Consider the following 72,089-nt stretch of genomic DNA (forward strand, 5'->3'; position numbering starts at 1 on the left):
TCATCAAAAACTAAATGTACTATATATACTTTTCCCTTTGCATAGCCATTATTTTACAGCCTCAGTTATTTTTACAAAATAAAGGAGCTCATTTTTCCAAGTCTTATTTTCTGCACCAACTCAGAAAGCGTTAGCTGGCTTGGTTTTCTCATATCCTTTACAAGCAGGCAGCTTCTAAACATATATAAACCAAATATTATGTTCATTCTCATCTGCTGCCCCACAAGGAGAAAATTACAATCTTGTTTTAAAGTTATTTGGCTTTTATTAACCTCACTAAGTCTCAGTTTCTATTATGATATGAATATAATGGTTCCTCCTTACAGATTTGTTGTGAAGCTTAAAAGAAGATACTATGGGGCCGAGCCCGTGGCGCACTTGGTAGAGTGCTGCGCTGGGAGCGCGGCGGGTTCGGATCCCATATAGGAATGGCCAGTGCGCTCACTGGCTGAGTGCTGGTCACGAAAAAGACAAAAAAAAAAAAAAAAAAAAAAGAAGCTACTATGTATGGAAAGTGTTCAGCCCAGTGCCCAGCACATAAAAGAGTGCTTGGTAAGTATGTTTGTTATCAATATCACAAGTACTTTTGACCATAAATTTGCTTTAATGATAACATTTGCATTTAAAGTTATAGAAGAGTATAAAACATTTAAAATCAACTTGAAATACAAGCCATGCAGAAGCTACACAATAGAAAAATTCTTAAGACAGGAAAACTTAGTTGATTCATTCCTATTACAGTACAAGCGTATTTACTGCCCTCTGGTGGCTATTGCCCTAACAACAGAACCTTTGCTGAAGGCAGTGTGCACAAAACATTTTTTAAAATCATAGTCTTTTAAAAAATATCATCAAACAACTTATATTAACAATCAGAGGAACCATTAAATATAAGAACCTTCTTTTGATTCTGAGAAACTAAATATCTCCACCTTATAACATGACAGTCTCTAAAATTGCTTACACTTATAAAAACATTCATTTGGGGAACTTTTAAATTAAGGAATCAGGAGAATTTTACAAGACTGTGTCATTTTTGCTATCATATGAAGACTCCCAACTGACTTGTGGAAAATCACTAGAATTAGATCAGTTCTTTAATGAGGGTTTTTTTTTTTACACACCTGGCCAAGGTTGCACCTCTATTTTTGAGGATCCATATGACAATCTACGTTTAAATCATCATCAACTTTTCTTACATGTATAGTTAGCCTATGTTTTTGCACTATAGTAATTCTCAACGTTTCCATAAGACTTTCAGATTATTTTCAATATCCCAGCAGATTTGAGGTGTTTTACATTAAGGCAAAGACATCAATCTTGATAATTTTTAATAAGTAATATTATAAGAGGATATGCAGAACACTGGATTTAAGAGCTGTTCAGTGATTTTTAACTAACACTAGCATGTATCTTTTAAAATATTGAGGTCAAATAACTATTATGAAATTTCTGATCACATCATTTCTATTACGGATTTTAAATATTAGTGGGTAATGATGTTTTCAATTTATATAACTGAAGATTATATTGCAGTGAAGATTTTTTTTTAATGTTTTCATTTTGTTGGCATGATTTAAATAAACATCTGCTAAAAGTTAGGAAGCATGTGTGGAATAACCTACACAGAATTTTAAAATTTGATAAATTTTTACTTATTTCTGGGTGTACATAGAAGGCAGTTGACATTCTTTTCTTAATGATAGTTTTACACAGACCATATTGAAGGTGCCCATGTTTATTATAATGGTTCAGTTCTCTTGTAGTCAGGTTAGACTATACTCATCCCTCAAGTCTTTCTCTTCTTTAAAATTTAAATTACTGGTATTACAATGACCATTTAAAATATACAAAAATAAACCTAATTTTTTAAGCTTTTGCACATTTAGAAAACCTAAAATAATAAAAAAAAAAAAGATTACCCCCCATAAATAATTCAAATTACCAAAATTAATTTCACAATGGCCACTAAATTCCTAATTGTAACTCAAATATAATAATGTCTGGAGCAGGTTCTTTGGAAGGCATCTGGTCTACCCCAGTGTACAGTGAATAAAGACTCAATTCATCCATTTATTTATACTCTTCAAAGTCCTGTGAAACTTTGTTTCATGTTCAAAATCTCAACATCCCTCAAAATTTTTTCACAGATAGGTCCTATAATTTATCCAAATTCAGAGTTTCTTATCTTGTTTTCTGAACTAATTCTGACCTGTAGTATCCTCATCAGTAAAAATCTAATCAATGATGAATTAATTGGAAGTTTATCTTTGTGTATTCCAACCTATGTATCCATGGGGCAATTCCACGTTTGGCTTCTTACTCAGATCCCAACATTGATAATGCAAGTTAATTTATTATGTCTTATAACCATTTGCTGATATAAACTATTTGTTTATAGCAGTTTTAAAACATATCAATAAGATTTTTGAGGACTCATTCCATTAAGAGGTGGCATTGATACCCCCTCCCTTTGAATATGGGCTGGCCTTAGAGGCTCACTAGAAATCAGCAGAAAGCACTAGAAGTGATACTATGTAACTTTCTTTTTTTTTTTTTTAATTTTATTTTCTCGATATACATTGTGGCTGATTATTGCTCCCCATCACCAAAACCTCCCTCCCTTCTCCCTGCCCCCCTCCCCGCCAACAATGTCCTTTCTGTTTGCTTGTCGTATCAACTTCAAGTAATTGTGGTTGTTATATCTTCTTCCCCCCGCCCCCCGGTTTTGTGTGTGTGTGTGTGTGTGTGTGAATTTATATATTAATTTTTAGCTCCCACCAATAAGTGAGAACATGTGGTATTTCTCTTTCTGTGCCTGACTTGTTTCACTCACTGTTGGGGATATACCCAGAGGAATGGAAATCATCAAGTCGAAGGTATACCTGTTCCCCAATGTTCATCGCAACACTCTTTACAATAGCCAAGAGTTGGAACCAGCCCAAATGTCCATCATCAGATGAGTGGATACGGAAAATGTGGTACATCTACACAATGGAATACTACTCAGCTATAAAAACGAATGAAATACTGCCATTTGCAACAACATGGATGGACCTCGAGAGAATTATATTAAGTGATACTATGTAACTTTCTAAGCTGGATCATAAGAAAGGATGCTGTTGCTTCTTTTCTCACTGGAGCACTCAGGCTTGGATCCATGAGCCACCATAGAAGAATTATCCTGATACTGACATGCTGTGAAGATACCCAATCCACAGGTAGGTGCACTGGTTGAAAGGCCAAGTTGCTAAATTGATTCAGATTACTTTTTGTGCATTAAAGCTGCCTTAAGTTTTACTCTGGAGTCACATCCCTGTTTTATGATGTCCTTACCCTGTTAATCAATGCATTTTCTGAGATTTTATCAGGAAACATAGGTGACAATATAGTTCTAGTATGGCAATTATTGGCAGAACAAGTTGAGAGGTGTTAGAAAATACAATCTGGTATAAAACATTGACCAGGAGCCTTTAACATCCTCCAGGGGAAAATTCTGGAATCCTTCCCCCCAGAAAAAGAGGAATCCAAAAAAAATTTTTTTTAAAAGCTGACACTCCATTGTATAAGTTGTTTAATGCTGAATATGTACCTTTATCTAGAAAGGATTAGAGACTGAAGGGACACTTTTTGTTTGATACTTTTTGAAATGCATTATTAACTAGTCATTTGTGCTTCTGTGTGTTTAGCAACTCACCAAAGAAAGCTTCTTCTGGGAGTTATTATGCCTGAATGGCTGTAATTTAACAGATTTTTTTCTTTTAAGAAGATGAATAGAAAGAGGTAACCATCCCACCTTCCCATACCAGTCAAAAACTTAGTTAAAAAACATGATATTGGTTTTATTTTACACTTAATAAGAATAGAATGTTGAAATATGCAAATTACTGCTACCCTTAAATTGTAAGAAAAAATATTCTGTAGCAAATTTGACACTTGGTCCAGGCTTTTTAAACTTCCAAATTTAAGATATTATGCACTCTGCCTTTTTTAGGAGAGTCCAAAATTCCAAAAAACAAGAAAAAAATAAAGTTATTCTCATTAAAGTTAGGTAGATGCTGATCAGTTACCAGCCCAAATGTCCATCATCGGATGAGTGGATACGGAAAATGTGGTACATCTACACAATGGAATACTACTCAGCTATAAAAACGAATGAAATCCTGCCATTTGCAACAGCATGGATGGACCTTGAGAGAATTATATTAAGTGAAACGAGTCAGGCACAGAAAGAGAAATACCACATGTTCTCACTTATTGGTGGGAGCTAAAAATTAATTTATAAATTCACACACACACACACACACAAAAAAAAAAACCGGGGCGGGGGGGAGAAGATATAACAACTACAACTACTTGAAGTTGATACGACAAGCAAACAGAAAGGACATTGTTGGGGGGGAGAGAGGAGAGGGAGGAGGGACGGAGGTTTTGGTAAGGGGCAACAATAATCAACCACAATGTATATCGACAAAATAAAATTTAAAAAAAAAAACCTTTCTTTTGTTTGTCTAATCAAATGTTGTATTCTTTTCACTATCCAAACATCCAAGCAAATTTTTCTTTAACATTTGTGATTGCTAGTTGCATTCATAAAATTTTGTGTGGTTCTATTATAAAGGCATTTGTAACAAATCTGTCTCCTAAAGCTTTGCTTCTTTAGGGGTTGGCATAAACAATTCTGCAATGGCACCAGAGACTCCAAGCACACTGCTGAGAGGTCAGAGGCTGTCAGCTCAACAGTTTTGTCACACAGGGTAAAATCAATACACTAAGCTGCCAGAGACCAACCCACAGCATGCTAGCATGCAGGCTAGGACTTTCAGGCTCCTCTGTGCGTGCGTGCGTGCGTGTGTGTGTGTTTAAACAAGCATTTATGTGTTCCCTTGAATTATCCTTTCAAGGTGTTCTCTGGTCAGTATGAACATGATCATGAAAATCAAACTTTTCTGATATTTTTATCTTCTTCTTGAGGAGAAATTAAGTATACAACCAGAGAAACAAGCAGGCACATCAACTGTTATTTACTTAGTACCACTTAGTAACTATACTGGTTTAAGTACTTTAGATAAATCTCAATTGGCACCACCTGGTGCAGACCCCAGAGTCACATCCTACATGGCTTCCACCATAGGAGCCCCATGCCACCTAGCCATGTCCTCTGGATCCCTAACCCCCATGGCTTCCACTGAGGGAGACTTGAGCCACCTGGCTGCAGCTGCCAGAGCCCTGCGCCATGTGGGTTCCAGTCCCAGAGCCCCAAACCACATGGCCACAGCCTGCCTCAGCCACAGGCATACCCATGGATGCTTGCTGGACTACTGAGTCTACCCAGAACTGCTGAGTCTACCTAGAACTACTGAGACAGAGTCTACCTGGAACCAAAACAATAGCAACCCACCTAACAGGCAACATTAAAAAAATTTATAGGAGGGATTTTCTCTCCTCAAAAGCCACTCTAGAGTAATTGAAGAAGCAACCGTTCCACCAGATGACCAGACATCAACACAGGGACATTAGAAATATATTAAATTTAAAAAAAATTTTAAAAGCAAGAATATATGACACCCCCAAAGGGAATACAATAACTCAAATACCACACCCTAAATGAGAAGAAACCCTTGAAATGTCTGAAAAAGAATTCCAAGCAATAATCTTAAGAAAACTCAATGAGATACAAGAAGACTAAGATAGACAACACAGTGAAATGAGAAAAACAATCCAAGACATGAAGAAGGAAGTTTACAAAGAGATAAATTCCATGAAAAAGGATGTAGCAGAACTCTTAGAACTGAAGGACTCATTCAGTGAAATAAAGACTACATTCAGAGGTTAAGTAGCATGCTAGAGCAAGCAAAAGAAAGAATTCCTAATCTTGAAGACATGTTTTTAAAATAACCCTTGCAAACAAAAAAAAAAGAAAAGAAAAGAAAAAGGAATTTTTAAAGTGAAGAAAATCTTCAAGAGTTATCAGACAACCCCAAGTTCACAAACATCTGAATCGTGGGTGTTTCAGAAGGGGTGGAAAAAGGAAAGACATTGAAATCCTATTCAACAAAGTAATAGCAGAAAAAATTCCCAGGTATTGGTAGAGACATGGACTTCCAGATTCAAAAGCCTCAAAGATCCCAACAGACCCAATCCAAAAAGGTCATCTCTGAGACACATTGTAGTCAAACCAGCAAAAGTCAAAGACAAAGAGAGAATCCTGAAAACAGCAAGAGAAAAAACATCACATTTAAGAGAGTCCACATCAGACTAACAGCAGACTTCTCAACAAGAACACTACAGGACAGAAGAGAATGAGACAATATATTTAACATACTAAATGAAAGAGATGGCCAGCCAAGAACACTATACCCAGAAAGATTTTCCTTCAGATATAAGGAAGAAATAGTGGTGTATTTCCCACACAAACAAAAACTGTGGTAATACAGTGCCACACAACCAGCCCTACAAGAAATCCTCAAAGGAGTCCTACATATGGAATCCAAAAACCAATAATCATCACTATGAATACATAAGAAAGAATAAATTCCACTGGTAGTGCACACAGGCAAATGAGAAAGAGGAAGAAAACAATATCATGCCATCTCAAAAAACCAACAAACACCAAAGACAAACAATGACAGGGAAAGAATGAACAAAAGATATTTAAAATAACCACACAAAACCAATTAAATGACAGTAGTAAGATAATACCTTGCAATAATATCCCTAAATGTAAATGGATTGAACTCCCCACTCCAAAGTCATAGAGTGGCCAGATGGATTAAAAAACTAGTCCCAACTGTATGCTGCCTACAAGTAACCCACCTCACCTGTAAAGACTCACAAAGACTAATAGTGAAAGGATGGAAAAAGATATACCATGCAAATGGAAACCCAAAACAAGAAGGAGAAGCAATTCTTATATTGGATAAAATAGAATTTAAACCAAAGACTATAAAAAGAGACAAAGAAGGGCATTATTTTATGGTAAAGGTATCAATCCACCAAGAAGATATAACAATCATAAATATATATGCACCAAACTTTGGTGAACCCAGATATATAAAGCAAACACTATTATTCCTAAAGAGACAGACAGACCCCAATACAATAATAGTTGGAGAACTGAACACTGCTCTCTCAGCATTGGACAGATCATCTAGGCAACAAATCAACAGAGAAATGCAGGATTTAAACTACACTTTAGGTTATTTGGACTTGATAGACAAATACAGAATATTTCACCCAAAATCTAGAGAATATGCATTCTTCTCATTAGTACATGGAACATTCTCCAAGGCAGAGCACATATTAGGTCACAAATCAAGCCTCAACAAATTTTTAAAAATTCAAATTATTTCAAGTATCTTCTCAGACTAAAATGGATTAAAACTAGAAATCAGCAACAAGTAAAACTTTGAAAATCATACAAATATGTGGAAATTAAACAGCATGTTCCTGAATGATCTATGGATCAAAGAAGAAATTAAACAGGAAATCAAAAAATTTCTTGAAACTAATGATAATAATGATACACCATACCAAAATCTATGGGATACTTCAAAAGCAGTACTAAGAGGAAAGTTTATTGCAATAAATGCTTCCATCAAAAGAATAGGAAAACTTCAAATAACCTAACATTACACCTCAAAGAACTAGAAAAACAACAACAATCCAATCCCAATGTTAGTAGAAGGAAAAAATAATTAAAATCAGAGCAGAACTAAATGAAATAGAGAACAAATATGCAGTACAAAAGAACAATGAAAAAAAAAGTTGGGTTTTTGAGAAGATAAATAAAATAGACAAACCATTAGCTAGGTTAACAAAACTAAGAAGAGCGGAGACCCAAATAACAAAAGTTAGAAATGAAAAAAGATACATCACAACTGATAGCACAAAAAAAAAAGAGTCATTAGAGACTGCTATGAACGGCTCTACGCCAACAAATTTGAAAACCTTTAGGAAATGGATAAATTTCTGGACAAATACAAACTGCCAAGACTGAACTTAGAAGAAATAGAAAAACTGAACAGACCAAAGTCAAGCAACAAGATTGAAGCAGTAATCAGGAGTCTTCCAAAAAAGAAAAGCCCAGGAATGGATAGCTTCACCACTGAATTTTACCATACCTTTAAAGAGGAATTAATAGCAATTCATTTCAAACTATTTCAAAAAATTGAAATAGAGGACATTCTCCCAAACTCATTCTAATGAGGTCAACATCACCCAGATACCAAAATCAAACAATGATACAACAAGAAAAGAAAGAAAACTACAGTCTGATATCCTTGATGAAGACAGACACAAAAATTCTCAACAATACATTAGCAAACAGAATACAGCAGCACATCAAAGAGATTATACTTTATGATCAAGTGGGATTCATCCCAGGGATATAAGGATGGTTCAACACAAACAAATCAATAAATGGGATACACCTGATCAATAAAATCAAGAATGAAAACCATATGATCATCTCAGTAGATGTAAAAAAGGCATTTGATAAAATTCAACATCTCTTCATGATAAAGATGCTCAACAAATTAGGACTAGAAGGAAAGTATCTCAACACAATAAAAGCCATACATGACAAACCCTCCACTAATATCATCCTAAATGGGGAAAACATGAAAGCTGTTCCTTTAAGAACAGGAACAAGACAAGGAGGCCCATTCTAACCACTCCTATTTAACATAGTATTTAAAGTCCTTCTCAGAGCAATTAGACAAGAAAAAGAAATAAAGGGCATCAAAATAGGAAAAGACAAAATCAAATGGTCCTTGTTTGCAGATGACATGATCATATATACAGAAAAGCCCAAAAACTCAACCAAAAACCTCTTAGAGCTAATAAACAAATTCAGTAATGTTGCAGAATACAAAATAAATACACACAAATCAGTAGTATTTTTATACTTCCACTACAAACTAGCAGAAAAAGAAATCAAGAAATCAAGCTCCTTTACAACAGTCATCAAAAAACCAAATACCTAGGAATAAATTTAACCAATGAGATGAAAGATCTCTACAATGAGAACTCCAAATCACTACTAACAAAAATTAAAGAGGACACCAAAAGATGGAAAGACATTCCTTGTTCATGGATTGGAAGAATCAACATAGTGAAAATGTCCATACTATCCAAAGCCATCTACAGATTGAATGCAATCCCCCATCAACATAACAATGACATTCTTCACAGAAATAGAAAAAAACAATCCAAAGATTCAAATGGAAAAACAAAAGACCCTGAATATCCAAAGAATCCTGAACAAAGAAATAATAATAACAAAGCTGGAGGCATTATACTTCCTGACTTCAAATTATATTACAAAGCTATAGTAACCAAAACAGTGGTACTGGTATAAAAACAGTTGCATGGACCAACAAAACAGAATCCAGAATCCAGATATAAACCCACATGTTTACAGCCTACTTATCTTTGACAAGAGCACCAAAAACATACAATGGGGAAAGGACAGCCTCCTCAATAAACAGTGCTTGGAAAACTGGAAGTCCATATATAGAAGAATGAAACTCCCATACCTCTTGCCATATATCCAAATCAACTTAAAATTGATAAAAGACTTAAGTATAAGACCTGAAACTTCAAAACTCCTGGAAGAAAACATAGGGCATACACTCCAGGATGTAGGGCTGGGCAAAGATTTTATGCATAGGACCCCAAAAGCACAGGCAACAAAAGAAAAAAATAAGCAAATGGGATTATATCAAACTAAAAAGCTTCTGCACAGGGAAGGTAACAATCAATAGAGTGAAAAGACAACCTACAGAATTGGAGTAATTATTTGCAAACTATAAATCTGACAAAGGATTAATATCAAGAATATACAAGGAACTCAAACAACTTCACAGTAAAAAAACAAATAATCCAATTAAAAAATGGCCAAAGGAGCGGAATAGACATGTCTCAAAGGAGAATACACAAATGGCCAGCAGGTGTATGAAAAAATGCTCAACATCACTAATCATCTGGGAAATGCAAATCAAAACCACTATGAAATATCATCACACCCCAGTTAGACTGCCTGTTATAAAAAAGACAAAGAATAACAAATTCTGGCAAGGATGTGGAGAAAGGGGAAGTCGTCTGCACTAGCGGTGGGCTATAAATTAGTACAGCCATTATGGAGAACAGTATGGAAGTTCCTTAAATGACTACAGATAGAACTACCATATGTTCCAGCAATCCCACTGCTGGGTATATACTCGAAGGAATGAAAATCATCATGTCAAAGGGATACCTACACTCCCATGTTTACCACATCTCTATTTTCAGTTGTCAGGCTATGGAACCAACCTAAATGTCCACTGATGGATGACTGGATAAGGAAAACATGGTCTATGTACACAATGGAATACTACTCAGCCATAAAAATGAATGAAATTCTGTCATTTGCAGCAACATAGGTGAGCTTGAAGAAAATGATGTTAAGTCAAGCAACCCAGGCACAGAAAGAGAAATGCCACATGTCCTCACTCATAAGTGGGAGCTGAACAAATAAATAAACAAATAAACAATAAAGAGAAAGAGGAGAGAAAAAACAATCACAATAATATGTTGAACTTTTAGAAGGAGAGAACAGAACCGTGGTTTCTAGAAGTGGGAAGGGAAAGGGGGAAGGGTGGGAGAGAGGAGTTAATGAGAAGTTAATGAGAAATTGATTAATGGATACAAAGAATGATTACACATTGCAATAATGAATAAGCTAACCTGATTTGACCATCACATATTGTATACAACTATTGATAGTCAACTTTGAACTCCACAAATATGTATAATCATTTATACTCCAGTCAAAAAAAAAAAGCTCAATCAATCATTAAAACCCCTATTTTGCAGATAAGGTTCACAGAGATCATGCAATTTGTCCTTGATTAACAATGATGTAAGGCAACAAACAGAATGATTTGAACCTAGCTCTTTCTGATGTCAGTGTCAGATTAAATTACAAAATAATTTTAACATTCAGTAATAGGCAAAGCAAAATTTGTTTCAAATCAATGAAAATGTAACAGAAAATCTCTGGAGAATGTTTTATCAATATTGTATTTTATTTAAATATGAAACAGTTTACTTGCATAATAAGTCCTCATGGGTCTGTGAACCCCAGCTTAATTCCTCTCTATGAAAATTCAGCAATTTGTAGGTTCTATACCAGAATGGGATAATGTCCTTAAATAGCCTAGTCTATGTCATGTCCCAAGGTTCAAAAACTGAATACTTAAATATATATCTTTATATATATTTAATGTACATATTATTTGTATACCTATGATCTCATATGAAAATAAATCTAAAATTAATAAAAATTGTTTTTCAATCAACTATGAGTAAAGGTTAGATGGACAAATCTGGTATGCTACTTATAAAATATGAATATGCAAAGAAAATCCATTTTGATGTAGCCATTGACAAATTTGAAAACAGTAATGTCATTATCCCTTACTGTGTCATATGAATATACAGATAAAAATTTTCAGTTTTTAAAGAAACATATTTACGTATTCAAAAAGTGTCAATCGATCACTATTTCTTTTTTGTACTATAACATCTATTTGTGTTTTAATTTTGATTCTAAAAAAATTTACTGTCATGACTCTATATTCAAAAATTAATGAAAGGAAGTTTTTAAGGTCTACGTTTTTTCTGTCATAATTATTATTTATTTCATTTCATGACTATTACTGGAAATAAATATGTCATATTTTGGAGAAAATATCAAATACATTAGGAACACCACTACTGTGAGGTATCTAACATGCTTTAAAATAGCTAAAGTAGATTCTGTTATTTGCAACTAAGGATGCTGATTTATTTGAAAAAATAACCACAGGGATTGTTTTAAAAGAGATTTCAAGGCTGACTGGTCAGCTCAGTTAGTTAGAGCACAGAGTTGTAACTCCAAAGTCAAGTGTTCCGGTCATACTGGCCAGCCATCAAAAAAAATTAAAAGAATAAAAAAAAATTTTTTTTCAAAGGCATGGAAGACACTCTGTGGAACTCTTCTAATAAGAAATAACTCCTCTAGAAAGAAACAAAGCAATAACAAAAGCCTTGTGATTTATCATGTTATGCATAAGACCCAAATAAAATACAACTTTCTCTCAATATTCTTAAATGATAGCAAATACTTCAGGGCCTACCACTTCCAAATTTCTCTTTATTTGGGGGATCTCCATCCAACCAAATATTGATAATAATGCCAAGGGTTTTGAGTTTCATGTATGTGTAGTTTTTAAAAGCAGATGCTGAGCTCAGAAATAAGAATAAAGCATACATTTTTGCCCTCAAGGGACTTACTATGTTATTTGGGCAGGAAGGCACATGCACTACAAAAGCAAGTGAAAATTAAAGTCTTACAGGTCAGAGGTCAATGTGCAAAGGTGATAGGATTACTCTATTTATATGAAAATATTGGAGGTGTTTAAAATTACTTGTATTAACTTTCTCATTGTTCAACATTCAGTGATCCTATTAGGCACAAAGTTCTATGAATATTTGTTTGTTTCAAGTAATGAGTAATAATAATAATAACAATAGCTAACATTGATTGCTTCTATGTGGGAGAATCTGTTCTGAGTGCTGCACATGCTTTAACTTACTGCTATGGTTTGAATGTCCCCTACAAAAGTCATGTTTAAATTTAATTGTCAGTGTAATGGTTTAGGAAATGGAAACTTTAAGATTTGATTGAGTCATGAGGACTTTGCCCTCGTGAATGGATTAATACTGTTACGGCAGGAGTAGGTTAGTTATGGTGGAAATGGGCTCTTGTGTGCTCACTTGCCCTTCCACTGTGGAATAACATAGAAAGAGGCTCTCACCAGATGCCAACACCATGCTCTTGCACTTCCCAGCCTCCAGAACTATGTCAAATAAACTTCTGTTCTTCCTAAATTATATACTCTGTGGTATTCTGTTACAGCAGCAGAAAACAGACTAAGACATCTGTGAACTGAAATTATTATGAACCTGGAGTTGGCTTTAAACCCTAAAATGTAAAAATTAATCAATCATTAAATAAATACTACCCCAGATCATGACAGCATTATTTTTCAGGGGTGAATAAAATTATTTTTTTCCTTTTTTTTAAGATTGATAAAAATAATTCTATTTTAAAACAGAATGCTCTTTAAATTTATTTCTCCTTCCTTATGTTCATGTTTCCTGAACACATTCCACACTTTTTCTCTCCTATGGTGTTATCAAGGCTTCTCCCTTTAACAGATGTGCACTACCACACACATAATCCTGCAGATACGTGCACATGGAATGCTACCTGTATCTCTGAGTTGTCCCCTTCATGACTGGAATTTTATGAACCATCATAAACTGCATCGTATATACACTACCATAAGTAGGAATGACCTGCGGTACCATCTGCATTCCCAATATTTAAATAGTTCTAAAAATCATTTTCACCAGATAAAAGGTAAGAGCTTCCTTACGTAGTTGATTTAACCTGATAGTTCATTTTTTCCCCACTATCAAGTATTAAATAAAGCAGCCTGTAAATTTATATAAATTTATATATATATATATATACATATATATATACGCACACACACACACACACACACACACACACACACACACACACACACACACACATATATATATTTGGCAGCTGGCCAATATGGAGCAGATAAACTTTAAATAAATGAATAAGTGCGTTGAGAATCTTCTCAAACAAATGTTTTTAAAGTTAACACCTTTTGTAATCAATATCATTAACTTCCTAAATTCTGTAATAGCTATATTTATTATGAATTCAATTGGTGTCAATGTAGGTGTCAGTTTTTCTGGAGGGTAGCAATAACAAGCAATAACAAAATGACAAGAGATACTTTTGAAGAGACAAATAGATTACAGTTTTAATAAAAACAATGTATCCATTTAACAACCACCTAAAAGTGGAGATGTTAAACGCTACAAGGCACAGAAAGCCGTTTAGTTATTTAGAAATAACCAAAGAGAGAGCATCTAATCTTGGAGAATCTCTGACCATTCTCTCAAACCTAAGGCTTGTATAGGAGATGTGAGTTTAGAAATCAAATTGTATTATACCCAGATGAGTTCTTTAGCCATTCCTATGCCTCCCTCTGTAGCATTCCCCATCCTTCGCCACACAAGTGCCAATTCCTAGTCTGTTCTTCCCCCAAAAGCCCCACATCACAAAAGCAACAGATTAACTTATTATTCAAAGGATAAAATGAATGACACAGTGCATACATACCCCTCCTCTACAAAGAGTGCTTGCATTTTTTTAAAGTTGTGACATTGCTTCAAATGTAAAATCACAAGATAGGTCTTCAAACAAGGAGAAAAATTTTAAGAAAATTCTAAAAATTCTAAGATAGGAATTTCAGAAAATAGCAGTTAGGCTCCTACTTCTTCAAATATTACTTTCACTTTGCAGATTAAACCAGAATCTAACTCTCATCCTCACTCTCACCTTCAAAATGTAAATGCCTTGCAGCTTTTGCATTCCCCATACACAGCAGGAAGTCTTCTGTTCCAGAGAGCTGTTCCCTTACTACAACTGTTTGCCAATTTTAGATTCCTGTTGCTCATACAGCACCCTTCACCCTCCCTTCATGCTATCATCCATTCATTGACAAGTAATGGTCTTTCTCTTTCATTTCTAGCATTATCACTGACTTCAATATCCACATTAATAGCCAACACCTAATCCTGACCTTGCAGTCTTGTGATTTCATCTCTTATAACCTTCAATTCACTCCAGTCACCCTCTAGTTGCATCTTTCAAGTTATCTCCCCCTCTGAAACAATCTAGACCTGTACCTTTCTGACCACAATTTCCATGCTTATCAGCATTCTTAATCAGTTATTCCCATTTTATGCTCCTTTTTTTTTTTTTACCTAGTCACTTCTCTTAATCCACCCAAGTTCTTTGTATTTAACAGCACTTATCTATCTTTAGCTTCCTCCCTGTACAGAAAAATTCCACACCTCATCCCTTTAAGCTGTCTCTGACCAACGTCCTCAGCATCCTTGTCTCATTGGACCTCTACCACTGTCACAAAGGCCAACCCTGGTTAAGTCTCACTGCCTGATTTCTGTCTGTCTACTAGAGCAATATAAGAGCAACCAGAGAAAATTCCACTATCAGATAGATTTGTGCCTCTATAAATTTATGGTCACTGATCTCATCAAAGAAACACTTCTCAACAATTCTTGCTTTCTATTCGGAATCTCTTTAAAGTTCCAATCCCCATCACCGTTCCTTTAGCCTCAAATTTTGTCTTATTATGCTGCAAAATATGCAATTTATCATACGAAATCTCTGTAACTTCTTGCAATAAACACAAAAACCCATTTGCATCTGCATCGTTTTCTTCCTGCCTTCCTGCTTTTAGGAGAGAAGAGCTTAATGACCAAAACTTTCATGTTGGGCTTATGATTCCATTTCCCCCAATGCACCATAAACATAATCACTCCTCAGACACTTCACTTTTCAACTACTCAGTTCTTCTCTATACTGGCTACTTATCATTAGAGTTTAAATCTACTCAGTTCTTTTCTCAAACTAAAAGCAAAACAAAACTTACCCTGCACTCCCTACCTCTCTCCTCCTTTCATAAGCAAAGTCCCTCAAGGGTTTTCTGCATGCGTTGTTTGTAATTCCTCACTGGTCATGCCTCCTCCTAAATTTCCCAGTGGTAGGATGGAACCACCTTGCACCAATTCAGGAGAGCCCAGTGTGTGCGTCTCTTTCCAACATCACCATGATGTAACATTGATAACTCAAAAATAAGTAATGTTGGGAATGTTTGTCCCACGGAAAGTGGCAAATGCTAAAAATCTACAAATCATCTTTGTTTACCAGTACACTGCTGTTTATCTTCTTCTACAAACTCTCTAAATGCCATTTCTCAGCCTTCTATTTTTTTCAACTTTTTAAGCAATCGTATTGTATTATACAATTCAATGAACAGAAACACACAATATACCTACTTGTACATGTGAACCTACTTTTTAAGCTAAAGATATTTATTATAGCTCATATGAATTTTAACTTTTCATAATTATGTATAGCCTTATTGCATTAAGGGCAAATTCTACATGGGGAGATTCACGGGTAGACCACATTAGGCATTACCAGTACATTCAAAAAGTGTACCTCATGTATGTTTTTTTTTTTTTTTTCAGGATTGAATTGACATTTATGGAACACTCCACTCAACAAAAACAGAATATACATTTTTTTTTTTCAAGTGCCCATTGAGCATATGTCAAGTTAGGCTATATCCCAGGGAATAAAACAAATCTCAGCACATTTTTATGAACTGAAGTCATACAGAGTATGTTCTCTGACCATAATGAAATCAAACTAGAAATCAGTAGCAGAAAGATAACAGGAGAATATCCAAAAACTTAGGAACAAAACAATACACTTCTAAATATTACATGGTTAACAAGAAAGTCTCAATAAAGATTAAAAGATAAAATTAACTAAATGAAAATAAAAATACAACATAGCAACAGTTGTGGCACACACCTAAGCAGTATGTGACAAGGGAATTTTCAGCACTCAAAAATGTATCAGAAAAGAGAAAAATTTATTTTATTTTATTTTTTTTAAAGATGACTGGTAAGGAGATCTTAACCCTTGACTTGGTGTGGTCAGCACCACGCTCTCCCAAGTGAGCTAACCAGCCATCCCTATATAGGGATCCAAACCCATCGCCTTGGTGTTATCAGGGCCACACTCTCCCAAGTGAGCCACAGGCCAGTCCTGACAAAAAGTTTCAAACTAATGTCTATGTTCTCACCTCAAAAACCTAAAAAAGGAAAAGAGCAAAATAAGCCCAAAGCAAGCAGAGGGAAATGAATAATAAATAAAGATCAGAAATAAAATGTAAACAGAAAAACAACCAGGAAAATCAATGAAACACAGAAGTGGTTCTTTGAAAAGAACAATAAAACTGACAAACCTCTAGAAAAACCGACAAAAAAAAAAAAAAAAAAAAAGATAGGACACAAATTACCAATATAAAGAATAAAGCACAAGATGTCACTATGGGCCCTGCAGACATAAAAAGAATAATTAAGACAATACTGTGAACAACTCTATACACATAAATGTGACAATTTAGATGAAATAGACCAATTTCTCAAAAAACACAAATGACCACAATTTATTCAATATGAAATAGATAATTTAAATAACCCTATAACTAATAAGCAAATTGAATTTATAATCTAAAAAATTCAAATAAAAGTAATACCTAAGCCCAAATGGTTTTTTTTTTTTTTTAATTTTATTTTGTCGATATACATTGTAGCTGATTAATGCTCCCCATCACCAAAACCTCCCTCCCTTCTCCCTCCCCCCCAACAATGTCCTTTCTGTTTGCTTGTTGTATCAACTTCAAATAATTGTGGTTGTTATATCTTCTTCCCCCCCCCCCCGTTTGTGTGTGTATGTGTGTATGTGTGTGTGTGAATTTATATATTAATGTTTAGCTCCCACCAATAAGTGAGAACATGTGGTATTTCTCTTTCTGTGCCTGACTTGTTTCACTTAATATAATTCTCTCAAGGTCCATCCATGTTGTTGCAAATGGCAGTATTTCATTCGTTTTTATAGCTGAGTAGTATTCCATTGTGTAGATGTACCACATTTTCCATATCCACTCATCTGATGATGGGCATTTGGGCTGGTTCCAACTCTTGGCTATTGTAAAGAGTGCTGCGATGAACATTGGGGAACAGGTATACCTTCGACTTGATGATTTCCATTCCTCTGGGTATATTCCCAACAGTGGGATGGCTGGGTCATATGGTAGATCTATCTGCAATTGTTTAAGGAACCTCCATACCATTTTCCATAGAGGCTGCACCATTTTGCAGTCCCACCAACAATGTATGAGAGTTCCTTTTTCTCCGCAGCCTCGCCAGCATTTATCGTTCTCCCATCCTACCTCATGTATGAATGAATCTTCCCTGACCTTGTAAATTTGCATTTCTTTATAGCTTCAGCTCATTTGCTATTTTGGATGCAATGTTCTTAAAGGCAATAGATGTCCTAGATAGCTGCTTGAAGCGGACCCCATTAAGCGACAGCTGTGGCAACTCGCAGACTTCCTCCTCCCACTGCACGAGGCTATCTTGTCTAGCATCTCCAAGGACACGGGACAGCAAAAATCTCTCTTGTTCATAGTCACAGTTACTTGCATCTAACACTTTTCAGATTTCTCTCATCATGTCATTACGGTCCACTGAGCTCGAGGTCTTCATACTCCATGTCAACCACAAAGAACGTGGCTTGGAATCTTTACTCTCTTCCTTGACTCTTTCTTTTCGTTCCCCTGATGTACTTCTTGAGGTGTCACTTCTGACACTGGCTTCGTCTTCATTTGGATCCCTGCAAACGAATTTGGATGAGATTTTGCTTATCATACCAGTTGACATCCCCCTTCTGGCATGTGCAAAAGCACCTGTTTCACGGGACAGTGAAACAGGTGCCCATTACAGGCAGTGCCGCGTTGCTCCTGGAGCTGTTTGCCATGGAAAGTGCTTCAGTTTGAGCTTCCTCAGAGAAAACAGCTCCATTTTGGAGTGACAGCACTAATCCTGTGAGCAGATGGGGAAGCAGCAGGCACTCTCTGGGTTATACCAGGCCAGTAAGACAGAGCCATCTTTAATGGCTGACACTGTAACTTTAATAGGATGACCAGAAGCAGACATGGACTTCTGGTGGTGGAGTCGGGCTGAAGGGACAACAGAGGCCACAGCAGAGCCTGCAGAAGATATGCTACTTGCCAACATCCCTGTAAGGCCATCTTTTCCAATCTGCAATGCCACCTACCGATCAGTGGCCCTTTCACAGACACATGTATTCTTTCTTGCCATGCTACCTCCAGAATACACATTGGTACTTGGAATGGTTGAAGATTTTTTCCTCTCTGGCCCTTCAAGAGGGCTTGCTGTCATCTCGCCTTTTTATCCAACCATTGTGCTGCCAAGTTTACGAGCCAAATATCTGTCCCACTGCTCTTTCTTTCACCCTCCACGTTGTTAGCCTGAGGCCTTTTGGTATATGATACAGCAGGAAGAATGGATGGACCAGCATGATCACTAAAAGGCCACTGCTTCTAATGTGCTGAGATGCTTCGCTGGACCTTCAGATGAGAGGGGACTTCAGAGTGCTGTTGTTTAAGTCACTACTGGGTCAGGACCTCTGAGACAAGTTTCTACTGCATAACGACTTTCCACCTTCAAATTCAGGTTGTTTTATACATAGAAGAACATAAGTAGCCAAAACTTCATCATATTTCTGATTTATTAAGTCATCATTTATCTCATCTTGCACAAAACCCGTGGTGACCATAATGTCTATTCTTTTTGTATCACTGAAATCTGGTTCAGGTTCAGTATATGGCCTTAATTATTCTTCTTTATGATCAACATTCACTCATCGATCTTTCACTATTTGTTCCAAGCTTCCTCTTTTTACTGGATTTGACGCTAATAATTTCTTCAGAAGATTTTCACAGTCTGTGGACATATAGAAGGGAATATGGTACTTCCCCCATAAGACTCATTCCCGAAGCCCCTTTAAGTTCTGGCCATCAAAGGGCAAAGAGCCACTGCCTAGGTGTAGAGAATGACGCCCGGACTCCACACATCTGCTTCCAGCCACCCTTCTCCTGTCCTTGGAAGAGCTCAGGAGCAGCATGGGGTGCGCTTCCAAAAACTGTGCCCAGTTTGTCCCCAACAGTAAATTCATTACTAAAACCAAAGTCAGAGATTTTAGTATTCATATTACCACCAAGGAGGTGGTTTTCAGCCTTAAGATCACAGTGAACAATGCCTTTTTGATGACAACACTGTACAGCAGGTACAATCTGCCTAAATTTTGCACGGTCCTCTTTTTCCTTCATTCTTCTGTGGGCAACTAAATAACCAAATACTTCATCCCTGCTCATGAATTCCATAACTAAATTGAGGGTCTTCTCTGTTTCAATAACCTGAAACAATTTTACTGTGTTTGGATGATTCAATATCTTCATTATTCCTACTTCTTGAAACAACTTTTGTAGACCGGTAGGATTTACCTAAGTTTTGTCTATTATTTTCACAGTAACTTCTCTACCAGTTACAACGTCTTGCCAATTTCGCTTTCATAAAATTTCCCTTCCCTATTGTTTTTTGGAACTGGTCATTTCCAGTGAGGTTAATCATCTGCTGCCAACGTGATGGAGTTCCTACACCGGGGATGCTCTGTTTGCTACTTGATTTGGTTGGCTGGGTGTGGGTTCCATGCATCCATCCACAGATGCATGATTCTCTGTATCCCACTCCTCCACCGTGAGGCCGGGGGCGAGAGGAGCACGTGCAGCCACGGAGGGGTCAGCATTCTCGATGTTGCTGACTTTCCATTCTCAGAATTTCAAACACTATGTGCCTGAAATTCTCACATTTATACCACCAGCCTAAAACTCCCCCCATAGGTCTAATTCTCCATGTTCCGCTCTGTTTAAATGTCTCAAGCACATGTCAACTTTAACAGTTCCAAAACAGAACTCAGTTTGTTTCTTTCACAAAGCTGGTCCCTTGCCTGCCATTTTTCAGTCGCTAAAGCCAGAAAGCCAGGTCTTTGACTCTCTAATCCTCCATCACTTTCGAGAATATTCTACCTTCCCACAATTCTCAAACCTGCAAACTTTTCATCCTCACTATTGTGCTACAGCCATAAACTATGACCTAAATTATTTCAACAGCCTTCTGACTTGTTTTTTGTATCCAGCACTGTTTCGTTATCTACACTACCACAAAACTAAACTTCTTAAAAGACAAATTTTAAAATCACGTCACTCTCCTCCTGAAACCCCTAAAATGTTTCTGATAAAGTTCAAGATCCTTTCGTAGTTCATAAAGCATCTTTTAATCTGGCTCCTGCTTACCTACCCAGGGTCATCTCTCTCTTTTCTAGCTTCAGTGTTCCTACAGCCATTTCAAGGCTTTTGGGTTCCTAACTCTGAGATCCTCCACTTCCTGCTGGTTCTTTGTTGGTCCCACTTCTCTCTACCTCCTAAAGCCTTCTGCTTGGTCCTTGTGTCATTAGTCATCGCCTCTGATTTTTAATGCACTAATTATTTTTTCTTTCCAAAAAGAAAATTATATTGCAATTCCTTCAAAATTCTAATTTTGAATTCTTCCCAAAGTTAAAAGTGTAATATTCTATTATATTCTGCATTAGATTTCTCTTGCTCTTTTAACAAATGTCCACAAATTTAGTGGCTTAAAACAACACAGATTTATTATCTTAGTGTTCCAAAGGTCAGCAGTCTGACAAAGGTCTCAATGGGCTAAAACCAAAGTGTCCGCAAGGCTATGTTCCTTCCGGTCAATTGTAGGGAAGAATCCATTTCTTTGATTTTATAGAAGATTCTATAGTAAATTTACTTTAGATTCTTTTGCTTTTTATAGTAGATTCTAGAACTACCCACATTTCTTGACTGTGGGTTTCCTTCCACCATCTTCAAAGCAAGTAGCAACAGATTGTATCTTCACGTCATATCACCTGACCTTGCTTCTGTGCTAACATCTCCGACTATGACTTTTCTGCATCCACCTTTCACCTTCAAGGACTTTGTGATTACATGGGCTCTCCTGAATAATCCTGGACAATCTCTCATTTTAAGGTACTTAACATAATCATATCTGCCAAGCCCTTTTTCCATATAAGAAAACATATTTACAGGTTCTAGGAATCAGACTATAGACAATTTTGGAAGCTATTATTCTGCCTAGCACAAATTCTCATCTCTTTCCTCCTTGCACCAATGTTCTATGCATTTAGTGTATATTCATGAATATTCAATGATAACAGTGTTTTACTACCTCACTTAAGGTAAAACTGTGCAAGCAGCTCTAAATGTCGTGTAAGCATCTATGGACATTAGCAGAGACCCAAAGTACCACAATTCATCATTTTAAAGACAAATATTCATTAAGTAGATTTCTCTATGTGTAGCATTATATTTTATACAAAAAATGGTATATGGGCTTGAGCATTATTTAACAACCTTATATTCTGTGTATCAAATATTCTATGCCATGATAGTAACTGTACTTATCATTTGAAATTATGGTAGTGAATTAAGGAAAATGATTTTTAACACCGAAATTTAAATTTGTTGATTAGGATGATGAAATATTTTATTAAGTGCATAGTGAAGTCACCTTTTCAGGCAAACCTTAAATGACATAAAATTGAATAAGAGCAAAGCACTTTCTTTTGTATTATACTTCATTATCTAGATCAATAGTCACCAGTATGTTATAAGGTAATGACTTAAAATATCTTTTCTTTAGGACATAATATAAAACTATAAAAGTGCCTAGCACAAAACCTGGTTCTCAATAAAAGTTAGTTTAATCTGAATATATACTAAGTATGTACTGTAAAAATCTAAATTTATAGGAAAATATGAGCATCTTATGGATAAAAAGAGCAATTGCATTCTTCATGGTTTTATAAGCCATCTCTTCCTTTAAAAAATCTTTGAAAGCAACTGCCTGTGTGACGTTTTGTGTAATCCATATAGATCTGAGCAGATACATGGTATAGCAGGATGGCTACTAGAATTCCTTATATATTCTGGATAATAATCCTTTGTCAGATGTATATTTTGCAAATATTTTCTCCCACTCTGTTGTTTGTCTTTTAACTCTTTTAATTGTTTCTTTTGCTGTGCAGAAGCTTTTTAGTTTGATATAATCCCATTTGTTTATTTTTCCTTTGGTTGCCCGTGCTTTTGGGGTCGTATTCATGAAGTCTGTGCCCAGTCCTATTTCCTGAAGTGTTTCTCCTATGTTTTCTTTAAGAAGTTTTATTGTCTCAGGGTGTATATTTAAATCCTTAATCCATTTTGAGTTGATTTTAGTATACGGTGAGAGGTATGAATCTAGTTTCATTCTCCTGCATATCGATAACCAGTTATCCCAGCACCACTTGCTGAAGAGGCAGTCCCTTCGCCAGTGAATAGGCTTGGTGCCTTTGTCAAAGATCAGATGGCAGTAAGTGTGTGGGTTGATTTCTGGATTCTCTATTCTATTCCATTGGTCAGTGTGTCTGTTTTTATGCCAGTACCATACTGTTTTGGTTATTATAGCTTTGTAGTATAGCTTAAAGTCAGGTAGTGTTATGCCTCCAGCTTTATTTTTTTTGCTGAGCATTGCTTTGGCTATTCGTGGTCTTTTATTGTTCCATATAAATGTCTGAATAGTTTTTTCCATTTCTGAGGAAAATGTCTTTGGAATTTTGATGGGGATTGCATTGAATTTGTATATCACTTTGGGTAGAATGGACATTTTCACTATGTTGATTCTTCCAATCCAAGAGCATGGAATATCTTTCCATCTTCTTGTATCCTCTCTAATTTCTCTCAGCAGTGGTTTGTAGTTCTCATTATAGAGATTTTTCACCTCCTTGGTTAACTCAATTCCTAAGTATTTTATTTTTTTGGTGGCTATTGTAAATGGGCAGGCTTTCTTGATTTCTCCTTCTCCATGTTCACTATTGGAGAAAAGAAATGCTACTGATTTTTGTGTGTTGATTTTGTATCCTGCTACTGTGCTGAAATCATTTATCAATTCCAACAGTTTTTTTGTAGAGGTTTTAGGCTGTTCGATATATAGGATCATGTCATCTGCAAACAGGGACAGTTTGACTTCATCTTTTCCAATCTGGATGCCCTTTATTTCCTTCTCTTCTCTGATTGCTCTGGCTAGTACTTCCAACACTATGTTGAATAGGAGTGGTGAGAGTGGGCATCCTTGTCTAGTTCCTGTTCTTAAAGGAAAAGCTTTCAGCTTTTCCCCATTCAGGATGATATTGGCAGTGGGTTTGTAAGGAACTCAAACAACTTTACAAGAAGAAAACAAGCAACCCAATTAAAAAATGGGCAAAAGAGCTAAGTAGGCATTTCTCTAAGGAAGATATACAAATGGCCAACAGACATATGAAAAAATGCTCAACATCACTCAGCATCCGGGAAATGCAAATCAAAACCACATTGAGATACCATCTAACCCCAGTTAGGATGGCTAAAATCCAAAAGACTATGAACGATAAATGCTGGTGAGGCTGCGGAGAAAAAGGAACTCTCATACATTGTTGGTGGGACTGCAAAATGGTGCAGCCTCTATGGAAAATGGTATGGAGGTTCCTTAAACAATTGCAAATAGATCTACCATACGACCCAGCCATCCCACTGTTGGGAATATACCCAGAGGAATGGAAATCATCAAGTCGAAGGTATACCTGTTCCCCAATGTTCATCGCAGCACTCTTTACAATAGCCAAGAGTTGGAACCAGCCCAAATGCCCATCATCAGATGAGTGGATACGGAAAATGTGGTACATCTACACAATGGAATACTACTCAGCTATAAAAACGAATGAAATACTGCCATTTGCAACAACATGGATGGACCTTGAGAGAATTATATTAAGTGAAACAAGTCAGGCACAGAAAGAGAAATACCACATGTTCTCACTTATTGGAGGGAGCTAAAAATTAATATATAAATTCACACACACACACACACACACACACAAACCGGGGGGGGAAGAAGATATAACAACCACAATTACTTGAAGTTGATACGACAAGCAAACAGAAAGGACATTGTTAGGGGGGAGGGGGGAGGGAGAAGGGAGGGAGGTTTTGGTGATGGGGAGCAATAATCAGCTACAATGTATATCAACAAAATAAAATTTTAAAAAAATATATATATATAAAAAAAAAAAAAGGATGGCTGCTAGAAGAAAGCTCTTTTTCCCTCAAAATATTTTGTCCTTTGGTCGGCTGACCAATGCTCATAATCTTCTGTCTTAATTAGTGATTTATTTATGCTTTGAAAGCCAGAATTTTTTAAATGCTTTTATCTTTGAAAAGGAGTAACACAAGAAACCATTCAGTTACCTCCTTGCTTTATTGGTTTCTCTGTTCGATATTCTTCTCCCCTTCTCTCTCTCTCTCTTTCTTTCTTTATGATTTTCACTTCCCACTTGTGAGTGAGGACATAACGTATTTTTCTTTCTTCATTTGGATCGCTTCGCTTAACGTAATTTTCTCTAGGCTCATCCATGTTGCTGCGAATGGCCAGATTTCATTCCTTTTTATGACTGAGTAGTATTCCATTGTGAATATACACATTTTCCTTATTCAGTCATTCATCGATGGACATTTAGGGTGGGTCCACAGCCTAGCTACTGGAAATAGAGCTGCAATAAAGATGAGAGTGCAGGGATCCCTCCAACACGACCATTTCCATTCCTTTGGATATATACCCAGGAAGAAAGAAACAGCAATCAAAATAATAAACTGAACTTCTAGAAGGAGAGAAGAACTGTGGTTACTAGAAGTAAAAAGGGGGAGGGGGAGAAAGAAAAGGAGAGGGGTTAATGAGAAATTAATGAGTAATTGGTTAAAAGACACAAAGAATGATTATGTATTATAATGATGAATAAGCTAACTATACTGATTTAACCATCACACATTGTACACAACTATCGATAGTCAACTTTGTACCCCATAAATATGTTTAATCAATTATGCTTCAATAAAAAATAAATTGAAAAAATAAAATCTATATTTAGTATTTAAAAAATTACTCAGGCCCCTAGGAAGGCATTCAAGTCTAAGGACAGTGAGATTTTAAGAATGAAAAGTTTGGAAGGGCAACTGAGTGGAGGGAGAGCAGGAAATGAGGCTATCAAATGAGGTTATTACAACCTCAAGGGCATAGAAATTTTACAAAAGAAAGTAGAGGGGAGCTTGCCTGCTTCGCAGTTGTACTGCTGAGGGCTGCTCCAACTGAGCTTGCCTGGATTGTCCAGGGAAGTGAAGAAATTTCCTCTGACGATCTCTTAAAAAAGATAAATTTTAAACTGCTTACGGTGATTCAGTGAAGGAGATACTGGCCCTACAATTCAAATATTTAAATAATACTTTTTTTTCTAACCAATATAAAAAATATATATATATAAGTTTGAATTTTAGTTATTTTTCAATATCAAAATCCAAATGTTCAAGAATAGGATTTTGATCATTTTTTGTGATACATCTTTTATATTTACAAGAAATGCATAAACTTGATCTAAAACAGTGAAATAAAACTATATTTTATCAGTAGAAATTTGTATTAAGGCTAGCAAGTTGGTTCAGTTGGTTAAAGCACGATATTGTAACACCAAGGTCAAAGGTTTGGATCCCTGTACAGCCAGCCACCTAAAAATTTTTTTAAAATAAAAATAAAAATAAATTGTATTAAAATGTTACATTCTCATGCTCACAATGCTTTTATTGCTTTTTTCCTACAAGGAAGAACTTCCACAGTTACTCTTGAATGTCACTAAAATGTGTTTTTAAAGTTTATTTCCACTTTTCTCAGTAACAAAAAAAAAAGATTTTTAAAATACCTTGGGGGAAAAAATTATATAGTTGGGAACAGATATTTGATAATGAAATGAAGGACAGTAGCTCTGAAATATGAACACACCTGATGCATGCTTCTTTTCAAATTGCCTAAAGGCAGACAAGGTGCTTCAAACAAACAGAGTCTGGAGATAATCTGAGTGCGCTGACCAAGTTATTGCACTTGCTAAGAAAAGTGCACAAATTTACATCACTGTGAAATATTCAGCTTCACACAAGTGACTGTTTTTCATATACGCAGTGGTAAATTTGTCCCTAAATGCTTGTGTTCTCCATATATTTTTCTTGTCTGGTGATAGGAATTGTCCAAGTGAGAACTCAGGTTTGAATCTAGTTGTAACTATGGTAGCCTGTATCAGTTTTAGACAGTGAAACACAATAGGTAGATAGTATAACCATGCGAGTGTTGGTATCTCTTGAGCAGACCTTTATTCCTTGAGGAGAATTTCTTTTCTGCTTTTTGTGATTAAAGCTATAAATTCTGGAATAAATTATCTAAGTAAAGGCATCACTTCTTCACTTAGATTTGACGGCATAAGATTTGTTTAAATAGACACATGGCTAAGAATTCTGTAGAATTATCAAGGCAATATTTTTCAAGATTCAGGAAAAGGTTAAGTAAAAATGTAAATCAAAAGCTGCGAAGAAAATATTATGGATTGTAAAAATATATAATGTTAACTGTTTCAATTCACTAGACAATATGCAAAATGGAAACAGTAAATTTTGGTAAGTTTATTATTTTACACAATAGTTCTTATAGAAATAAGATTTCTTTACCATGTTTTAACTCCATCTGATGAAAACAGCTTGAGGTCTTTAATTATTTTTTACTCAATCTTGCAGTTCCTAGTTTGTGACTCTATCTCTTCAAGTTATAATAACATTAATGATCTTTACAAGCACTATCTCATAAACTACAAATTAAAGTCCTATTGCATTTAAAAAGCTTAAGTGTCTACATTTCCAATTACATAGCAGCTATTTCAAACAGTTACTACATGTGAGGTTTCTAGGTAAAATCAGGATAGAAACAAGGTAATAATGAATCATATGATTCCATCATATCTTGATAACAACATCAGATATAACATGCTGAGAGCAAAATCTTTCAGTGGAAAGCAGTCTGTAAGTCACCCAATAACGGATTAGGGCCCCTTATTTCTAAAATAATCTTTTTTAAATCAATGAGCTGTTAAAAGGGGGCACACATCCCCCACAGATTGGAAAGGTTGCTTTTGGCAAAATTCTATTAAATAATAAAAATAAATCTTTATTTTGCATGCTGCCTCTCTTTATGAAGTCTGCAGACCAATTGGAAACATAAAAGAAATACCTGAAATACCAAGCTATATATTGCGGGATATGATTTGGGGTTATAAAATAACTGAAGTTATTTCCTTTTTGTTTCTGATAGTGAAAGCTGCAAGTTGGAATATATTCCCTGTTTTAAAGGAGAGCTACAGCAAGACAGAAAAATAAAGGTGGCTTCCAAATACTTCCATTTCTGCCTTTTTTCTCCAAAATTCTAAGACTTTGGGGAACTTGAAAAATTTTGTTTTTGATTAAAGGGAGTGGATTCCAGGGAAAAACATTTCCCAAACCATAAAATAATGTCCTGGCCTGTTGGCAGGGGAGAGAGGGTGGAAGGAAGAGATAAAAAGCGAAGACATGAAAGAAGGAAAATGAGTGTGATAAGCCACAAATTATAGACAACAAGAAGTCCACAGGACATGGCTGTTAGGTACACATCTAGATAGATGGAAACATGGAAACACAGCTGCAGTGCCATATCCATGTTACATGGCTGACGTGCAACCAGCAGATGACCACTATGAGAGATGTTGTTCAAGGATCAACTTGTTCCAGAGGAGGAGACACAGGGCTCATCTTTTGGTTCATGGAACAACTGATTATCCTTTCTAATATCATCTGCAGAGGATTTCAACCTATCTGCAGCTGGGACTTTGCCCAGTATCTACCCAGAAGAAGTGATGCCCATAAGTGTTTCAAAATTGTGCAAGCTCCTCACCTGAATTTCCCCCTATGGACATGTTTCCTCTCAAAGCTTAAGGATTATTTCAAGCCTAAGAAGAGGCCCAGTGGTACACTTAAGACCTAGCAGGCAGGTGGCGAGACTGGCTAGACTGAACTGAGCCTGCTTGAGACTGTGTGTTGAGACTCCTTAGCCGTATACTCATTATATATCCAACTAGGGATATATAATAAATAGGGATATGTACTCAGTGGTAGAAAAAGTCACAGTTGAAAGTAACCGGTGAACATGTATATCTTCCTGGAGCTGAATTTTGTTTTAAGAATTTTAAAGCAAATATTAAATAATTTAATAGTAATTTAAAATATTAAAAGAATAGACTCTATTATAAAAAAGAATGTGAAATCTTAAAATAAAACACCAAATATTATAAAAGATGCCTTCAAATTAGACCTCAAAAGACTCCCTCCTACTCTGTCCTAGGATTTTAGCTCCTTCCACTCTGGAAATAGGATACTTCAGTAGAAAAGGCTGATAAATGCCACTACACAAGAAAATATGTAACTAATTGTGAATTTTTATGGCGTTCTGAGTTAAATTGTCAGAAAAAAATCAAATATTTATACAAGTATAAATATGAAGAATTTTATATTTTGATGTGGAAAGTTACTTTCCTTACCTTCTTCATTGAGGTCAAAGTCTAATAAAATGTTAGTCTAATAAAAAATTGAATATGAAGAAATATTAATTCATAAACAGGGATTAACTAATAGGAAGAGTAAAGAGAATCGAAAGAATATAGGACCAGCACATATAAGCAGCAGCCACTACCTCTAGGACTGAAAGAAAGTTTCCAAAAAAGAGACAATCTTGCAAGAAGACCTCACCAAGGTTGATATTTAAAGCTGGTTAGAGAAGGTGCCGTTGTCACCCACTGGATGACCGAGAGTTTCACTGCAGTGTTGCACACCAGGCCTGGAAAACAGGAGGCTGCCCAAAGGAATTCCAGCAACACTCACCGAGAAACCACCAGCTTATCAATTCCACCAGCTTCATCTGCTGGGGAGCACTGACACTTGCTGGAAAGCCACCTCTGGTATGAGAACAAATCTCACTAGAAAGCTGCCACCATGGTGCTGGTAAAACTATCTAAGAAGCCACCCACTGGGTGCGTACCATTGGGTGACACTCATGCCTTTGGCAGCTCAGCTGCATGTCACTAGAGGAAAAGGGAAAAGCCACCACACCACGTTCAGAAAGAGAAGACACTTCACCTGTGGTACCCTTCCAGGTCCTTCTACTGCAAAGCTCAACATTATGACAGCTAATAAAGGAGAGAAGTTTACAGGGTCTAGCTCCAGTATGACAAAGTAGGGCAGAGAAGGAGTGGCGGGAGGGAACAGTATAGTGATAACAGGTGCAGTGTACTTCCAAATAACTTGAATTATAATTCTCTAGCCATAAAGAAAGACAAGCATTCATGCTGAAACTGTACATGCCCGTCTATCATTTGTACATAAGTTTTTTGGTGTGTGTGCATGTGATTGTCTGTGTGTGTAATTAGCAACAAAAAGTGTATTCTTCAGGCTGCCTCATTTCTTGGAGGAATCTACATGCCAATAAGTAGCAGTAGATAGTAACAGACCACTAAGGAAAATGTTAAAAATCAAGGTAAAAGGACAACTGCAAGCTTTTTTATGTGATACTAGAGCACCTTCTAACACACACACCTGTTCATTGTCTTTTCCCTTACTTCATTTAGCTGTCTATCAGTGTTTTTTAGTTCATCGAGTATCTTTAAGGTGTTTATTTAAAAATTTTTGTCAAGTAATTCATAGATCCCCATTTCTTTAGGGTCTGTTTCTGGAGATTTACTTTCTCCCTTTCTGTCATGGTTGATTTTGTTGTTTTGGTGGTGGGTCCAGTACAGGGATCTGAACTTTAGTGCTTTGACACCATGCTCTAACCAAGTGAGCTAGCCAGACAGCCCTACTACTCAGTCCCTTTGATTGATACAGGTTCTTCTATTTCTTTATATACCTTGTGTTTTTTTTTTGTTTTTTTTTTGTAATTTATGCATTTAAATAAAGAATAAACTTTCCCAGTCTTTACAGATCGGCTTCATACAGGGAAAGAACTTCAGCAATCATCCCAGCTAGAGATGCTGAGAGTTTCTCAAACCTTTTCTGGGGATGTGTCTTCTCTGGTCTTGTGCATGTAATTTCCCAGTTAAATAGGTTTTTCCACTTCTTTTTCGGAGCCTGTAATCTGTTGCTTTCTCTGGTTTCTGTCTGAGGTACTACGATCTGTCTGGTGCTATAATAAGCTACAGGGCTTGCCTTTGTTCTCAGTGGCCTCCAACCTTACATCCAAATTGACTGTCCAAGTCAGGTGAGACAGAAAGCAATGCTTTGGCAGCCCTTGAACAGCCAGAACATTGAATGCATGTTTCTATCATCTCGTTCCCTCTCAAGGAAGAAGCTGGGAGTTAAGGGTTTTCTCCTGATTGAACTCAGCACTGCAGAGTAGGGGAAGGAAAAAGAAAGGTAAAATGTAATGATTTTTTTTTTTTTACTTGCCTTGAAGTAGCTGTTCTTCACTTTGCACTTGGCTGAGGTGCTTCAACCTCTTAGGTAGTTTCAGGAATTGTTTCAGTGATAATTTGGTCCATATGTTGTTGTTAAGTCAGTGTCTCTGTGGAAGAATGAGGGTCTGGGGCTTCCTATTTGACCCTCCTATTAATGTCGATCAAGAGGGATATTTTATGCTGATAAAAAGTCAGTCAATTAGAAACATATGATAATTATAAACATATAACAATTATAAACATATATATACCTAACTCCAAAATACATGAAGCAAAACTGCTAGTAACAAAGGGAGACATAGAAATTCAACAATAATAATTGGAGACTTTAATATCCCACTTTCAATAATGGAAAGAACAATTTGGCAAATCAACAACCAACTATAAACCAACTATATATAATAGATATTAAATATATTATATGTATAATTACAATATGTAAATACAAATATATAAAAATATTTAAGTATATTTTAATACAATATAAGTATATAAAATAGATATAATATATAGGACACCCCAACCAACAATAGCAGAGTATGCATTCTTCTTAAGAGCACATAAAACATTCTTCAGGATAGATCATATACTAAACCATAAAACAAGCAATACTAAACGTAAGAGGATTGGAATTATACAAAGAATGCTCTTCAAGTACAATGAAAGGAAATTAAAAATCAATAAAATAAAGAAATTTGGTAAACTCGTACATATGTAGAAATTAAATAACACATTTTTAAATAGCCATTCAAAGAAGAAATTACAAGGAAAAATAATTTTAAAATACTTTGCCTTCACAATCACATGAGCCAATTTCCCCAATAAATCCCCCCTCATATATTCATACATATCCAATTTGTTCTGTCTCTCTGGAGAACTCTGACTAATACACCAGTGAAGACATTTGGTTCTGGGATTTCTTTTGTTGATGCATTTTGAATTGATATCCTTACTTGTTATGGGTCTGTTCACATCTTCTGTTTCTTTATGATTCAGATACAATACATCAAAACTTACAGGACATAGCTAGAATAGTATTTAAAAAGAAATTTGTAGTTGTAAATAGCTATGTTAAAAAAAGAAGAAAGATCTTAAATCAACCTCTTTTCACCACAGGACACTTTAAATAGAGAAGCAAACTAAATCTAAAGCAAGTAGAAGAAATGAAATAATAAAGATTAGAACAGAACTTAGTGAAATAGAGAGGAGAAAAAAAACAGAAAAAATAAACTCAATATAAAATAAATAAAACCAAAACTATTTTCAAATAAAAAGAACAAAATTGACAGAACCAAAAACCAAACAGAGAAGACTTACTGGTTAGGTTTATGTTGTTTTGCTTGAGCTAGCTACTATCAAAAATGAAAGAGGAGGCATTGCTATGAACCCTGCAGAAATAAAAAGGATTATAAAGGAATAGTATTAACAATTGTATATCAATAAATTAGACAATTTGGGTGAAATAGTATGGTTCCTAGAAACACGCAACCTACCAAGACTGAATCATAAAGAAACAGAAGATGTGAACAGACCCATAACTAGTAAGGATATCAATTCAAAATGTACCAACAAAAGAAATCCCAGGACTAAATGTCTTCACTGGTGTATTAGTCAGAATTCTCCAGAGAGACAGAACAAATAGGATATGTATGAATATATGAGAGGGGATTTATAAGGGAAATTGGCTCATGTGATTGTGAAGGCTGTCATCCCTTCATAGGCCATCAGCAAACCGGATGCTGGTAGTGCAGCTCAGTCAAAATCTGGAAGCTTTGGAACCAGAGAAGTTGATGGTGTGATTCTCAGTCCAAGGCCAAAGGCCTGAAAGCTGGGGTTGCCACTGGTGTAAGTTCTGGAACCCAAAGATTGGAGAGTCTCAAATTCGTTGTCCACATATAGGAGAGAATAATACATTCCAACTCTAGTGGAAACAGAGCAAGAAATTCACATTTTCCTCCATTTTTTGTTCTGTTTGTACCTCCAGCAGATTGGATGGTGCCCACCCATTTTGAGGGCAGATTTTTCCCACCAAGTCCACTCAGGATCACATGTTAATCTCTTATGAAAACACCCTCACAGACATGCCCCAAAACAATGCTTTACCAGGTTTCTATGCATTCCTTAGTCCAGTCAGGTTGTCACAGAAGTTAACCATCACAACTGGTGAGTTCTACCAAACATGTAATAAGAAACTAACATAAAGTCTACCCAAACTTATCTAAAATATTGAAGAGGAGAGAATACTTCCAAACTAATTCGATGAGGCCAGCATTACTCTGATAGCAGAGCCAACAAAGACACTAAAAGAAAAGAAAATTATGCATACATTCTTAATAAAACACTAGCAAAAATGATCCAACAGCACAATTTAAGGATTATACATCATGACCAAGTGGGATTGATTCCTGGAATGCAAGGATGATTCAACATAAAAAAATTAATTAATGTAACATATCATGTTAACAGAATGAAAGAAAAAATAATAATAATCTAAATTGATAACACATAGCAACCTAAATTAACACAGAAGAACTTGACAAATTTCAATACCTTTTCATAAAAAAGCAAATGAACAACAACAAAAAAAAAATACTAAGCAAAATGGGAAAAGAAAGAAACTACTTCAACATAATAAAGGCCAGATATGAAAAGCCCACAGCTATCTTACTCAATGGTGGAAAATGGAAAGAAAGCTTTTCCTCTATAGTCAGGAAGAAGGCGAGAGTATCCACTTTACTACTTTTATTAAACGTAGTACTGGAAGCACTAACCAGAACATTTAGACGTGAAAAAGAAATAAAAGGCATCCAGATTGGAAAGGAAGAAGTAAAATTATGTCCACATGCCGATGACATGATATTATATGTAAAAAACCCTAAAAGACTCCATACACACACACAAAAAAAAACTGTCAAAACTAATAAATCCAGCAAAGTTGCAGGATGCAAAATCAAAACACAAAAATCAGTTGCATTTCTATATACTAACAATGAATGATCTGTATAGAAATTTTAAAAATCCAATTTACAATAGTATCACCCCCCAAAAATAAAATACTTAAGAATAAACTTAACCAAGGAGACTTGTGCACTGAAAGGAGAAACTTGTGAACTGAAAGGAAAGACTTGTATACTGAATATTAAATTGTGGAAAGAAATTAAAGAAGACACAAAGAAATAAAAGGCATTCCATTTTCATGGGTTAAGAGACTTAATATTGTTAAAATGTCCTAACTACCCAAAGCTATCTACAGATCCAGTGCAATTCCTATCAAAATTCTAATGGCATTTTTGCAAAAATAGAGAAAAATAAATCCTAAATTTATATGAAATCTCAAGGCAACCTGAATAACGAAAGCAATCTTGAAAAAAGAAGGACAAAGTTGGAGGCCACAATTCATGATTTTAAAAAATATTACAAAGCTGCAGTAATCAAAACAGTATTGTACTGATACAAAGACAGACATAGAGACCAATAGGCCATAATAGAGATCCCAGAAATAAACTCTCACACATATGATCAATTGATCATTGACAAGTGTACCAAGATCACACAATGCAGCAAGAAAATCTTTTCAATAAACTGTGCTGGGAAAACTGGATATTCACATGCAAATCATGACCCTTAACTTAAAAATTAGTTTAAAATGAATCAAAGACCTTAATGTGAAACTGTAAAATTTTTAGAAGAAAATGTAGAAACATCTTCATAATTTTGTATTTGACAATGATTTCTTTGATATGACAACAAAAGCACAGGCAACAAAAGCAAAAGTAGACAAATAGACTACAGCAAACTTAAAAACTTTTGTGCATCAAAAGAAACAATCAGCAAATTGAAAAGGTAACCTATAGATTGAAGAAAAAAATTTCCAAATCATAGATCAATAAAAGGGTAATATGCAGAATATATAAAGTACTCCTACACCTCAACAACAACAAAATAACACAATTGAAAAATGGGTAAAAGACTTGAACAGACTTTTCTCCAAAGAAGAGATACCAATGGCCAATGAGCATATGAAAAATATGCTCAACATCACTAATCATTAGAGAAATGCATAACCAAACCACAATGAGATATCACCTCACTCTTATTACAATGGCTACTATTTAAAAACTAAAACTGAAAATAACAAGTATTGGAGAAGACGTAGAGAAATTGGAACCTATGGACTGTTGATGAGAAGGTAAATGGCACAGCCATTATGGAAACAGCATGGCAGCTCCTCAAAAAACTAAGAATAGAATTGCCATGTCATCCAGCAATTTCACTTCTGGGTAAATATCCAAAATAATTAAAGCTGAATCTCAAGGAGACATTTTCATTCTACGGCCGTTGCAGCATTATTCCCAACAATTCAAATGTCCATAGACAGATGAATGAATACACAAAATGTGGTATAGACTTACAATGGAATATTAGTCGGCCTTAAAAAGGAGGGAAAACCCATCACGTGCAAAAACATGGATAAAACTTGAGGACATTATGCTTAGTGAAATAAGCCAAAGAAAAGGCAAATACCAGGCTAGCAGGCTCATTCAGTTGGTTAGAGTGTGGTGATGGTAACACCAAGGTCCAAGGTTCAGATCCCTGTATTGGCCAGCTGCCAAAAAAAGTTTTTTTATTTAATTTTTAAAAAGGCAAATACTGTATGATTCCACTAATGTGAAATACTTAAAGTAGTCAAATTCATAAAAACAGAAAGTCCAATGTTGGTTTCCAGGGGCTGGGTAGAAGGGGAATGAGAAATTGTAGTTCAATGAGTATGGAGTTTTGGTTTTGAAATAAGAAAAAGCTCTAATGATCCATTGCATGACAGTTTAAACGTACTTAACTCTACAAAACTGTACACTTAAAAGTGATTAAGATGATAAATATTATGTTTCTACCACAATTAAAAATAGTTTTTTAAATAAAAGCTTGACACAAATATCCAACAGTCCACCAAGTCTGCTCTGAAATATCTACCTAAAGAATTACTTGCATATATGCTTAAGGAAATATACATGAGTTTTCATAGGAGTGTCATTTAGAATATCAAAAACCTAATTGTCTCTGAACAGAAAAATGAATAAAGTAAGATACATTCACATGAAAACCTATACAGCAGTGAAAATGAATAAATAAGTATACTAAAAATGTCTCTTTATCTGTACACTTTTGTATTAAAGTGTATTTTGTCTAATATTAGTTTGCTATTCCAGCTTTCTTATGGTTGCTCTTTGAATAATATATCTTTTTCCATATTTTTAACATATTTGTGTTTGCATCTAAAGATTATTTCCTATAGACAGCATATAGTTAGATCTTGTTTTTTATCCAGTCTAACAATCTCTGCCTTTGGATTAGATTATTTAATTCATTCATATTTAATGTTATTAATAATACAGTTGCATTTGCATCTACCATAGTACTTTGTTTTCTATGTCTTATATTTTTTTCCATATATTCCTTCTTTACTGCCTTTTCAGCAAGTGAATACTTTTTATTGTAACAATTAAATTTTTTTTTTTTTTTTTTTACTTTTTAAAAATTATTTCATTGTTAGTTGCTCTAGGGCTTACCATATATATACATCTTAAATTATTGAAATCTACTTTAGGTTTATAGCAAGTTAAAATTCTATTGAGATATGGAAGCATTTTTCCTATATAGCTCGATTCTTTTCCCCCTCTTTTTGTGATATTATTGTTACATACTTTACATCTATGTATGATACAAACCCAACAATGCATTGTTATAATTATTACATTAAGAAGTTGAGAGGAGAGCATATATATTTATATCATTTATACTATGTATGTATGTATTTATATCTTCTGTGTTGCTTCTGTTTCTTTTCATTTGTCCCTGTGTATTTGAGTTATCATCTGTTATCACCTGTTGTCATTTGTTAAGCCCAGGACAATTTTGTTCCTACTCCTCTCCTTTGTGCTATTATTGGCAAATACATCACATTTCTATGTTTTATGTAGACCAAACATTTTCATTATCTACACATTTTTCTCTATATTTTTTAATCAGTTAAGAGAAGAAGAAAAAAGCTCTCTTAACATTTTTATATTTATCCAAATTTCAAGAGTGAAATAATTTTTTGTGTAAGCCTTGAACTAAGAATCTGAGTGACATGGAAGTAGGGAATTTGTACTTAGATCTTAATAAAGCAGGACTAAATTGGAGAGAGGAAGATTGAAAAGAAAATATACCAGTGCCTGCCCCATTTGCCCTCAAAGCAGGAAGAAAATTACTACTGCAATCTGGAGGTGTTCATGAGTCACGCCCAGTCTTCTTAAAAGTTTCTGTATTCTTAAGGCCCAATGACTTGGGTATTTAAAAGTCTAAATTGATATGGCAACAATATTGCATGTTGAAAAAGAAACAGTAGATTTTGATGTCGCAGAACAGCATAGAAAGTTTTCAGACCCATTTCCCTGGCTGTTTTAAAAGCAAATTTATTTGATGATAGAGAAGTGAAATAAATGGTCTTTAAAAGTATCATCCTGCCATGAACTTCTGTGATTTCAATTGTCACAAACATTATTATTCCGTCTCCTTAGTTTTATTCTATTTTTTTTACTGAAAAGTAAAAATCAGATATTATGTGTGATAGAGCAAAGCTTTTATTGAAACGTAAAAAGAGGTTTTATCTGAAATAAGCACCACTTCTCATTTCACAACCATGATATCAAAAGAGTCTTACACCCTGACCCTGCACTTGAAAGAATGCTGTATGGAGTGTGATAAAAAGTCACTGAAGGATTTAGCAGACTTGTAGGTTCAGGCAGTAGAGTCCAAGGGTAAAGATGCAAAAGCAAAAATGTAAAAGAAACCTGCCATGGTAGAATGACTCCTTCCCTCTAGCAAAATGGTTGCCTCCAAGAAATAAAATGTAACATCCAATTCTTTCAAGTGAGACCCTCTGATTTTTCCTTGCGATAGCCCTGAGGACATACTCAAAGCCATGCTGCTCTTAATAAGGTATCAAGGTTACAATGAATATAACAATGACATAAGGAGCTGAAACAGAAAGAGGGATGCCTCTATTTAGAAAAGCGTGGCAAAGAGGACTACAAAGGCAAACCTTAAAGGCCAAAGAAGAAAATGCTATGTAACTTGTAAAGACAAAAAAAAAGAGAAATATAAATTAAATATACCAGGAAAAAAAATGTGCTCCCTTTATCTTTGACACTTTGCAATCTAAAGCTGGAAGGAATCTGAGAGCTCATCTAATTCAACTTCCTAGTCTTTCCGGTAAAGAAATCAAAGCCTGGAAAGGTGAGTATTTTCCCCAGTACAGTCACCCCCCGCCTTGTCCTCGGTTTTGCTTTCCACAGTTTCAGTTACACACAGTCCATCATGGTCCAAAAAAAGTTGAGTACAATATGCACAATAAGAGCTTTGAGAGAGAGAGAAGGAGAGAGAGAGAGATGACATGCACATAACTTTTATTAGAGTATGTGGTTGTAACTGTTCTATTTTGTCATTATTTATTGTTGTTAATGTCTTACTGTACCTAAATTATAAATTAAACTTTATCATAAGTATGTATGCATAGGAAAAAACATAGTGTGTATAGGGTTTGGTGTTATTTGCAGATTCAGACTTCCTCTGGGGGTCTTGGAAGGTCACACCCACAGATAACAGGGGATTTCTACTCACTATTTGAGAGTCTTCTGAACCAACATTTTTAGAAAGAGTAGTGAACTAAGAAAATAAAACTAATACATTTTACAGGGTTGAAACATAAGTTTAAAGAAAGAAAGTATATTACAAATAAAAAACTAAACTTAAATACATGTTACCTTGTAGATGCCATTTTTTAGATACTTTTATGGTGGCTTATAAAAGTGTACATTAGAAAAGATCATATCACTTTGGAAAAACCTAATTGAGAAATATAAAAATATTACATTTTATTTTTTTGACATGGTATTTATGGATACTATTAGAAAACTCCCACTAAGAAAGAAGGATTAGTTTTCAATATCTTTCAAAAAACCAGCAAATGGTAAATGTTTATCTCTGACAGGCAAAATTGAAGAGGCTGATGAAGAATGTGTAGAAGATTAGACAATCTAAATGGTGTAAAATCATACCCACTAAGATAGATAAACCTAAGGAGATTGTTCAGCTTAAATAAAGGAAAAACTGTCCTCAATTGCATAAAGGTCTTTACACAGAGAATGAATGAGTATCTATTTACCATCAAAGAAAATATGACAACAGAATACTTATTTACAGGAGAATGTAAAATACAGAAAATACCTAAGAAGCATTTATTACAGAGCTTACTTTCTCTATCTCAAATCATTAGTATATTATTGAAATCTGAACTTAAGAAACAAGCAATACATGCAATGGCACACATGTAGCCAGGAGCATTGCATTACTGGATGCCCTCAAAGAACCTAAAAGTCTAAATTATTATTTTTCCTGCATATATACAGAAGTAACCTCAATAACGGAAATCAGGTTGTGATTATATTTCCCAGAATGCATATTTACTGGTACACAGTAATTATAATGAGGGATTATTTTAGCATAAAAGAGCAAACTTCAAAAATGTAATTATCTATACCTATAGATGGCGTTTTCTATCCTCTCAGTTATCTCCTGAAAGTACACGATTCTCTTGAAAAATCAATGGGAATTTACTCACATATTTAAAATCTAACCTGGCACCCCATCCACTAGATAGATTAATGACTAGCACATATTAGAGGCTCAATAAATACTAAATAAAGTCCGGGGCCAGGCAGGATTATTTATTTCTTTTTTCGAAGGGACTAAAGACCGCATTTAGCTGCAAGGAAGGCTGGAAATGTGTTGCTGTAGCTACACATGAACACTGCTACTAAAAGCCTAGCTCAGTTAGAAAATAAGGAGGCGATATTAGGTAGGCATCTAAAAATCTCATTGTAAAAACCGTGGAATAATCCTCCCGCCTTCTCACCAGCATCACCACCCAAACTGGATTGTTCTTCTATAGCTGTATTTTATCATTGTTTTTCTTCATACCAAAAGAAGTCTAATTCATTCTCCTCTTTTCTAAAATTCTATGATTTTTTTCAGTTGCTGTGTTGTAATTCACATCACTATGGTGAATAACATCTGCATTTTTTGAATTTTTTACTGAGTATGGAAGCCAACACAATGTCTCTATGTTGAACGATACTGATTTCCTAAACTAAAATTATAATGCCCTCTGACATAGGAAGATGTTTCTGATCAATCTGAAGAAAGTAGAGTAGGGACATAAGACACTAAAGCTAGTCATCTGATTTGTTTATAAATTCTCATGATTAATTCAGCTCTACTTTTGCAGCCACAAAAAAAAATTCACTGTTGCACGTGATAAATGCACATGGTATTATGTACATCTCTAAATTTTCATAGAAAAACAATAGGATTTAAGTTAGGAAGAGTTTTAAATTAGCAATAATCACTCCTCGGATAAACCTGATTGGCTATGATACTGCACCTGCACAAAGCTATGCTTAAAGTTAGAGCAGCCTAGATTCTAGCTTTGTTGGTTATTTGGCAAATAGGAACTAGACTCTTAGAGCCTTGTTTCCAGTATTTCCAAAGGTATAAAAATACCTGGACGATCTTAGGCCAATATATACCTGTATGCCATATATATTGTTTATAGTCAGCATTAACTCTGATTTGGTCAGTGTTCATGTCATTTACATTGTTAACTATTTTAAATAATCCTTTTATGTGCACCATAGGATTTTTTGAGAAATTAAGCAGATTGTCTTCAAAGTTTCAGTAATTAATTTCCTTCTTTGAGTTACTATCACTATGTAATATATAACACATAACAGAATACCTGAAACTGAGTAATCCATAAAAAAATGAAATTAATTTCTTTCAGTTTTGGAGGCTAGGAGGTCCAAGGTCCAGGAAACACATCTAGTGGGGGCCTCCTTCTCGGTGGTGTCTCTCTACGGCGACACAGTGTGTCACATGGCAAGAATAGCAAGAGCTCCTTCATGTAGTCTACTTATAAAGCTACCATTCTGTATTCATGATAATCCACTAAACATTAACCCATTCATCCATGAATGGATTGATCTATTAATGAGGACCAAGTCCTCACAATCCAATCACCTCTCAAAGGCCCCACGTTTCAAATACCATAATTGGATTTCCCACCCTCTTAACATTGCTACAGTGGGGATCAAGTTTCCAATACATGAATTTTAAGGGGCACATTTGACACATAGCACCAACTTATCAGTGTACTTACAAAAGGAAGCTGTATATAATTTTCTTTAAGATGGGAATGTTGGAAGAAGACAGTCATATTGCTTTGAATATTAGCAAGCGATAACTATCTTGCCTGTTATGTTGAAAGTAAGTCAATTGCTTTTCTAAAGCAACATTCTAAGTGGTTACTACTATGAAAAGAAACGAAATTTATATCTTCTTTATTTGGGAAGTATTAAGCAAAGTGGATTATTTTTGTACTCTACTTACTACATTACTTTAAATGCTGATGATAAGTTATAGCAGAAATGTAACAAACATCTTTCTAATGTAGTTGATGTAGAAATACTAACTTATTACACATCATACTTCTTATTTCTAGTTTTCCAAAAGTTTTACATAGTGCATCTTACTTAAATGACTGTGTATAAAAGTTTTGAGTATTAGGACATATTTCAAAATAGCTGCAAAGAGAGAATTTTAAAGTATTATTTGGCTTTTTACAACTCAAAGAACTTTCCAATGATAGCAATCAACTGAAACAAGCAGAAATATTTAATGCATTATTTAGAGTTTGTCTGCCATCTACAGGGTTTTTTCCTTTTTTTTTTAAGATCTTTTTTCTTCTATTTCCAAATGATCAATATGACTAAATCTTCTCTAATGTTATAAAATTTGAGGCAAAAAAAGACTTGTGAATATATTTATTTGTTCCACTTAAAGACGGATTTTAAGAAAATTTAAATGATCACTCTTGAAATTCTATGTGTGACAATGTACATTGATTTAGTCTCTTATGAAGATGTGACCTAATCACTCTCTTTACATGTTGAAATGTTTAAAAGCTCATTTGAAGACCACAGAATAAATGCTACATACAAATTGATCATAATTTAGTGCAACATATTCCTGCAAATGTAGAAAATCTTAATTTGAATAAAATTTCTAAATGCTTTACCAAAGCGTGTTGATAGGCAGTGAATGAGGCAAATGTGTGTGTACAAGACAAATAGCAAACGGTTTGAAGAGGAATGATAAGAAAATATATCCTTAGAAATGTAACAATATTATGAAGACTTGGAGCCTAAAATGAGTCTATAATAAATCAGATCTATTACACACATTATAATAAATCAGATCTATTACACACATTCGTCTAGGTATATACCAAACTAAGGTCGCTGTGCAGACCAAAAAATACCAAACATCTGCCTATCCTGGCTAACATGAGTGACAGCTGTTTCTTTACCAATTGCGGCTGTGGTTTTTCTTTAGTCTTTCCTCCTCTTTCTAAATAAAATTTCTTAAGGTATTCAGTCAAAGAATTACTCCTGCTTCCTGACAGCTCCAATCTAAACCATAGAATATTCTGCTTGAATCTACAAGCTACACGTAAAAGGAAAGGACTTATTTTTCATGTCTTCATGTAAAGTTGTAAATTTTTGTTTGTTTTAAAAGCCTTTTATTAATAATCTAACCTCCTATATTTCTTGGAAGTATACCCATCACCGGTCATGTAGATAGAAAACTGCTGTAAATGGGAATATATTTGCATTACGTTCCATGACATTTTCAATTAAACTGTCAGTTCAGTATAAGAGGCTTTATATATTTACAGTTATGGAGAAGCAATAACAACTTCTCAAAAATTCTTCATTAAAAGTAAGTTGACAGAATAGAGTCATTCCCTTATACAATTCATCTTTCCCCATTAGCTGCAATGTGGATTTCAACTTAGTGTAGTGTTGTGTATACACTATGACATAAACATCATCCAACAAATTTAAGAACACATGGCCCAGAAACATATTCAGAATGAAGTAAATTATGGCACTTGACTTGGAATCATAGCATATCAGACTTGGAAGGTGCCTTATAGTTCATTTAGCCCAGTAACACAATTTTACAAGAAGTAAAATGAAGCCACGGTAAATGGATTGAACCCAGGACATCTGGTTCAATACACTATTATATTCTGCAGAATACTCCGTGCTTTCAAAAAGCATTATGTAAGCGACAACCCAGAGAAGAATCAAATGACAATGTAGGGTGACAGAAGGGCTTCTTGGGTTGGTCGTCAAGAAGAACTCTTGAGGCTCATGTAGGCATCTTGTAAAACACTCCCAGCCACCAGGGTCACCAAGAAAAATTGTTTTTAACACACAAAACCTAAAGGGATGTGTTATCTTTCCAGCCTTGATTTCAATAGAGGTGGCAAGAAGACATGGAATAGCACATAAAAGGGAGGGAAAGACCAATCATGAGCAAATTTATAAAGAAAATAGTTCTGAGAACATATCCATGACTTAGAACCCTCAGCAAGATGAAGAACACAAGCAGAAGTCAGAGAAGTTTCTGTGAGGAGAGCTACGATGAGATCCCTTTGGAAGAACTGGAAGATATAAATATTCCTTGCACACATATGCTTCTCCTCCAGCAGGTCTCCCTCTCTGACCCTCTTTTAGGACAGGTGAAAGGATGTTACCCAACCCCAAATTTAAGAAGGTTTTCAAAGGCATTATTTGCATAACCTTGACATTGCAAAATGCAGTGGTCTAGTATGCATTGATAACTGAGAAAGCGGAAATGGAATGTTGGCCACGGACTACCAAAGACTAAATGCTTTGGTGATGGAGCTGGAAAGGTATTGCTGCTTTGGGATCAACTTGCAATGTCAGAATGTACTGAAGCGAGAGATGTGTAAGAATATGAACTTGAGAAGATCTAGGCTATGCTTCAGAGGAGGGATATTTAACATGAGGTCGTCTCATGTCCTGACCACTAAGGCTATCTGCAGGAGCAAGGAGACTTTAATACAAAGTGGTTGGATGCACACTGCTGCATGACCAAGGACTGAGGAAAGAGTAACAAGTGACCAACTAGATGCACCTACCTAGGTAAAGGGAACCCTAGGACAGAAGGTCCTAGCCAGGGCTACTTTTAGACTACACCGTCCCTTTGTGAAAATCAGAAAAAAAAACAGAAAGACACCATCTGTGAGATGTAGCCTCACAAGCACAATTCTTAGCAATTAAATGACAATGTAAAACAAAATAGAAGTATCTTCTTTGTCTGAGTTTATGCAATTCCCAGACCAACAGACATTATTAGGTGAGCAGAGCTTTGGCTGAGATTCAGTGTCAGTGTGACTTTTCTGCTTGGCCCCTTTGTCTGACCAAATTGAACAATCAAAAGTGGGCACCCTGGGTCCAGCAGGGAGTCTTCGAAGAGTACATGCAAATGGCTTGCTTGTGAGATAAAGATTTAGCTTTAATGAGAGAGGCCAGCTTTAAATATCTTCTAGTCTCAGGGAGCCAAATCTAGATTATGGTAGCACCACTTTACATGAGAAAATGCAATCCCCTTACCTATTATATGGGTTGAATTGTGTCTCCCCAAAATTCAGATGTTGAAGTCCTAACCCTCAGTACTTCAGAATGTGACCCTATTTGGAAATTGAGTTGTGGCAAATGTAATTAGTTAAGATGATGTCATACTGGAGAAGGATAGGCCCTTTATCCAATATGACTGGTGTCCTTATTAAAACAACAACAACAAAAGAAAACATGCCATGTGAAGACATACACAGAGCACAGGAAAAACACCATGTGAACATGACAGCAGAGATCAAAGTGATACACTTACAGGACAAAGAACACCAAAGATTGCCAGCAAATCTCTGTATGGAACAGACTCTCCTTCGCAGCTCTTAAAAGGAATCCACCCTGCCAACACCTTGATCTTGGACTTCAAGCACCACTAACTGTGAGACAATACATTTCTACTGTTGAAGCCACTCGGTTTGTGGCAGTTGTTATGGCAGCTGTAGCACACTCATACAACCTTCTCCCAGTTTACCCCTTAGGCCTTGGCAGCTAGCTGGCAGGAGGGGAAAGTGTGAAGAAAATCGAGAGCAGAGAGCAGCGCCCCCTCCCACTACAGCCTTCGCACCTGAAGCACCAGGCTCCATCCCCAGCTTGAGGATGAGAGAAGCTTTGCATTGACTGAAGCTTGGAGTTTGACTATCTGGACGTGGTCATCACTGAATTGATACTACATCTGGGTGTTTAAAGCAACAATAGGTCTCAACCAAAGGCAAACAGAAAGGAAAACAGATTTTTCAGAGTTTTCATCCAGGAACAAGGGAAGATTTATTGCACTGGGTAAAGTGTAAAGTAACAGTAGGAGGCATGAACGAAGTGACGGGGTTGTCAGAATCACCCACACCCTGTTGTATTCATTCCACATCCTCAGGACATAAATACTGTACCCTAAATGCCCCATAAATGGCCAAGCTGATTTCAAATCACTGAAAGTTTTTCTTTTATCCTCAATAAATTATTATCTGGTATTTTTAAAGTAAAATAGTCTTTTCGTTCTTTAGTAAATTCCATGCTAATCTTCTTTCCAGTGCCTTTTCTCTTGCCATTTCTAATCATTCTATAATTGTTCATTGAATTAATTTGTTACTGTGTTAGACTTTGGCAAAAACAGCCAAAATTATTCATCTTCCTGTGTACAAGTTCCTTTGCCGGGTGACTTTCCAGCTCTTCCCATCAAGAGATAAGAGTTTTCTCTCCCTATCTATGAAATGCCAGCTGGCCCTGTGACTTGCTATGGCCATAGAAAGTGCCAGAAGTGATGTCACCAGCCCTGAGCTTAGGCATCAGCAGAGCTTGCACCCTGTATTCTCTCTTTTGGAATCCTGACATCCTCGTGTGATCAAACCCTGGCTCGGGGTGAATCAAAGACCACAAGGAGTTAGGGCTAAAATCCAAAAGACTCTGAACGATAAATGCTGGCGAGGTTGCGGAGAAAAAGGAACTCTCATCCATTGTTGGTGGGACTGCAAAATGGTGCAGCCTCTATGGAAAATGGTATGGAGGTTCCTCAAACAATTGCAGATAGATCTACCATACGACCCAGCTATCCCACTGTTGGGAATATACCCAGAGGAATGGAAATCATCAAGTCACAGGTATACCTGTTCCCCAATGTTCATCGCAGCACTCTTTACAATAGCCAAGAGTTGGAACCAGCCCAAATGTCCATCATCAGATGAGTGGATACGGAAAATGTGGTACATCTACACAATGGAATACTACTCAGCTATAAAAACGAATGAAATACTGCCATTTGCAACAACATGGATGGACCTTGAGAGAATTATATTAAGTGAAACAAGTCAGGCACAGAAAGAGAAATACCACATGTTCTCACTTATTGGTGGGAGCTAAAAATTAATATATAAATTCACACACACACACACACACACACACAAAAAAAAAAAAAAAAAAAAAAACCCGGAAAGGGGGGAAGAAGATATAACAACCACAATTACTTGAAGTTGATACGACAAGCAAACAGAAAGGACATTGTTTGGGGGGAGGGGGGGAGGGAGAAGGGAGGGAGGTTTTGGTGATGGGGAGCAATAATCAGCCACAATGTATAACGACAAAATAAAACTTAAAAAAAATAAATAAATAAAGAGAAAAAAATAATAATAATAAAAAAATAAATAAAAAAGACCACAAGGAGCAGAGACAAGCCGGCCAGCCAGCACCAGCCAAACTAGCAGCTGACTGTAGACACACGAATGAGCTCTACCGAGACAAGAACACATAACAGAAAGACTCAACACAAAATTTCAACCCCCAGTTATATGAAATAAAATGAGTTGGTTTTTATCCACAAAATTTTGTTCTGATGTGTTATACAACAAAATTATTGGATATATTCTTCAAACCAACACTGGATTCTATTTTACCATATTCATAATTTTACTTTCACCAATTTCATAATTTGCTAATATATCTACTTACTTGGTGCATATCACACCTTAGTTCAAACAGAGAATAAAATAGTGAACTAGTACTACAATGCATATTTCATGTCCGTTCATTGGCCTTGGATTAAATGATCACAATGAGAAGGCAAAATGAACACATTTTTTAACAAGAGGAATGGCTATCTCAAAACAACCTGGATAGCACAGGAAATAGACAATTAGTCTAAGTAGCCACTTGCAATAATTGACTCATTTGCTTGCTTACAAGAATCTATTACTCCTATTTCCATTAGTTGAACTATTATGGTTTCCCACATATCTTATTTTTGGGTATTGGATTTTAACTTGTAAATGCAAATGAGTGGATTGTAAATATTAATAAATAAAATAATTCATTAATAACACAGTGGCACTTTTTTATTCTCAAAAGTCTTGGTTAATCTGGAATTGTCAAGAAACACATCAAAAGTCTTTATACTTTTGAAACATAACGTTTACATCATGATCCTGAAAACAACCCACATTGGCTTCTACAACCTGCTGTGCAATCTAGACAGTACAAAGTGTGATGTGAAAATAATAATTGTTTCTTGCTCCAATGCTGAGCAGATAGAGATGATTCAGGCTGAGAAATATAAAGCTAAGTAAATATAAGTGTTAAAATCTATCTGAAATAAATAAAAATTATTGATTTAAAAGCAGGTGATTCACTGAAATCTGTTCTTTCAGTATCTGATGAACAAAAGTGATGTAGTTTTCTTAAGAACACAAGTTAGTTTGTTTGAGGGAATCAACCAAATGTTTCCTTCCACCTGCATTTCAACTCTCTCCTCAAACATCCAACCTCCGCTGTTTTAGTTTATTTCTGTTGCTTATAACAAAATACATGGAACTGAGTAATATGTAAGAAAATGCAATTCATTGCTTACAGTTTCAGGGGCTGGGAAGTCCACAGTGAAGGGGACACATCTTGTGAGGGTCTCGGTGGTGGCGACAGTGACACAGGATATCACATTGCAAAAATGGTGGAGCACAGAGAGACTAACCCCTCATGTGCTCTTCTTTTAAAGCCCTTCAAACCATGCCCATGATCACCATTTTTAATCCATTCCCTACAGTATTGTCCTACAATCTAATCACCTCATCAAGCCCCACCTTTTGATTATGATAATAGGATTTCCCACACTCAACAGTTACAGTGGGGAATAAGTTTTGGAGAGAGATTCAACCTAAGGCACCTCTTATCCTATCCTCTCTCTCAAATAGTGACCTGTTTCCCTATTGCATCAAGAAAATTGAAGCAATCAGGAGAGCTTCCACAAAGTCTCATCATCACATCTGATTCCTCCTTGTATCTGTGACCAAGTGCTTTGCCTTCTCTTCTCTTACTATGAAGGAACTCATCCAAAACTGCCTCCTCTAATTTCTCCTATAGTTCTATATTCCTCCTGGGGATTTCCTCCGTATTTTCCTCTTTATCCAGAGCTAAGCCCTCTAACAGTCCTATAGAGAGGAAATACAGAGGAAAATTCTTCTAGGCCATGGCTCTAGCATGGTAGTTATCAAACTGTAGTCCACAGCCCAACAGCAGAAGCAGCCGCAGAGCCACCTGGAAACCTGTTAGGAATGCAAATTCTCAACCCTGCACCAGGCTTATGAACCAAAACCTCCATGATGGATTTGCTTTCTTTCTATTTTGCATCTGGCCAGTACAGGGATCAAACCCTGGACGTTGGTGTTATCAGCACCACGCTCTAACCAACTGAGCTAGCCAGCCAGACCTGGTTTTGTTTTTCGTTTCTTTGTTGTTTTGCTGGCAGCTGGTTGGTAGGGAATCCGAACCTTTGACCTTGGTGTTAACACCACACTCCAGTCAACTGAGCTAACCAGCCAGCCCCAACAATATGTATTTTAACAGGACCTCCAGGTTACTCAGTTGTACTCCAAAGTTTGGGAACCACTGTGCTAGCCATTGGCCACCTTCTCTCCAGTAATGACAATTGATCTCTCTCTATAAGACCTTACTTAGTGCATAATCGTGCTCCATTCTTTCCTATGTTCATATTAGATAGAATCTTTCTTGACCCTGTTATCCTCCTTCCATACCAGTGTCATTTTATTCATCTCCTCATAGAAGAAATTCTTCAAAATTATTACTTTTATGTGCTAATACAAATTTTTCTTCTTTCGTATCTATTGAATCTACTCTGGGGAGGCATCTACAGATCCTGTTCTATTGAAGCAACATTTAACAAGACCTCTAGTGACCATTATGTGACCAAATCTAGCGTATTACTCTAAGTTTTCATCTTATCTGGACCACGGCACATTCGACCCAGTTGAATACTCTTCTTAAAACACTGTTTTTCTCCCAGTGGTTTAGAGGATATGAGGATATTTCTCTTTGTTCTCTTCCTATCTCAGTGCCTGCTATTTTTCTGTCTCATTTTGCTGTTTCCACATCACCTGATCAACTACTAAACGTCCAGATGTTCCAGGGGTCAGCTCTAGAATCTCTCTCTTTTTTTTTTATATATACTCACTTCCCAAATTATCTCACTCTGTTTTATGGCTTTACAATGCTAGTTATATGCTAACATCTCTCATAATTTTTTACAACTTTGAACACTCACCTTTGAGTGACAATAAGAAATTTGATTAAAATATTGTACAACACCCATTCTAATTGGAAAAATTTTAAAAAGCACTATGTTTTGAGAGTTAAAATATCATTAGGGGGTCTGAATTCTTACATGATAAATTGAGGAGGTTGACAAATCTACTCCCCAAGAAAGCAACTATAAAGCTGGATGAAAGTGTTGAAATGAGCCATTTCAGCATTTGGGAAACACACTTTCCCAAAAAGATCATTTATTCATTAAAAAACATTGACTTTCAGGTAATAACAGCACTAGCCTGTGGATTTCAAACTTACGAATCTAAAACCTTCTACTCCCAGTTCTTTCCAGGGCAGTAGTTCAAGCAGAACAGGGCAGGCTATGAAAACCAACAGCTTTGCTACCTCTGAAGAGGGAGATCACTTGATTTAGGATGTTGTCTGTTGGAGTGGAAATCTCAGCAACCAATGCACAGGAAAGACTAGTTTTCACTACGAACTGGTGAACTAGCCTGATACTTGAGAGAGATTTCCCAGAGGGAAGATAGCCACAGGAGACTTGACGAGCTCTCTGCGTGTTGCCAGTTGACCAGAGGTTGTGCTAGTGAGCATCGCCAGAGACAGGACAGGATTAAAACCTCCTGCTCATCCCTACTCATCCCTACTCGTGTGTGTGTGTGTGTGTGTGTGTGTGTGTGTGTGTGTGTGTGTGTGTGTGTGTGTGTGTGTGTGTGTGTAAAAGACTTCCCAGCATTAAGTAAAAGCCAAGAGGACTTGAAAATGGCCTGCAGTTTGAATAAGTTCCCAGCCAACATCAGTCCATCAACCCATCAACAGAGAATGGAAGCCTTAAGGTGTTTGAACACAACCTCTGACTAATCCTTGGCAGAACACTGTTATGCAGACATGGGGCAACCCCAAGGAATCCAGGGATACAAATAAAAAATTTGAAATGAAGCAGAAACATAAGTAATCACACACTGTGGTAGAGACAGACTTCGGAGATTTAGTCCATGTGAGTTACTAAAACAAACAATGACAACAAAACTCAGAGAGAAAGACTTTAGGGTCTAGAGTTGCTACAATGTATTATCTAAAATGTCCAGTATTCAACAAAAATAATTATGAGACTGAGAAGAAACAAAAACATGTGACCAATACAAAAAGAAAAGAGGACTCATTAGAAACTGTCTCGCAGTGTTCCTTTATGCTTAATTTAGCAAACAAAGACTTCAAAGAGACTATTAAAAAATGGATTCATAGAAAAAAGGAACCACATTCAAAGGAGAGTATGATGACAATGACTCAACGAATAGAGAATATCAATAAAGAAATTAAAATTTTAACAAAAACAAGTGGAAACTCTATAATTAAAAAGTAAAATAACTGAAAGAAAAAATTCACTAGAAAGGCTTAAAGCAGATTTGAGAAAACAAATAAAATCCATGAATGTACTTAACAGAATTATTAAAGATATTTTAGTTACGAAATAATTTATATAACCCCCATGGTCCTACTGTCATAGCACCAACAACTTATCTGGAACAACAAGACCTGCATATGGGACACTTTACATAAGAAACAGACAATATTTGAGATTGCAAAATTTTTGTAGGACTATGATTGCATCACCCTAAATCATGGCAAAACTACCAGAACTATTGAGAGCATGCAATAGCAATGTAACAGAAATTTTCTAAAACATTAATAAATATTTACCAATTTTGGAACTATAAAAGATCTAAAAGATCATGTAATCTACTGCCTTGTAAAAAAAATAATAAGTTTCTGAAACTTTAATTTTCTAACGCCCACCACCTTGTTCGGAGGAAATTAGTCACTTATCCATAACTCCCATTTCTTTAGTTTACCAACTCTTCTATTGCAGTGTTATGTTTTCTTCTGTGGTTAACAGACTAACTGCATGCTCAGATTTGGAGTTTTGAACCTGAGACATTTAGACAGAAGTCATCAATGGCTGTAGCAGTAAATGAAGAAGGGGTATTAAAGAAGGAAGCTGAAAAGGAGAGGATGTGTTCTGAAACAGTCTAATTTGCCAAACCACGAGTCGCTGAAGTTGTTTTTGAGCCTCTAGAATTTTCTCTGTCTTCTGAATAAAACCTGACCATATGACTCCTTCTTGGAGCAAATACACTTTTTTAACAGATAGGTATACTACTGCTAGGTCTCAGAGATGTTAAGTGACTTCAACTTTTTCAAAACATTAGTATCCACATTTGAACTCAAATCACCTGGCTACTAGTTCAGCCCTTTTTACACAGAACTTATTTACTTCTAATCGTTTATTTCTTTTTTTAAAAAAACTTTTTAATTTACTTCTAATCATTTACCCATAAAATCATCTGACATTACAATAACCCTTCATCTCTGTTCTCAAGAAGACTTTCCTGCCCTTCCTTATCAACTCAGCAGCTATTCCCAACTATTGCCTGTTATTCATGTTATTCTACTCTTCTCTTCGCTTGCAAAGATTGACCTTAAAGCTTCTTCTGTATCTCCCCTATGCCTAATTTTGACATCTTGCTACCCTTCACTGGTTTTCTAAGATTGTTTTGTTGATCATAGTGGTGGACTTTTAATTTTCATTTTTATAATTGATGAACTACTTTATAAATAATTTTTGAAAAAACAATAAAATTAATAAAAAGTGTTCATCGTCAAGGGTTTAAGATATTTTAGTATTGTGTTCTCTTCAAAATAGAAAGAGTAAGAATAAGTTTCAGTTTTTCAGCCTTTGTTATAAAAAGCAAAGTGAAATGCACATGACAGCATTCCTTTGAATTCACAAACAGTAGAGATGATATTTATGTAGATTTTAGAAGACAAACACAAGTATTCCTTAGCTCAGTGGTCTTCAAAACGTACTCTTTAGTTATCTCCTAAAAGAGTTTGAAGGACTTTACCCCCATCACACAATTTAAGTTAATATTTAAATTCTTCATCATAAAATTAAATTACTTCAAAAGGATTAACTTCTGGACAAATATTGGTATTTTAAAATAAAACCCATACATCACTCCTTTAAAATTTATCCAGTAGACTCTAAATTCCTTTTAAGTTTACATTTGACAGAATTAGAACACCATATCAACAGCTGAAAGAGAAGGATTAATCCCTATTAAATGAAGCAAATTTTCTAAAGTTCAGGGCATAATGCTTAAAATTGCATATGAGAAGATTCTGCCCTATATCTGTTCACAAGCTGCAGTTCTGATTTTATGAATGCAGTTTAATCTATCTTGTATAAATTAACAATAAAACAAGTTAAAGCATTAGGCCATGATTAAGTGAGGGGCTAACAAGCAATGTGTTAATTGTTGTTGCTGAGTGCATCGTTTAAATATTATCCACAATGTGTTCTCTTAAGGTTAATATAAATCTAATAAGTACGTGAAAGGGATTAATGACTGTGTGGAGAAATTGTTGATGGTTAACAGCACGCAGGAAACTTGCAGCAAAATAAAAATAAATGGGAGTTTAGTGTCTTCAATAATCTATTAGAAAAGTTAATAAAAAGTATTTCCAGAAACTGAATACATTTTCAAGAATAAGACTGATGTACCTTTATTATATGTTCCTTTTAAGAAATAACATTGGTCTGTTAGAATTAATATGGAATACACACCAAGACTCACCAAATGCTGTCTTATTATGAGAATGATAAAAATGTAAAGGTTACATTTTATACAAAATTGGTATCTTGCATTATGATTTTGGTAAATTTTAAGTGTCCTAGGATAGCTTAATAGATAATGCATAGAGCTTTGAAATGCATTTGCTTCCTGGTAGAAATAGGGAGTTGCTACTCTACTATTTCTTGGTGGAGTTCTCTTTTTTGCTCTCATGAAGCTAACAAGCCTGCAGTCTTTGACAGTAGTTGAAGAGTATAAAAGAATGGCTCATTAAAGAAACGTTGTTATCACAACTTCCAGCACACGCAACAACGTTATCTCAATATGGGCCAAAATATCTCACTTTATGAACAACTGCACATACACACACAGACACACGAGGGTACTTCAAAAAGTTCACGGAAAAATAAAATGGAAAGATAATATGCATCTTTTAATGAACTTTTTGAAGTACTCTCGTGTGTGTGTGTGTGTGTGTGTGTGTGTGTGTGTGTGTGTACATGGGTGCATATGTTACTTTTTTTTGTATTATGGTGATGACTCCAATATTTCAAATTGGCTCTTTTCTCCAAACCCTGGAGTTTCTTACACCCCTAAGATAATGAGCCATAGTAACAATCAAAATGGGCAGGAGGAGTGTGAGAAAAGAGAAAAGCAACACGCCTCAACCACAGGTGCATTTTCAGGAAGATCAATTTGAGAATACAAAACACATATCGAATTGAGAATCTGGGTATTAATTGCAATAAAACTATCATGATGAGGCTGAGTTTTCTGGAAAGAGGACTTTGAGATGGAGTTTGTACTACAGGATGTTGATTAGAGAAGGTCCTTGGGATCCAAATCAGTGTGGGGAGGAGGGAGGAAGCCAGCAGACACTGAGCTGGGATGCAGGTCAGGCAGCAGCCTCAGCCAACCACATGGGGAACGCTGGAGATAAAGTTCTTGTCCATCCTAGGAAGCTCATGACCCTGTGTGAGGAGGCTGACAGCTAAAAATACTCTGTTGAAAGCACTCCCAGAAGAAAGGACAAGTCCTTCCTTGATTGCAGATCAGGGTGGCACATGGCTATCTTCACCACTCTTTACCTGGAACCCTTAGAAAGAACACACGTATTCCAGTTGTGAAAGCAACGACTATCTCAGCCTTTTACAGGAAGGGAGGGATTTCGTCTGAGTATGAACGCATGATTCCTGCATTTGGAGAGTGACAAGATTAAATGTAGTGCAAAAAGCAGGGTCAATGTTGTGAAGAGGATACTATTGACTGCAGTTTCTCTCTCTCTCTCTCTCTCTCTCTCTCTCTCTCTCTCTCTCTCTCTGCCCCCCCCTCCTTCCTCCCCAAGACCACCCCACATCATCTCCGGTTTGGCCACCATAAATCTGGCCTTAGAGCTAGACTAAACCTGGAGTTAAGGAATACAGTGCAGGACCTTGAAAGTGAGACAAAGTGCTGGCTTGACTTGAGAAGGAGAAGTAAGAGCCAACCCGAATGTCAAAGATTGCTGAGGAAAAGGATGCCCTTGTGAAAGTTAATTTTAAAAATCTCGGGATTCATGTTTAGAATCTAGTATTTTGAAGATTTTATCATGAGCATGACCTTATATAACTTATATTTAAAAAAAATAAATCTCTCAATGGTATAAAAGATGCATTAAAAAGACAAGGTAAAGGCAGAGAAACTCAAGATATCAGTGCTTGGTGCAGATGAGTTGATGAGGACAGACAAGAAGACATGTGAGAATCGATGACACTTAGTGACATTTTGTCAATGAACGGATGAAAGGGATGGGAAGTCAAATGAGCTCTTACATTTAAAACCAAACAGGGACAGGAATGACAAGAAAAATCGCATTTTGAGGGAAATGTTCTATGCCTATTTTCAGAGTGGAATAGTCAAGTCAAACGTTAACCAGGCATCAAGCAGGACTCAGAAGAGAATAAAGCTGAGAAAAAGAGATTTTAATATAATCACACTAAATAAAAGAATGCAATATGTTTTTAAAATATGTTTCAAATTATTAGATTTCCAGTTTGTATTTATTTTTATTTATGTATTTATTTTTATTGAAACTTAGTTGATTATAAATATTTGTGAGGTACAGAGTTGACTATTGGTATTTTCCTATTTCTTTTTCTTTTTTTTTTTTTTTTTTAGCTCCCACTTATGAGTAAGGACATGCAGTATTTCTCTCTTTGTGCTTGGTTTATTTCACTTCACCTAATTTCCTCCAGGTTCATCAATGATGGTGCAAATGGCTGAATATCATTCTTTTTTATGGTTGAGTATATTCCGTTGTGCATATATACAATATTTTCTTTATCTAGTCACCCATAGATGGACACTTAGATTGGTTCCATATTTTGGCTATTGTAAAAATAGAGCTGTGATGAACATAGGAGAGCAGGTATCCCTTTGACATGATGATTTCCATTCCTTTGAGTAAATACCCAGCAGTGGGACTGCTGGATCACATGGTACTTCTACCTAGTTGTTGAGGAACCTCCACACTGTTCTCCATAAAGGCTGTACTAATTTATAGTCCCACCAGCAGTATAGAAAGGTTCCCTTTTCTCCACATCCTCACCAGCATTTGTCATTCCATTTTTTTTATAATGGCCAGTCTAAGTGGAGTGAGATAACATGTCAGTGTGGTTTTGGTTTGCATTCCCCTGATGCTGAGTGATGTTGAGCATTTTTTCCATGTGTCTGTTGGTCATTTGTATGTCTTTCTTTCAGCTCTTTTGCCCACTATTTATTTGGATTATTTGTTTTTTACTGTTAAGTTGTTTGAGTTCCTTGTATATTCTGGATATTAATCCCTTGTCAGATGTATAGTTTGCAATATTTTCTCCCATTCTGTATGTTGTCTTTTACTTTGTTTATTGTTTCTTTTGCTGTGTAGGAGTTTTTAGTTTAGTTTTTAGTTCTACTCCCCAAAAATTAATACATAAAAATAAATTTAGCAAAGGAGGTGAAAGATCTCTCCAATGAGAACAACAAATCACTGCTGAAAGAAATCAAAGAGGATACAGCAAGATGGAAAGACATTCCATGCTCCTGGATTGGAATAATTAACATCGTGAAAATATCCATACCACCCAAAGCCATCTACAGATTCAATGCAATTCTCCTCAAAATACCAGTGACATTCTTCACAGATATAGAAAAATAATCCTAACATTCATATGGATCAACAAAAGACCATGAATAGCTAAAGCAATCCTGAGCAAAAAATATAAAGCCAGAGACATAACACTAACTGAACTCAAATTATACTACAAAGCTATAGTAACCAAAGCAGCATGGTACTGGTATAGAAACAGACTCTTGAACCATTGGAACAGAATAGAGAACCCAGAAATCAACCCATATACTTAACAACCAACTGATCTTTGACAGAGGCACCAAGAACATATACTGGGGAAAAGACAGCTTCTTCAATAAATGGTGCTGGAAAAATTGGACATTCATATGTAGAAGAATGAAATTAGACTAATACTTCTCTCAACAGAGCAAAATCAACTCAAAATTAATTAAAGACTTAAGTATAAGACCTGATACTATAAAACTCCTAGAAGGAAGCACAGGGAAACATTTCAGGATGTACAACTGGGCAAATACTTTATGAATAAGACCCCAAAAGCATGGGCAACAAAAGCTTATAATTTTTAAAAAGATGATGGACTCATAAATTTGCCATTAATAATGCTTTTGTTAAAAGGCTATATCCTAGCTAGTTTTACTTAGTCATTCAATCCTTAAATTTCAACAATTTTTACTTAAATTAACTATGATTTAATCATTTCACATTAGTATTAGCCATGTGTTATTATAATTACACACTTATAGGTAATAAATCAGAATACAGGCAGAATAAAACTTTTAATTTATACACATAGATGCACTACAAAGTGGAAATATAAGACTTTGAGCTTTATCGAGTGAGCAAAGATTTTAATATTAATTCAACTGAATGTATTTTTCTTTATCTCTAGCACTATAAATTTGCTCTCACCATGTCTTTTACCAAATTAAAAAACAGTGAATGCAAGGAGTTTAACCATTAATTAAATGTTTGTTTGGAAATAATATTTGTATCAAATACTGACTAGACCACTAATTGAAATTAATATTCCATGTAAAACAAATACTTTTAATTATTTTTTTAAAGGTAGAAAGAATTCTCTCTATATATCCTACACACTTTATTAGAGGAACACTGTTGACAAGAAGTTCTAATCATTCTCAAAGGAAAAGAAGATTTTAATTGTGAAAGGATAATTTCAGTAATTCATTTATTTTTTAAGTCGAGTTGTTTTTGATTGAAGTAACAGATAATTTAATCATGTAAAAAATTTCTGGAGATATAGAAAGTGTTTTTTGAGAAATAAACTAAACACTATCAAAATCCAATAATAGATTTACTAAGTCAAATATAACCCATGCAAAAGTGGTATTAATTTGCTAATCTGAACACTCACGTCTGGCCCTGTCTGCAAAAAGTCTGGTCAAGTAGAGAGAATGTTTACAACTCCTCAGTCCCTTCTCTCATCTCCGTCACTTCTGTAAAACAAAGTTCTGCTCAAGTCTGACCGGTTAGTAATAAGTGGGTACAAAGCGCTAACTCATAAAATGCGACTATTGTATTTTAATGCAGGAAAAGTAATATAAAGATGGATGTGTAGTATCAATGTATGGGAAGCGTAAGAGAAAACTCCAGGACTTCTGTAATCTGTATATCCATATGGAAGAGATGTAACTTGTAATCAACCTATAAAAAGAGGAAAAAAGAAAAATTCCGGCAGTTATAACTTTAAGAAAAGCAAAACAGTAAAACTTCCAGAAGGTAATACAGAAAAACAACTGCCTTGTCTTGGTATAGAGACAGTTTTCTTTATAAAACAAGGTACAAAAAGCATTAACCTTACAGAACAAGATCAACAACATGAGCTACATTAAAATTAAGAATGTCTCTTCCTCAAAATATCCCATACAAAATAAACTATGCAGCACATATAACCAAGAAAAGCTCCATAATTGGAATGTTTTCTTTTAAACAACATATAAATCAATAAGAAATTGTACAGCCAACACAACTGGAAAATGAGCAAGAGTTACAAAGAGATTAACAATTGACAATGTGAGCAAACTTCATTAGTCATCAGGAAAATTCAAATAAAAACTTTCATGAGATATTACTGCATACCCACCAGCACGGCTAACTTGGGAAGAATGGTAGGCCTAGCACTCCCAGGAACCTGGAGCGACAGGGACTCCCATACTCCTTGTAGGAGAGTAAATGGCAGCAACTATTTGGAAAAAGCATTTTATTCACTACGAATTGAACAGACACATACACAAAGATCCCACAATTCTACTCCTAAATATATTATCAACAGAAATATAAGTATCTACATAAAACATGCATATAGTAGATACAATGATTTCAACTAAATACATTTCCAAAGCAGGGAAAACCAAAATATTATGTTAGAAGTCAAGACAGTGGCTACATTTGGGACTAAAAGGGGGTTCAGTATTTGGGAGATGCTGGGGTGCTGTCAGCGTTCTGTCTTAACTTGGGCATTGGTTACATGAGTGTGCCGTTTATGAGAATTTATTGAGGTGCATACTTACGTTTTTGTGCACGTGGATATCCTTCACAATAAAAATAAAAGTCCTGAGGACAGGTAATTCCAAAGTAGAAAATTTGCTTGCATTTTAACATTTTTCTTTTTAAATAAATACATTTCTTCCTATTTTTAAATGAAGAAGAATTGTTATTACCCGTTCAAGCAGATCTTTCAGGTTTACAAAATATCGAAGTTTTTCAGTGCTTTCTGTGGAATACAGAAACCCCTGCCACCTCACAAAACAGAGCTCTATCAACTGAGTTTCATTGGCTAAAAACCAAATAAGTGTTTCTTATCAAAAAAAATGGAGAAAAATAATTCCATGCTGCTTGGAGGTCATCTAAGCCCTTCTCTATATCATATCTTCTTCACAGATATGCATTTAATTCTGTGAATCCTGTAATTTCCAAATGAAGGTGATTAAAAGAACTCAACCTCAATACTGCATTGTTTATGGAAATTTTTACTTGGAAAAGAAATTTTTTTTTCCCTGACATTGTATGATGGAAATCCTCCTGCACAAGAAATTCAGGTCCTAGACTGAATAAAGTTCCCCTGAGAAATACAAATGAATATTTTCAGAGGCCAAATTCTATTCACATCAGGGCACAATGCTGATAAGCAGCATATAGACAGCCTAAAAGATTGTACTTAGCAGATTAACCTGAGTCCCCAAAGGGGCCACACACCTCTGATGCTACCAGTAAAGTGAACAGAGAGCCCCTAGGCTTCCAGGAAAGTAGTTGGATGCACTGGGACCTATACTTGTCTCTGAAGTGAAACCAAATTCTGATATCTGCTCTGAGCAAAGAAAATCAATGTGAAAAGCAGTCTCTTTATTCTTTATATCCTATGCGTAATGATAAAACGTTGAGTGAAAGAAATGATGAAAAACTTTCCAGGTTATTAAACTGCTTATATTGCCCTTGAAACATGGGGCCCAAAGTCAGTTATTTCTGTTGAACGGAAAGTACAGGCTGGGTTTTGAATTTTGGCCTTGACAGAGCATCAAAAAATAACAAGGTAAGTGAAGAGCCAGTCAGTCCTTGAGCACGTGCCAAGACAATATTGGAAGAAATCAGACCTTGTCCGTAGGAAGCATTCAAACTGAAATGAAACCAAATTGACTGCCTGGAACAGCTCAGCATTGCAAAGAAGTGGAATTCACTGTACTTTCCAATGCAGTTCCAAGTAAGGTAGTAAATCAAGGAATAAATTCCATGACCTTTCCTTCTTGCCCATAAAACATAAAGAGAAATCGGTTTCAATTAAAGAAAACCCTGAAGTGGACTAAGAAATCCCTTGCTCTGGTTGGTAATTCCATTCTCAATTATCATCATGCTGTCTGCTCAGCACATGAACCCCTCTTCATTTAGAAATTACCTACCTACACGCTGCCTCCTGAAAGAAAGAATGAAAGGTGCTTCTTGAGACCCCTCCCAAATCATCGGGAAAAGGTAACTCAGTATCTCAGCCCAGCAAGGTTTTGCACCTTCCAGTCCAAAGGCAAGATAGGGTTTCACTTTGTTTTAGGGGTGCTAGGAAGAGAGAACTCTGCAAAATGTCAGGTAACCTTTTTTCCCTGAATTACTCAGCTCTTCATAATTACCTTAAATCTCCACTGTGGAAATACAAGCCTAGCCTAAGTGTATGAACTCTTAAACACCAACTGTAGTTCTTATAATAAACGGAGCTTATTTAATACACTGCACTATACACCTCCCAAGTAATATGCCATTGCTGTCCAAGATTTTAAATCCATCTTATTTTAACTGCACAAATTAGACGTACCATTATCAATCCATGTAGTTGTTATTTGTTTAGGCTTACCCACAGTTGTACCGTTTTCCAAGCTTGCTATTCTTCTTGCTTAGCTAATCTGCCTTTGGGGATCATTTTCTTCTTCCTTGACTACATTCATTAAGAATTCCTTTAGTACAGCCTGTTAGTAATGAACTTTCTCAGTTTTTATTTGTCTGAAACTGTCATTATTAAAGCCTCATCCATGAAATATCTTTCCCAAATCTATCATTCCAGACTGATATTTATTTTTTCCTCACTTTTAAATCTGTTATCCTGCAGTCTTCTGGCTTCCTTTGTTGCTGTTAAGAAGAAATGCATCAATCTAACTGCTCTTTATTTATGTGTAATTCATTTTCACTCCGACAGCTTTTTCGATCTTTTCTTTGATTCTTTTCTACAGTGTCTGTTATATACAGATTAAATTTATCTTTATTTATGTTATTTGGTATTCATTTTGCTTCCTGTATCTGAGGATTATTATCTTTTAGCAGTTCCGGATATTTATCAATTTTCATGTGTTTGTATTTTGATATACTACTATATTTTTCATTGTGTTTTTCCTTTCATTTTCTTGTGGAATTCAGATTATACCTCTATTAGACTGTATCACTCTATTCTCCATTTTTCTTTATACCAATAGGAAACAAGAAATAAATGGCACACCCAAGTTCGAAAAATTCAGAGTTTGCTTAGATGGTGTCTATTAAAAGCTGGACAGAGGAAGGGAGCCATGAAGCACGGAGCAACCAAGTCTAGCAGTATTGAATCTGTTACCACCACTGGACTCTAAAGAATGAGGAGATGGAGTGGTTGCCAGAATTCAGAAGGACAGAGAATTGCACATTGCAGACCACCTCTAAACAAGAAGTAGCACTCGGTGCAAGGATAAAGCTAGACTAAGGCAACGTGCAGGGACACAGGCAGAGGATTAACTCTCGTCTCTTTATTCTCCTTTCTCCCTCCCATCCTCTGCCAGGGATCCCCTTTGAATTTTTCCAGCTAGAAGTAGAGGGCGTGGGACGTACTTCGTACCAGTCAGCAGCATGGGACAGAGACAAGGTGGAGAAGAACAGAAGTGCATATAGAGAGGAAAAAAGAAGATATCTGGCTCATACTTTCCTATCTTACATCTTCTTGCATCTTTATACTGGGCTCCATATTATCCCTTCGGTCTGTCTCCCAGTTCATCAATTCTCTCTTGAGCTGTATCTAATCTTCTTCAAACATGTCCTTGCGATTCTGATTTCAATTTTTATCATGTTATTTCTAGAGTTCTATAGAATTCTTTTTCACATCTTTTTGCTACCATCTTTTTACGTTTTAGCCATATAAAAACATAATTGTATTATATAGCTATTTTTGATTATTTAAATATCTGAAGTCTTTTTAGAAGAGGATTCTGCTCTGACTTTTTCATGATTGTGATTTTTTTTTTTTTATTGTCATCTAGTGTTCCTTGACATATTGACTGTAGGGGTTGTTTAAGCCTATGAATAGATTTCTTTCTTCCAGATAATGTCTGCAGTTGCTTCACGTAAGTTACTGTCAGTCTTTTTTGGAGAGAACACTTTCAATCTTGCTCAAGTTTGTTTAGACCATACAGAAGCTGTGAAATCTGACCTGAAATATGCATATGGTTGGCAAATATCAAAGGATCTACTTATTTTTTACTGATCCATTTAGAATGTAGGATGAGACATTCAACTACTCATACCGTCTTCCTCTGTAGAGCAGATTTTCTCCTAGTTAACCATGAGATAATACTCCCTTTAGGGGACTCCAGGTTTATTTTCAAGTCCCTGATCTCTCCTTCTACTCTACTTACACTTCTGGCTTAATCTCTTCTGCCCCTTGAATTCAGACCAATAAAACCACCAAGTTTTGATAGATATTCTCAGGGCTAAAGCTATAGTCAGTGGTTCATAACTTCTTAAAAGTCGTAATTCCTCATTAATTCTATCCTGTAACCAATTCCCTTACGTTCATGCCATTCTCATCTATGTGCTTACTTATTTTTTAATGTTCATATTCAGCATTTTGGGGGACACTGTAGTGCAAGAAATTCTTGGCCAACAGTTTGCCACATCAGCGGGAATGGAAGTTCATATTCATCTTTTTAAATTATGTAAGTATATAGAATAAATATAAATCTTTGCAAAAGGTAAAGGAAAAATGACAGAACACATATCTCTATAATTAGAATTATATATTTTAGTATACGTAATGGTCAAAGAAAAAATTTTTAGTTTATAGTATTTTGCTTTGTTTCTCATTTTGATGTTATCTCATAATGTCTAGTCTGTCCTAAAAAGGAATCACAGAAAAATCATCATTCCTACTTATTAACCCCATAGCACAAACACTGCAGCTTTCACATTTCCACCCATATATCTGTGACTGTGACTTTTCTAATGGTTCCACTGTCTGCAATGGTGACTTTTTAAAAGCAATCAGAAGACCACCTGGATCAAAATAACTGGAACCCTCATCAAAGTGCATCTTAGGGGCACTAGGCTTTAGATCACTATCTTAGGAATTGGGTCCAGAAATCTGCATATTAATTGGGTCTCTCTATGATGAAGATTCACTGATTTATATGGTAAGAATTTTATGCTACCACCTTCATTCTCTTTCCTACCAGTGCCCTTGAGAAGGGATTTAAATTTTTTAGGTGGATGCAATCATGACTTCCTATAAAAAGGAATTTCTAAGAGTCCCGTGACTTTCCTGTTTAATGGGATTAAATATCTCAGGAAGAGCAGCTCCAAATTCATCTCTTTATTTTTTTCTATAAAGCAAGTGAATATTATTTACACTCTAAAATTTAGAAGCTACAAAAATATCACTTATTTTGTGTGATACTCCACCTGTGCATTTTAAAAATGCAAACAAAAAATATGGGATAGAATAGTGGGGAAGATTTCATGAAGCAGATGGGACTCAGAATAAGTAACAATAAGTGAAGATACATGGGAAAGTATAGCAAAGAAGAGATCAACACAGGCCAAGGAGGCAAAGATGCTTATGCAGTGTCTGACAGATAGTGGAGGGTCCCAAGTACAGAAAGGAATCCCTGTTAGATTCAATAGAAGTCAGGACAAAAACTGTAAGTCAGGGGGCCAGGCTGTGAACGGCCTTCCATACTAGCCAGACTACTTTGGAATTTCAGTGTATGCAAATATTGTGAATTGGCTGGACCACGCTTAATTTCAATCCTCTTCTCCCTTGTCCATTTCCACCACAAAGCATGGAAAATGTAAGTAGCAATTTTCCTAGCATCACAGTTAGAGGTGGTCAAGTGAAAGAGTTTTTGAAAATGAGACATAGTAGAGATCTCTGGAAAGTTTCAAACAGATCTTATGGTTTTCTATGAAGGGAATAGATGGCAATGGCACAGTACCTGTCTCTCTTCTTCTTGCCCCAAACATTTACACAATATAAATGTATCATGAGATTTAAAAAATCACCATGAGAATAGAGCCAGTGTGCTAAGTATGGTGGGTGGGCTTTGCGGATCAGCTGACCAATTGTGGCAGCTGATCTCTGAACTTGGTGTCAGGTGAGAAAAATACACTCATTGTTTACACAACTGTGGGCTGAGATTTCTGCTATTGGTACCCAGACATAGTCTTATTGTATACCTTATGAATGTAAAGAGTGTGACTTCCAATCATAACACTAGAGTGAAAGAAATATCAGTTCTATTTTTCCAAATGGAATATGACCTGCTTTAATTCCTCAGATGTCTAACAGGTTGAGAATTCTATTTCAGTCATACTTGGGGAGTGCCCACTTTCACCTTAGGACAATGCAGAAGTCTTGGTGATTTAAATAGTCACAAGCATGAGAAGGAAGGGCCCCATATATTAGTATTCATTCCTTAGTAGTTGCCAATGGTATGCCTCTGCCCGTGGTTCAGGTTCAACCTTGGCCTTGAAGTCTTTGGCGGTGGCTCCAAGGCCACAGGTCTTACTCTTCAGTCCTCTTTGACGTACTTCAACACACCATCAGAAGTATGGTCATGAATGGCTCTGCTAGGGATTAGGTGACTGACTTAAGATATTCACGGAATCCACATGAGTCTCATCAGATTTCTAGGCATAAGTTAAGGTCTCCAAATATTTCTAGGCCCATATATTTCAGATCCCCGACCGAACAACCTTTGCTTCCAATCTATCACTTCTGTAAGGATTCTCCCTAAAATCCTCTCAATATGCATAAGCTTTGAAAACTTGAATATTAGTAGTATTTAGCTTAACTGGTAACTTCTCGTTTTGGCTCCACAACATAAAATCCCCTGAGAGAGAGAACAAAGGAAGTTTTAGTTACCTTTAGAGGTGGTGGGGAGGAAAATTACACAGAGCAAAGACAAGAAAACATACCCTACCATTTTAAAGAGATATTGAGTCCCACCCAGGTGGTGGGGAGTCAGCAAAGATTTTTAAACAGATCAGTAGCATTTTTAGGGTGGTTAATCTGCTGGTAGTAATGGCATAATTTAGGAAGTCTGACTCTCACATTTAGAACCAAAAGCAAGTTATTTGCAAGCGCAATAATATTTTCAATAATATAAAATAATTTTGTAAATATATGTTTCTATTGGAGCCAAAGAAAATTGTTAATTGCAGGACAAAAAAAAAATACCAAAATATCATCCTAGATGGGTGTTCTGATATATCACAGTTAAAAAAAAACTGGAAAGTACCCTAATGTCCATGTATAGGAGAATGGGTGAGCAGAATGTGGTATATCCACACAATACACATCACTCAGCAACAAAAGGAATGGACTAGTGATATATGCACTAACAGCAATGAATTTCAAAATTAATATGTTGAATGAAAGAAGGCAGACAAAAAAGAATCATGCTATATGATTCCAAATGATGCAAGTTAAGCTACAGTGACAAAAAGCAGACCATTTAGTTGCCCAGAGCAATAGGAAGGGCTGGAAAGGGGCAGGATGAAAGGACCACACTCAGGCATAAGAAAACTTTTGGAAATAGTAGGTGTTGTTGCTTTGTGTTGCTTCGCCCCCCATGGATTTGTCACCCCACTTCCCCTGGATAATAGAGATTCAAAGGATTACTCAAAGCTCATCTCTTCTGAGCAGTGAGAAGCCCCAAAGTGGTTAACTTCCCTGGGAACACTCCAGTGAGAGGGATCCCTTCCTCAGGAAGGGGTTTTCTTCCTGCATTTATTTTCCAGACCAGGAAATTACAGGAAGAGAGCACAGGTGGGGTTATAGTTTAACAGTATAGGCTGGTAACTTTCAGTGAAACAAGCCAGATGACATTCCAGTAGACAATTAAGTGATCTTACAGCAATTTCTCAGTATCTTTACATAACAATCAGTAACTAGTCTGTCTTTGAGCCAGCGACCCTGCTGTGCCACAAATCTTATCTTGGAACAGAGACTCACTAGCCTGGGGAAAATTTCCTGTCCTCCGCAATGTCAATATTTGAAACTGCAAGGCTTTGGAAAACCAGGCCCTGTGAAGTAATATGCTTTATAGTATATTCCACAAGGTGTATTCACCATCTTGATTTTGATGATCATTTCTTGGGTGAAGTATGTCAAAATTTATCAAGTTGTGTACTTTCCAAGTGTGGAATATATTGGATGTCAACTACCTCAGCACAACTGTTTACAAGGGTTTTTTGTTTGTTGTTTTGTAATAGAACTCATAACACCATTTCACAGGCCCACTGTTGTGTCATCTTTATTCCTTAATGTGTTTCCAGTCACAGCTAATCTATACATTTTAAATAAGTTTTTAATATGAAGAATTTTTTAATCTCACTTTTAGGATATTGCTCCCTGACTCATAGACTAGAGTTGACCCAATTCCTTCTTTATTTTCTCATGACCTCTTTTATGACCCTTCCTTCCAAGTTAATTTGATTTCTTAGTGTATCAGCAAAAATGAAAAAGGGAGTTTTAAAAATCTTCCTGAAAGTACAAGTCACTGTAGATAGTAATTATGCATAAGTGGAGTGCTTCGATTCTGATCCCTCTGCTGCATGCCAGGATGTAAAGGTGAATGAACCAGTTGCTACCCAGTGACAATATTATTTAGCAATACTGTACATCTAAAGCTGCTGTGTAAATCTCCATCAGGTTCACATGCACTGCCCTGTTCTGTTTATAGCAGGTGAGGGTAATAATATACACACTGTTGGAAGGATTAGAACAATTTAGAAAAATATACAAAATAATATATAAAAATAAATTTTTTTTTTTTTTGTCATTTTTTCGTGACCGGCACTCAGCCACTGAGTGCACTGGTCAGTCCTATATAGGATCCGAACCCGCGGCGGGAGTGTCGCTGCGCTGCCAGCGCAGCACTCTACCAAGTGCGCCACGGGCTCGGCCCTAAAAATAAATTTTTTAAAAGTTTGGGCAAAATATTTCTTAGGAAGAAAAATATCTTCAGTCCAAAATTCAAATTTTGAAAAGGGTCCCTTTCATATAATAGTCTCTCTTAATACTTATATCTTATTTTTCTTATAATTCTTTCCTAATTAGGAAACTAATTCAAAAAGAGTTATTATTACTAACATACATATGCATTCTACTAGCTTTTGAGAATATAAGGATGAGTAAGTTATGTCCCAGCCTTCAAAGAGCTCTCAAACTAGTGAGGGTGGCAGGTTAGCACACATGTGCATGCACAAGATCCTAAAAACTGCTAATGAGGAAGCACTTCCTATAGGTTTCATGCTCTATAAGTTTCATAACTACCCTTAAAGATAGATAACATTATCTTCCTTATACAGATAAGAAATTGAGGCATCTAGATGTTAACTGATTTTTCCAGAGGTCAAATGGCTACTAGAAACACCTCTATTATGAGTTACTTACTATAATTATGAGAAAGAGGCTTCATAATGTAAAAAGTACACATGTAATTATTGGGGACCAAAGATCAGAATATTTGAAACCAAGTTTGTTCTGGAAAATTTAGGACATATTGTTATAGTAACTATAGTAGAACATGGAGTACTATATAAACATATGTACAAATGCACGTAAGTACTGTCAAACAAATAGAAACAAAATGTTTTCAGGGCATAAAGAAGGGAGTTAATAATACTTTAAAAACACATTTATTAACATAATTTTTAAGCATAGGCAAATATAAAGGTAAAACAAATTTCCTCAAACTCTCACTACCCAAGTTGGCATTTAAAAATAAGATAAAATAAAATAAAAGTAATATATGTGCAAGGTTAGAAATTCAAACAATATAGACAGAGATCATTTTTAGACGAGATCGGGCACGTTCAGGGTGGTATGGCCGTAGACGATAATTTTTAAAATGATAGACCCTTATGTGCACCAAGGATTTTGTTCCAAAGTAAACACTGTTTAGAGTTAAAATGTCAATATGCATATCTTCTATTAAAATTATGCAAATATATGCATTTACATATATATATATGAATGAAAACAATAATACAATAATACACACTATTCTGCAACTTGATTCTTAGATGTTCTAATATATCTTGGAACTACTTTCATTTCACAGCTATTTCATTGTTTTAAATATTACATAGTATTTTTTTGCATGGATATATCATAGCATATGAAGGGAGTGAATTATTATTTCAATGTTTATGGTGATTTGTAGCTCACAAGACAAATCATGTTTAATTGTCTTTAGACATCTTTGATCTTTTTTCTCCAGTGGCAATCTACTCAAGTTCCAGCAGATGGCAATATGACAACATGCCAGAAAATACTGAACTGGAAAACAAGGTGCCGAGCTTTTCGTCAAGTCAGCAATTGATAACCATCTCCTTTTCATAGTGGCGGGGGCAGATTAGAAAAGACATTCTTTCATGATTTAGGGATGATTTCAGACAAAATAGCATAAGTTTATGTGTTCTTCAATAGTTCAGTGTTATTTCAAAGACATGCAAACAGGTAGGAACTACAATCTGAGCCCTTGCAGTGAAAGCAGCAGCACTTCTGAATGGCTCATTCTTAGTAACAAACCACTTCCACACGCAATATCCCAACCGAGCCTCACGATGACCCTATGAGGTCTGAGAGTCAGTTATCCTCATCATACGAATAAGAAAACTGAAGTTCTCATGCTTTGCATTTCGTCCAGAAATCTATGTCTCCTGACTCCACAATAGTGAGCACTTTCCAACCCGCCGACTCACTTGCTGGGTGTATTATTGGTTTTGCTGTAGGTTTTGCTTACCTGTTTGTGCACGCAACAGTAGATAAGGCATAGAGCTTAAACGTATCTGCCTTACCTTCCCGTGAGTTAAACCAGGAAAATAATGAACACACACTGAGGCAGAGGATAGCAGATTTTTCTTGCTCTGAAATACCAGGGGATCCTTAATGCTCAGGTTATGTCTAGCATTCCAATACTGCAGTTATTACCTCTATCTTTAATAGAATGTTACTGCATTTCGTGTGTCTACAAATTTCAAAGATATGTAATGGATAAAATACAAATTAATTAGGACACAAAATCTTTCAAAGCATGCAAGGGTGCTCTTGGTATAAAACTTACCACAAGGTGGCACTATTTCTTAACATTAACCTCTAAAAAAAAAAAATCCAGATTATTTTGAAATGTGTTAGACTTCCTTTTTTTTTTTTTTTTTTTTAAATTTTATTTTGTCGATATACATTGTAGCTGATTAATGCTCCCCATCACCAAAACCTCCCTCCCTTCTCCCTCCCCCCCTCCCCCCAACCATGTCCTTTCTGTTTGTTTGTTGTATCAACTTCAAATAATTGTGGTTGTTATATCTTCTTCCCCCCCCCCCCCCGGTTTGTGTGTGTATGTGTGTATCTGTGTGTGTGAATTTATATATTAATTTTTAGCTCCCACCAATAAGTGAGAACATGTGGTATTTCTCTTTCTGTGCCTGACTTGTTTCACTTAATATAATTCTCTCAAGGTCCATCCATGTTGTTGCAAATGGCAGTATTTCATTCGTTTTTATAGCTGAGTAGTATTCCATTGTGTAGATGTACCACATTTTCCGTATCCACTCATCTGATGATGGGCATTTGGGCTGGTTCCAACTCTTGGCTATTGTAAAGAGTGCTGCGATGAACATTGGGGAACAGGTATACCTTCGACTTGATGATTTCCATTCCTCTGGGTATATTCCCAACAGTGGGATGGCTGGGTCGTATGGTAGATCTATTTGCAATTGTTTAAGGAACCTCCATACCATTTTCCATAGAGGCTGCACCATTTTGCAGTCCCACCAACAATGTATGAGAGTTGCTTTTTCTCCGCAGCCTCGCCAGCATTTATCTTTCATAGTCTTTTGGATTTTAGCCATCCTAACTGGGGTTAGATGGTATCTCAATGTGGTTTTGATTTGCATTTCCCGGATGCTGAGTGATGTTGAGCATTTTTTCATATGTCTGTTGGCCATTTGGATATCTTCCTTAGAGAAATGCCTACTTAGCTCTTTTGCCCATTTTTTAATTGGGTTGCTTGTTTTCTTCTTGTAAAGTTGTTTGAGTTCCTTATATATTCTGGATATTAATCCTTTGTCAGATGTATATTTTGCAAATATTTTCTCCCACTCTGTTGGTTGTCTTTTAACTCTTTTAATTGTTTCTTTTGCTGTGCAGAAGCTTTTTAGTTTGATATAATCCCATTTGTTTATTTTTCCTTTGGTTGCCCGTGCTTTTGGGGTCGTATTCATGAAGTCTGTGCCCAGTCCTATTTCCTGAAGTGTTTCCCCTATGTTTTCTTTAAGAAGTTTTATTGTCTCAGGGTGTATATTTAAATCCTTAATCCATTTTGAGTTGATTTTAGTATACGGTGAGAGGTATGGATCTAGTTTCATTCTCCTGCATAACGATATCCAGTTATCCCAGCACCACTTGCTGAAGAGGCAGTCCCTTCCCCAGTGAATAGGCTTGGTGCCTTTGTCAAAGATCAGATGGCAGTAAGTGTGTGGGTTGATTTCTGGATTCTCTATTCTATTCCATTGGTCAGTGTGTCTGTTTTTATGCCAGTACCATACTGTTTTGGTTATTATAGCTTTGTAGTATAGCTTAAAGTCAGGTAGTGTTATGCCTCCAGCTTTATTTTTTTTGCTGAGCATTGCTTTGGCTATTCGTGGTCTTTTATTGTTCCATATAAATGTCTGAATAGTTTTTTCCATTTCTGAGAAAAATGTCTTTGGAATTTTGATGGGGATTGCATTGAATTTGTATATCACTTTGGGTAGTATGGACATTTTCACTATGTTGATTCTTCCAATCCAAGAGCATGCGATATCTTTCCATCTTCTTGTATCCTCTCTAATTTCTCTCAGCAGTGGTTTGTAGTTCTCATTATAGAGATTTTTCACCTCCTTGGTTAACTCAATTCCTAAGTATTTTATTTTTTTGGTGGCTATTGTAAATGGGCAGGCTTTCTTTATTTCTCCTTCTGCATGTTCACTATTGGAGAAAAGAAATGCTACTGATTTTTGTGTGTTGATTTTGTATCCTGCTACTGTGCTGAAATCATTTATCAATTCCAACAGTTTTTTTGTAGAGGTTTTAGGCTGTTCGATATATAGGATCATGTCATCTGCAAACAGGGACAGTTTGACTTCATCTTTTCCAATCTGGATGCCCTTTATTTCCTTCTCTTCTCTGATTGCTCTGGCTAGTACTTCCAACACTATGTTGAATAGGAGTGGTGAGAGTGGGCATCCTTGTCTAGTGCCTGTTCTTAAAGGAAAAGCTTTCAGCTTTTCCCCATTCAGGATGATATTGGCAGTGGGTTTGGCATATATGGCTTTAATTATGTTGAGATACTTTCCCTCTATACCTAACTTATAGAGGGTCTTTGTCATGAATGAGTGCTGAACTTTATCAAATGCTTTTTCAGCATCTATAGAGATGATCATATGGTCCTTGTGTTTGAGTTTATTAATATGGTGTATCACATTTATTGATTTGCGTATGTTGAACCAACCTTGCATCCCTGGGATGAATCCCACTTGATCGTGATGAATAATTTTTCGTATGTGTTGCTGTATTCTGTTTGCTAGTATTTTAGTAAGGATTTTTGCATCTATATTCATCAAGGATATCGGCCTGTAGTTTTCTTTTTTGGTTATATCTTTACCTGGTTTTGGTATCAGGATGATGTTTGCTTCATAGAATGAGTTTGGGAGATTTGCGTCCATTTCAATCTTTTGGAATAGTTTGTAAAGAATCGGTGTCAATTCCTCTTTGAATGTTTGGTAAAATTCTGCTGTGAATCCATCTGGTCCTGGGCTTTTCTTTGTTGGGAGCCTTCTGA

At 35.8% G+C, this 72,089-nt stretch overlaps 1 non-coding gene and 1 pseudogene across 1 annotated transcript; both read right to left on the reverse strand.

The window, feature by feature from the left end:
- Positions 1–18,012: 18,012 nt before the first annotated feature.
- On the reverse strand, positions 18,013–20,254 carry LOC134361736 (serine/threonine-protein kinase MARK1-like; annotated as a pseudogene).
- Positions 20,255–40,435: 20,181 nt separating this feature from the next.
- LOC134362348 (U4 spliceosomal RNA) lies at positions 40,436–40,574 on the reverse strand. The gene has a single exon (XR_010021604.1). It is a non-coding gene; the product is annotated as a U4 spliceosomal RNA (small nuclear RNA).
- Positions 40,575–72,089: the final 31,515 nt, after the last annotated feature.

This window comes from Cynocephalus volans, chromosome 13, assembly GCF_027409185.1.
Source record: "Cynocephalus volans isolate mCynVol1 chromosome 13, mCynVol1.pri, whole genome shotgun sequence".
In the NCBI taxonomy this organism is placed as follows: domain Eukaryota; kingdom Metazoa; phylum Chordata; class Mammalia; order Dermoptera; family Cynocephalidae; genus Cynocephalus; species Cynocephalus volans.